We start from the raw sequence: 71,684 nt of genomic DNA, 5'->3' as shown, positions 1-71,684 counted from the left end.
CAGCCAAGACGCAATTAGTTTAGCTTAACACAAAGACTGGAAATAAGGGGAAACAGCTACCCTGCCTCTCTCCAAAGATAACAAAATCCACCTACCATCACCTATAAAGCTCACTATTCAAGTTGTTTTACATCATTTGTTTAATCCCTACAAAAAGTCTATTTTTAGGTTATATGGCAGACTATTCCTATGTTTGCCCTTGTTTCCAGTCTTTTTGCTATGCTAAGCTAACTGGATGTTGGCTTTGCAGCATTTACTGTACAGATGTGAGCTAATATTGACCTTCTCATCTAACTCTCAGCAAGAAAGCAAAATAAGAGTGTTTCCCAAAATGTGGAACAGTTCCCTTATGTATAGATAGTTTATGGTAGGTGGGCAAAACATGCAAAATCTTTATGATCCCTAACGTATACAGCAATGTCTACAGTATGAATTTTTTTATTTTTTTTTATTTTTTTTTTTCCCCCAAATAGGGTGTAATGGTTGATTTAAGATTCTTCCATTTTGGAGTTCTGTATTTTGGATTTGTACCACTGCAACACATGTAGTTTTGCTATATCTGATATATGCATACATATTCTGTAAATGCTGTACTTTCATAGAAAAATGGCATTTGTCCATGTGACACATCTCTGTATGTATTCTGAGAATATCATAACTGTGTACACTAGTCTTTATCTAGAGCCTCTGCATTTCTATCATAAACATTCCTTACAAAAGCACTCAAAAGGTACTTATTAACATAGTGTGAGTTGCAGCCAGCAATGATATTTATTTATTTGAAATTTTAAACATTTGACAACACAGTTATGACTAAAGTGAATCCCCTGACGTGATGTTTGGAGGGACACCCCTCTGAAGGAAAGTTATTGCACTCGCAGTCCTCTGGGGCAGCACAAATAACTGCACACTCGCATAAAGCATCCCAACCCTCCAGTTTCTCTCCACCTGTCAGAGCTAAAGCCTAATTAGAAGCTGCTGTGTGAGCTTATCCTGCAGCTCCAAGGGCCTGGTGGAACCCTGCTCAATGGCTCCCAGAGGCCCCCCAAAGCAGGAAGATGTCATAGAGGAACAGGAAGGAAAAGGCCTGAGTGCTCGACCCTTCCAAGGTCCTCCCTGTGGGGCCCGGGGCCCTGGGTCAATGCCAGCTTTGACTTCAATCGGGGCCCAGATGGCCCATCACGCTCAGCTGGTGCTTATTTTAATTCCTGGGTGGGAAAGCATGGCTGAACAAAACTCTGAGTCAGAGTCCCTTTATTGTGAATCAGATTTTACAATGAATTCACTGAATGAGCAGCTCATGGAGGACACAGTAAAGCAATTAAAAATATTTATGTAAATGTAAAGTAAAGGTAAAGTGTAAGTGAATACATGTACCATAGTAAGAAAATCTGAGATATATGATATAAATACACTGCTAGCAATTTGTCAGAAATTTGGAAAAATGTACATGCAGATTATATTGCACTGGCTTGTGATATAAGGACAATCACAGAGGAAGAAGAAACATTTTTACATGGACTCAAATGGCTGAATAAATAGGCATAAGTACATACACAAGTGATGATAGAATAAGAGGTGCACAGTCATATTATTGTCCAAAAAGCTTTTTAAGATTGCAAAGGTAGAGATAATACAGAGGGGGAAAAGAAAGGAGGTATGCAGCAACCACCTCTGGTTGGTTTCTTATTAAAGTTAGTGATATCCCTGTGGTCAGGACAGTATAAAGTTCCATCTGAACATAAATTAATCTGTCAAGTCTTCAGTGGCACTTCCCCAATCTTCAGCCCCATCTGGTAAGCATTAGTGGAGGATACCATGGGGCAAATAGGAAGGGCTAAGATTTTGATACAGTTCCCCTCCACCACACTTAGCCCTAAACAGACCCTTATGGTGCTGTAGCTCAACTGTATGACAGGACAGACGCCTTCCACCCCCTCGCTGCCTCTTCTTCAACCCTGTCAAAGGACATAATCGCTATCGGACATGCTCTGTGGACTTTTCATGGGACAGCAGCCTTGGATAGGCCGTTTCCAATTTTTATGATTGTTTTCCATTGATGGGTGGAGTGAGAGAGGAGGGAGCAGCCCAGTCCTCTGCAGCAGCCAAACAGGCACTAACAGTGCCAGAAACAGTAGTGTGTGTGTGTGTGTGTGTGTGTGTGTGTGTGTGTGTGTGTGTGTGTGTGTGTGTGTGTCTCTGTCTGTCTGTCTGTGTATTCGACTGATAAGAATATTTCTAAGCCAATACTATTACATAATTTATTAGGTTGTGGTATACTTGCTAAGGGGAAATACTTTCAGAGGGTTTATTTGTAAAAAGAATGTGCTGCACAACAATGCCCAGCTACAGGATATCTGTAGCCAAAGTGAATGTGCACTGTGAGCTATACCAAGTCATTTTCAGGTGTTTTTGCATTTGACAATATGGCACATGAAATTAAGGCAAAACAAAAGTGAACTGCAGTTTCAAGCCTCACAGCAAGGGACACTGTAGCATCAATAGTGCTGTCCCACTCAGGCTGGGTACACACTGGGTATACCCAACCTGGTCCGCCCGACTAATTTTTTGAATTACGACGAATTTCTGCCTGATGACCTGTCATTGGAGGTGCACTTTGCTTGCATGGATCATCTGTCTAATTACCCAAACGATCAAAAATGGGTCTCTTGGAAAATCACATTTATGTCAGATCAGAAACTTTGGTCAGCTGTCTTCAAATCAAATGTACAATAAATTTCAATGAGCTTGCTTTCATAGACTATTATTGGAGAAGTACTCTAGGTGTTGTGGCTACAACTGTTGTCTTGATACTGCTTTGCATATCCATACATAGAAAATATTCATACAGTAAAACAAATAGTATTATTTGTTTTAGAAACTACCCTCTGATGTGCAAGAATGTTGCAAGAATGTTCCAGCAATCTATGAAGTTCATGTCAGATTTTCAATCTGAAGACATACACAACAGAATGGCACCCCTCCAACAGCTGGAAACACACCTACTAGGCATTTGGCTACTATGGGTTAAATGATTGCACTGACTGCTTTTTTCACTCGGACAATCACTACTAATGAGTTCACCCACCGCGTTACTCATCACACACACAAACACAGACACACACAGAAGAGAGACAGTGAGGAAGAGAGAGAGCTACTTGGCAGAGCACAACAGGTGGATCTGAGTGAAAATACAGCAGTACACAGTATGACCTGGGTGGGCCAAGGCAAGATTACACATTGTCCTGAGTATCCTAAAGCAGCACTTGCCCACCCAGACCACAACAAGTGTGCATGATGAAAAGCGGTGAGGATTGATTAAACCAGTAGCATTACTGGGTCAGCTCAATTGCCCTTTGTGAGATTGAAATAATCACACACACACACACAGACACAGACACACACACACACACAGACACAGACACACACACACACAGAGACACACACACACAGACACACACACACACACACACACACACACACACACACACACACACACACACAAAGAGTTTCAAGCTCCCTTGTGGGACGTTTTGATCGTCCTTTGGGCCCTCTGGTGACCACAGGGGCCCTCAGCAGATGCCTGTTTTGTTTATGTGTTGGGCTGGTGGTCAATCGGCAGTGTGAGCGTAAAGGTTGCAGGTTCTTCTGGCTGTGCAGAAATGGCAGTTGAAACATGTAGTGTGAGTTAACAATGTAGGCCACATGATCAATAAAATCGCGACGCGTCTGCCAAACGTAACGTGTCCTTTACAGACAGTCACTGCAAGGGTGCAATTAGGTTTTGTCAATAAAAAATACTGACACTGTCTTTCAAGAAGGATTTTGTGGACATTAGAAGAACTACATCTTAAAGGTGCAGTGTGTAGGACTTAGGGGGATCTATTGGCAGAAATGGAATATAATATTCATAATGATGTTTTGATTAGTGTATAATCACGTGGCAATAGGAAATGTTAAGTTTCTGTTACCTTTTAATGAGCTGACATTCAAGAATGTCCAACTTTTGTGCTCCATATCATGTGCTATGAGAGTAGTGGATGAAATTTACTGGCTAACTGGGAGATGATGAAAATAAATTGCACTTAGTTTTATTATTGGCTACTTTATATGAACCTGTGTGCACCTTTGTAAGAATGCAGAACAAAAATTCTTCAAAAAGAATTCAGACTGAGTGGCAAAATGTGGGTCAGTTTTATTTCTAAAGCTTGGAAAATTAGGCAAAGTATTACACAGAATAATACACCCATACAGAATATACTATTTGTATTTTCCTCTGATTTTATATGTTTGGTCTCACACCTATGGAAATTCATAGTTTGCCTTGTAAGCCTGTTTATACTGGACATCTATTGAAGCAAGACTCTACATTGATATCAGATTCAGACCCTCCCAACTGAGTAGATTTTTGTTGTTGGACATGAAGGAGCAAAAAATCTAAGTGTATCTTTGTAAATTAATGATCACAAGGGGTATTTGCCAAGTGGCACTTCAGTGAACACGATGTAACCCCTAAACCTCCTTAGCCCTAAACCGTTTGGCCTGTGCAAAGAGGCTTAATTAATTAGTAATAATAATTTATAATAATTCATTTGTTTGAGATATTGTATACCATCATGTGTCTAAGAAGTCTTGGTCTTTGCATCAAAATCAGTGTTAGTCAAGGAATCTGCAATGCACCTATGGACTCATTTAATATCTACAATGCCATGAGGTGTTTTTTGGTGATTACAACCTCTTTCCAATGATAAATTGGCACAAATGTGTTGCTTTCAGCACATTCAGCTCAGTGTTCTTGGGTCTGTCCCATGAGGCACGGTTGGTGTGAAGTTCATTGCTGTCTCCCACAGTGTCTTTTTTGATACTGAGCAAAGTCAGAAATGATTTCTTCATTATTCTTCTCTGCAAATAGGTTTGACAGTGAATGATTTCATTGTCCAAATGTCTGCTTATGAACCAGTATGTATGACACTTTTGAAACTCTACTCTCATTGTGCTTGAGTGACATGCAGTTTGGCTGTGCAAGGCTACATTCATGACTTTTCAAATAAAGAACCAGAAACATAATTAAACTTGAGCATGGAAGTTCAGTCTTGACCTTGGTAACAGTATGGGTGGCAAAATGATTGCAACTCAAAGGTCAGCTGAATACATTCAGGTGATGTGAACCAGGGTAATGCAGTTGAAAGCTCAAAAAAGTGAGTAAGGAAACCTAAGTTTAGATGATTTTGTCACAAATTTTATAGTCAACCAAAAACAGACTTAACAATATGCAAAACAACTATCATTTACAAGTTGTGGTAAGAAAAGAACCTCCATTATTGTATATCAGAAGTGGACAAACCCTGCCTGTTGATGTGCTGTAAGGCCAATATCACACCGACATATCGGTCTAACAGAGCTGAGTGTATGTGTGGGCGTGTGTTCTGTATGGGCGATGGTGTTGACGGACACTCTCGGGACTATTGTTTCCCTCCCAACATGCAGTGGGAGGAAGTGGTGGAATGACCTGAGACATTAGTACAGACAATATCAGTCCACCAGGGCAGGGCTCTGATTGCTCTCTGCTTGGCTGCTGCTCATGCATTCTACCTCAGTCTTAGGGCGGCGGTCCTTAATGCAGAGGTGAAAGGTGACTAATCTGAGGCCTGATTTCTCCCCCTGTCAAAATAATATTACAATATGTCTTCACATACTGCTCTGAAGGAGGAAAAAGGCAGACTTCCGCAGCAGCCTGACATCTATCATGGCCCCAAAACCTTTCTTCAAGGCATTGTGTTTTCTTCAGTTTATCTTCGCCTAGTGAAATACTTCTAAAAGAGACCCGTTGACTGATTTGTACATTTTTCCATCCTAAATTGATTCAGTATGTGCTGAATGACCAATCTATAGCTTGAAGCTCTTTTTCAAGCAATAAGGCTGATTCTTTAGAAGGGCAAATATATTCCCATTCCAGTTTTCCCAACATATGATTAAGCAGCTCTGTGAACTTCCCCTCAACCCCAGAGTTTGCTGCAGAGTAATCACAGGTAACCCGTGTTTGGCCGAGATGTTTAGGAGATAACTGTCCCCTTGAGAACAGAAAAACACCCACACAAAGCGACATATATTAAGTTGTGACAATGCATGGGAAAAAACGCTCTGTTATAAGGAAGCCTGTGGATCTGCATTTTAACAAGACATGAAGAATGATCTTGCAGCCACTAAATGCAATTGTTCAGTGCTTGGAGCCTCCTGTAACTGGGAGATGGATGGGAGACATCGTCTGATATACGTCTGAAAACTTTGAACCAGTTTCAACACCCAGAGCAATTGTTTAGAGGATATCCTCAATCAAGGCCCCAACGAGCACAATGAATGGTCTCACTGACAGAAACCTGCTGCCCTCAACAACCTCCTCGACCTGCCTGCTGTGTGGTGGAGAAGAATGAATGTGCCTGCTCCCACTCCAAGCACAACACCACAGTGACACCTGAACTTTGTTTCTCATTGAGCAATGCCAAAGTGATACTCCTGCCAGTTCAAACATGCCACTCATCTGATAATGGCTTAGTGGCTGCCATAAGGGTAAAATAAATCTTGCTATGGTTCAGGCTATTGCTGTATTCATACAAATTGCCATATTTGGCCAGACAAGTGTATTAACCTATAGGTGGCTCAAAGAAAACATTTCTTGATGGCCCTCATTTACAACTGCCACCACTTTCCCATTGTGCTTTTTGGTTGTGTATCCTGTTCCATTCCAGTGCACTTGTTATATTAAAATTCTACCTGCCCTTAGATTTTCTTTGTGTCAATTAATGCAACTATTTTTGATTATAATCAACTTAAAAATTCAAAATAAATTTTGAATGATAAAATTCAAAACTGTATTTAAAAATACGTCTCAAAAACCAGAACACAAATATGGTGAAGTGAGATATCTAGGGAAGAAGCTGATTGGAACTGTACAAGGGAAGCAAAAGAAAACATCTTTATGTATCTGAAGAAATGGATTGAAAGATGACACCTTGGGTTCATAATGCAGGTTGGAATATTGTAATATTCTAAGTAGATTGTATGTTTTAGTTAGTCTTGTAAATGACTGGACACTTCCACTAGTCTTTGGGGCAGTTGCTGAAGATGAACAGAGATATAGTGTGCTATGTTTTTGAATGTTGGGGCACCCCCTTTTGGACATAGTCAGGACTGTTTTCATGATTGACTTGTGAAATACACTTGATTTAAAGCTTTGTTTCTTTTGAAAATATTGATTGATACATTCAAAAATGTATTGATGGTTCTCTCTTTCTTGATTTGTTAAACAATGTTAACCCCTCAGAAATGGCGACTCTAGAAACCATAACAATAACGATGTTCTCACCAATGAGTGATGCAGCCACTACTTTTGCCAGTCAGTAACAAGGTGTATCATTCCCAGCTCAAAAACAGGACCCTTATTTAATAGGCCTTTTGAAGATTCTGCACTGTAACTGAAGGCCCTCATTAGCCGAGCAAATTAATGTTAAAGCATAAATGTAATGAAACTTTAATGAAAGACATTGACAACCTTTGTGCCTAACCATATAGGCTACAGGTCTCCCTGACTGCTTATCTGGTTACCTGGCTTATCCAGGTACTGCTTTGACTAATAAACAGTTCAACTCTGCAAAAAATATAGACATAGTGTCAGTGATGATGTCATCGTTAACCTTCCAAAAGGATGATAATCAGTAAACCAATCCAAACCTGCCTTTTTTGTATGTTGCTGCAGCCCAAAATCCAAATATGTCAAATGAAAGGAAGTTTGGTCGGACCTGAGGTTGGCCAAGCAAACAGTAACCAACACAGCTAATGTCAACCTTGGGAAACGACCAAGGTACACTTCTATCAATTCAGCTTTTCGTTCATTTTTAGTTAGTTTAATGTTATGTTGACTCAGTGGGCACACATTTAGATGTGAAAAATGGTACTAATATACCAATATTCTTTGTAACATGTTGTATTTCCAGGGAGATGCTGCAGGTTTTCTTGTTCACTTCTACTTCCCTGCATTTCCCTCCTTCAGCACTCGAGCATTAAGTCGTGGTGCTAGCTGTTTGGCTTGTGATATACAGTGCATAATAAGTGTTAGGACAGTCACGTATTAATGTCGTGTTCGCTCTGTACTCCAGCATAATTCCACATTGAAGTGAAATCAAACAATGACAGTAAGGTTCAATTTCTTGCCGTCAGGTTTAATGTAAGTAGCTTGTCCCTCCGCGGCCGCCGTTGCAGTACTCAGGGACGTAGGTGGCGGTGGTCAGCCATATTGTCTCTGATACAGCAGAAATCACTCACTAGCACAGACACACCGGCGACGGAGGGAGGCGAGGATCGTTGGCTTGACGAAACTCAGCTTATTGGGAAGCATTTCGGTCGTCGAATTGGTTAAGGGGGTAAATATCCACTCCAGTGTTTCTCTGCTGTTGATAATGCAGACTCACTTTCTCTGTGGAGTATAGCATGTGCTAACGTTAGCCGGCTGAGGTTAGCATGCCAGCTACTTGGGCCCGCCTTGAGCTGATAAGTTAGCAGCACCCTCTGCTTACACGGAAAGCCATTCCACACGTATGATCTAGCTTTAGTTAGCTAACTAATACGATGTTGCCTTTTAGACATCAGGAAATATAACTAACCTTAGCTTAATCAGTGCCAGAAACCAAATTGAAAGCATCTTATAACATGAACGTTACATCTTTAGCTGCTATGCGAATGTCGGCATAACCCTAACACTTAGAATGTCGCATCATTTGGAGTAAATCACAGTGTAAACGGCAACGTTCAACTGAAATACATAAGTTTTGTACCCATAATTGGGCCCGTCGAGTAAAGTCGGAACTGATGTGAAAGCTAAAGTTTAATTGAATTTTGTGCTGATTGGTGCACTCAGCGTAAGCTAACGCGACCTATAACGTTAGGTGGAAGCCGAATGGGGGTGTTGATCCTCTCGATCAGGAGAACGTCTTCATTTATGTTGCATGATGGCGATGTCTTTGTGGATTAGAAGCTAGCAAACATCTGTTATCAACGTTAACGTACAATTCGCCCTTGCTTTTCTCACCGGAAGTAAACGACAACGAGGCTATGGCGAAAGCAGTCGGTATTATTGGGTTACGCTGGCTAACTAAGGTGATAACGTATCTAATGATGTCGGGGTTAAGGTGATCACAAACGCGCGATAACCAAAGATTTTACATGTCAAACAGGTAAGTTAGGATGTTCTGTTGCAAGCTGCTCTGTTAGTATCCACGGTAATATAATATAAATAACAAGTAAGTCATGAAATAAAATAGCAACGGTATGATTCGGATATCACGGGGTAATGCAACAACGCATGCGACTTAAAGAACGGCAGAAAATGCGCTGTGAAATTTAGCGTTGAGAAGCGACAAACTCCAGCGGGTAACTTTGCTGACGACCACTGATCCATGTCAGGCTGTACAAATTTCTCATTATTTTGACACGTCGGCCTCAGATAACCTGTTTTCGAGCGGCCGAGCACAAAGCCACATGGGGTTTAATATTTTGTTAGTAACCTGGTTCAAATTAAATTTTGTATAAAGTGCAGATTAATGTGTGAGCTAATGTAGCGGTTAGTGGAATAATTCAGTGTAGGTAAAGGACAATTAAAATGAAGCTGCATGTTCACATTCGACTTGAGATCTACAGTAAATTACTAGCAACTCTGTTTATTCGGTAACCTACACCTAGCTAAGACAGATGCAGTCTGATTCAGTAACCCTGCAAGAAATCCTTACATTATGAAGGTTATTATGGTCACTTTATTTTGAAACTGTCAAGAGCAGTGTTGATCATTGTAAAGAATGTAGTTTGGATGCTGGTGGACTTCATTTCATTACACAGAGGAATTTCTCTTAACCAGCCTACCGTCATTTATTTATTTAATATTACATTATATACATATATATTATCTATGGAATAGTAATAATAAATATTACAAACTCCTCTCAGTTTTAACAAAACCAAACTTTTCAATCTTCAGTGTAGGAGTTGTTGCAGTACTGTTGTAGTAGACTGCATTTGGTTTAGCTTGGTGTACCTAATAAACTGGCAACTGTATGTACACTGTCTAATCCAAAATGGAATTAGTACACCAGTCAGGACAATGAAGATAATTTCTTATCCCAGGTTTGTAAAAATGCTGTATGAATGTGGTATAGTTTGTGTGTGTCATAAGGTAGCATTTCAAAGCAGATACTGTCCCTGTTTTCTTTTTTATTTCACACATATATGGAAAACCTTTTCTGTTCAGTGTTCCTTACTTGACCTGGGCTGGAAAGAGATTGAAGTGTTGAGTTACTCTGGTGGTTCTATCAGTGGTGTGCCATTCAAAGAATGGATTTGGCTGTTTGAATTAGATCAATAATTGCACAGCTTATCTCTTCCTGCTGTAGTAATTCAACAGGTTGTCAATACTCTTGGGAGTTTGTGGTGATTAAAACGCTTTGTAAAATAAACACTGTAGCCTATTTTGGTCACAGCTGTATGGTCTCTACTTAAAGATCACGACTGTAGGCAAAGGTTACAGCAAATTTATGAGCTTTGGCTTGAAGCTCAGCTCCCTCCTCACCTCAACAGTCTAGTACAGTGACTGTGTATGCTAATCTGCCTGTTGATCTCAGGCCCCATCTTAACTCTGACCAGTGAACAATTTTTGAGTGTCTGCCAAATGACTAATTGTAATTGTAATGTATCTGAAGTAATCATTCCAACATGGTCTCCCATTCACTTTGTGAGAAGAACTTAAACAATAGTGGCAATTATAGAGTTTGTTAGCTTTAGCTAGTCTTTCACCTACCAGCTCACTGTTTTCATTGTCAACAAATGATTTTAGTGGTACAGGGTTAGAGGAAATCTGACAGCTCTGATACATGTATTAAGACAATTTTAAACATTGCCTTGTGTAAGTTTCTCAGTTTCTTATCATTGTCAGTTGATGCGATTTACACCTGTTATTAGCTGTATAAATCAGAAATTTAATTTGTCTAATCTTTAATTTCCTCTCTTTCCAAACTTTTTTGTAAGCTGTCCCACCGTGCCCCTGGTGGCCCCTCCCCCCCATCCTCAGGCGAAGCCCCCTCCCCAATCCCCTTGCCCTGTCAGGATCAGCCCCCCTCATCCCCTACCTTCCCTCCTTTTCCTCCCTCCCTCCCTTCCTCCCATCCGTCCTCCCTGTACTCCAACTGTCCTCCGTTGCAGTAAGGTCTCCCCACCATCTCTGCCAAGCTGTCGGACATGTCAGGACCCGTGCCTAGCCGGGCCCGAGTGTACACCGAGGTCAACACTCATCGGCCCAGGGAGTACTGGGACTATGAGTCTCATGTGGTTGAATGGGGGTAAATATCTTGTTGACCCCCACACAACATTTGCAGCATGCTGCTTGACGCTTCAACGCAGCTGATGTTTGGTTGTGATTTTTTTCTGTTACAGAAACCAGGATGACTTCCAGTTGGTACGGAAGCTGGGGCGTGGCAAGTACAGTGAAGTCTTCGAAGCAATCAACATCACCAATAATGAGAAGGTGGTGGTGAAGATTCTCAAGGTAAATCTACATAGAGAAAGAGACCTTGAACAAGTCAATGGCTCTGAGTTTGCCATAAGCGCCGGCTGTTGGCCAGATGGCTGGACATTAATACATTTCCTGCCAATTACTTTATTACTGTTTTTCCAGTCCCGCCACTATCACCTTTTAGATCGGCAGCTCCCCTCACAGTCACCCCTGACAACTTGTGTCTGCCGAAGATCATTGGAGATGCACAGAATTTCCCATAAATGTATTAATATGTGGTGGCCCTCCACAATATCAACATTGCCTGCACTGATATATTGATTAATTATGATTTTTGAAGCTATGCATCCCACTCTTGCTCTCTCTCTCTCTCTCTCTCTCTCTCTCTCTCTCTCTCTCTCTCTCTCTCTCTCTCTCTTAATTCTTTAATTCCATCTTACTAACTATCCCTCATCGTTTTCCCTTTAGCCTGTGAAGAAAAAGAAGATCAAGCGAGAGATCAAGATTTTGGAGAACCTGCGTGGAGGTCCTAACATAATCTCCATCATCGATATTGTGAAGGACCCTGTGGTAAGTACAGTGTATTGATTTGCAAGAGCACTTGATTCTTTGGTCATGAGTGCAGCAGAGGCCTTGTTTGTGTTTTCCTGATGACATGATTTGCATTTTATAAAAACAAACTATGTTGTTCTGAAATATCATTACTGTACCAATAGCGTGGTGGGCCCACCAGCTGTGCAAGCTTATCGATTTCACTTGGGCTTGGGAAGTATGTGTCTGTAAGTACATAGTCAGCTTTGGCTTTAAGTTAGATAGAGGGACCTAAGCAGTTACACAGCCTTGTATTCCTGTGTTGTGTCAGAGCTCTCTCCAAAGAATGGAAAAGATGTTGTGCTTTTATAATGGTACGCAACTGCCACCATACTAAAATCTATGTTGTTTTATGACTTACATGCTGAATTTCATTTACGCCATGTGCGTTTTTCCTTCATTGTTCATTATAGTAAGACTTGAACAATTCAGATTGGGCCAAAAACATACGAAGAGGCCAATGAAAGCACCGATCCCACCCACTGGTGCTCTTTCACACTCTAAAACCCAGAGTCATTCTGTTCTTTGTATTTACAGTTGACTGATTTTTGTATGGACTAGTGAAATAATTGAAAAGGAGATGTGTAGAAGTGGAAAAGGAGACAGAAAACTTTAGAACACCTGTCTCCACAGGAGATGATTTGTGGAGTGTTTGATGATTGTTGCTGCTGTGAAAGGCAAATAAATCTCTTGTTCGATTAAATAACCAGGTAATTCACAAGTTGTTTGTCAAGGAAAATTGCCAATATTTGTTGTAGCTTCACAAATATGTGGTTTTGCTACCGCTCTTTATTTAATATTGTTATCTAAATATCTTTAGGTATTAAACAGAAAAAAAAACATTTGAATATGCCTGCATGGACTTTTCATCAGCATTTTTTGCTATCGTCTGCCATTTGTATCGTCTGTCCTTTACAAACTAAATGATAAATTGTAACTATATTTGACAGATGTGCAAATAATGATAACTGTTTTAGTCCTAGAGTGGCCTACTTCCCCGTTTTTAATTGAAGCAACTGGGGAGAGCCCTGATTTAGGAAGTGCGCTTCACCAGGCATTTAAACTAGCTGCTTGACAGAAAATAAACAGCTGACCACGCTGATAATTGCTAAATCGAAAGGCATTCATAAAGTAAAAATTCCATAAGATTTTTTGCTTTTCTCTATTGGCATCTTTGTAAATTAAATACCTTGTTTAAATACGCTTTGATAGTTGCTCAGATGGACAAAGCAGTTTAAGACGTCACCTGAGTCTGGTGATTTTTAGAAGCCCATCAGTAGAATATAAAACGATGAATAGATAAAAAGGGGGAGTTGGTTGGTTAGTTGCAGCTCTAGTTCACACTGTAAGCAACAAACCACCATTTGTTGGGTGGGGCCAGAGACGCATGAATGGTCAACAAATATGAAGTTTTTCATCAAATAACAAAACAAAAGACTTTGGTATCTTACTGTGATGTTAAAAAAAAAACTGAAAATCAGAATTTAAAAACGGTCACTCAGAATGGCTGTACTCCACCTCATCAATGGTGAAAACGGTCAGCGTGTTCATGAGATCAAGCTGAGAGAAAGTGGAGTTTGTGTTGTTTGATTTGCCAGAGACCTGCCTGGCAGAGTTTCCTCGCTTACTCATGTACAGGAAATGGAATAGACATGTGTAGACTCGGCTGCAGTGTTGCTCACGGTGTGACTGCCTGGTTAGTTCATACAGTGTTAGCATTAGTGCCTTAAGCTTATAGCTTGTTGTTGCTGTGTCAGTCAAAGAGAGGTATTTACCTGGGCCCAGTGGTAGATATTGATGGTTGAGACTGCAGCTTATTAAATACACAACCTTGATTTTTTTTTTGTGTTTTTTTTTTCAGTCCCGGACGCCTGCCTTGGTCTTCGAACATGTTAACAACACAGACTTCAAGGTAGGAAATAAAGCTTTTTCTTTATTCTGTAAAACTTTTTTGTGTGAAATTATTAAAAACCTCCTTTCTTGGCGTACTCGTTGTTTTTCTGTACACGTGTGTGTATGTGATGGAGGAATATAAAAAGTCCAGTGCTATGTCTTCGGTGCCAGAAAGTCACCCATCTTCTGGTTCTATCCTCAATCACTGGCACATTTGCACAAGTCAATATATGTGATTCGTCACTGTTCCATGAATACATGCTGTTTCATAAGTGCAAGATGTTATCAGAAAAAGCCTAATGTCTTTGTTTTGGTCTCCAGCAACTGTACCAGACTCTGACAGATTATGACATCCGGTTCTACATGTACGAGATCCTCAAGGTGAGTCAACAATGGTTCATCTGCCTTTCAGATCATAATCCATAACCTCTAAATGTCCTGAGGGTGGTGAAGCTTTACTTCCTGAAACACTACAACAACATTGTGTGTGTTGTGTAGTAGGCAGCATCTTCATCATCATCTTAATCTGTAATCTGTTGCTGTAGGAAAAAAAACTTTGTGACCAATGGATAACAAGGTCCCTCTGCTCTTGTCTGTAGGCCCTGGACTACTGCCACAGCATGGGAATCATGCACAGAGATGTGAAGCCACATAACGTAATGATTGATCATGAACACCGCAAGGTGAGTGATTTAAAAAAAAAGTCACGGTCTCCCCAATCTCAGCCAAAACACAGGATTTCTAATAATAAGTAATAATAATCTAAGTTTGATCATTGTTGCATTTGTGTAGCTTTTTGTTTGACTGTTATTTCTCTACTCCTCTACCTTTTCCCCATTGTGTGCTTGGATTAATTAATTAATTCAGGAATAGTGACAAATAAGTAAATGTTCATGTACTTAACAATGTTGAACATCAGTACGCACATTGTAACACACATTCTTTTTCTGTAGTTGCGCCTTATTGACTGGGGTCTGGCCGAGTTTTACCACCCAGGACAGGAGTATAACGTCCGAGTCGCCTCCCGCTACTTTAAGGGACCCGAGCTCCTGGTGGATTATCAGGTACAGCTGTGGGATAGAATGTTTCGGTGGATTTAGCATTTTAAGTGTCTGATGGGTGTTAGTGACAATCTTTCTGTGATGCCCTTTGCTTTGCATTGTTTGAGGTTTCTGTTATTTGTTAACTCTGACCGCGAAAAACTGTAGAGGTCTGACATACTTATAGGACCAGTTTGTAGGATTCAGTGCCATCTTAGTGGTGTGGTGGCAGACTAGAACCAACTGAATATCCCTCACCTTACCCCTTCCTTACCAAACATGTAGGAGAACCTACAGTGCTGGCGAAACTCACAAAATATATAAAAGGTGCGCTCTAGAGCCAGTGCTTGATTTGTCCGTTCTGGGCTAATCTAGAAACAGGTGGTGCAACATGGTGGACTTGATGTAAGGGGACCCACTCCCTTTGTAGATAATATAGAGCTCATTCTGAGTTAAAGAAGTGATTATCCTACATGATATTCCATTTCTGTCATATTCTGGCAATATAGACCCCCTGAATCCTCCACACCGGTCCTTTCAGTCGTTATCTCTGGTGGAAAGAATTCCCTCTAAGCACAATTTGAATTGTATCAAGAGAGACTGAAGTTAGATTTCCATATATCCTTCTATTTAAAAAGTGAATCTTTTTAAACGAATGTGTCGGCTTGGACGAGCCCAGAGGTTCTTGAACTGAATACTGAAAGTGCCACATTGGATTTTTATTCACGATCAGAGGTAGGATCAGTTGATTGTAACAAAATGACATTTAATCTGTTAATTAGCATCACATCTCTTGTGATTGGGCCAGCATGAAATGGAGGGAGAAAGAGAGTTCGTCCATATTTACGTCTCAGACATATTCTTACAACTACATTCACACTAGTCGTAGAAACTGTATGCTAGAAAAAATGAGGCACATTCTGTGTCTGCGATTTAGGAGCTGATAGCTAATTCTTCGGTGTAACGTTAATGTGTGAATGCAGCAGCAACGACACACTCTCAAGTAGTTGTCATGACAACAACGTCAGCAATAGGGAAATGAGCCACACTAAAACCACATTCATCTGAGGACAGGATCGCTGTCAATCATCTCCAGTGACACTGTTTATTCAAAGTCACAGCTTATTGATCAATAGAAAGTTGTTGTTTTTTCTAAATAGAGAACGTTAAACTTCATTACGTATGAATGCGTCCTTATGTCAATGAAAACCTCTTTGAGATCCCAGGAAGCAAAGTACTGAGTTGGCCAATGAAATCATATCCAAGTGACTCCTTGAATAATTCGTTCCTGTAGAATGGCTGAAGTATGACTTTGACGTTTTGGCTCATTGCTAAAGGTTGGAGAGCTAATCTACGATCACTCTCAGGATTTACTGGACCTCTTCCACTGGTTAGTGACTAGATGCCCACATTTTCTGAATATGTTCATATTCCACAGGACAGATGTGGCCCACGGGCCATCATTTGACTTTCGCTGAGTCATGGCCTGGGTGTGCTGGCTCGCCGTTCGATCCAGATCCCGAACAAGGTCCAGCCTTTGACAAGCCCTGGGCTAGACTATTCAATGAACAAAACAACTGTTACATTACGTTTTGTTACGTTTCATTGCTGCTGCTTGCTGATAAAGCACATGCACATACGGCTGGTTGCCGTAACGTCAATGAGCAAGAGAGATTAGACATGGCCAAACAAGCAAATCAGGTCTAATGACAGTGACAACAATGAGTCGGAGATACAGTCTGAAGGCTCGTGGCTCCAGCCGAAAAAAGAAAAACAAAAAACAAAAATGTTGAGCGTTCAGGCCCGAATAGAAAGGCAAATTCCCCTGACTGAGGCACGTCATTCTAGATGCGGAGGAAACATGTTTTGCCCACACTGGTAGAAGGACTAGATTCACCAGAAGAGCAACGAACATGAGAACCTCACTGAGCACACTTGATGACATCATTCTTTGTATAGTCTATCAATTGTTTTTATGCTCAGGAAGCACAGATGATCTTTGACAACCATTTCGCCCATTTGTCTGGGGGATTGAAATCTTCCAGGAGACGTGGGCTGGCATCAATTCAGGGACAGTGCTGTACAGTTAATGTTACTTTATAGATGATAAATGTTCCAGTAAAAAATGTCCACCTGGTTCGCTACCTTCACGCCTTACGACAGATTTATTTGAGACTTCCTAAAGACATTATTAGAATTACTTAGAATTATATTTTATCCATGTTGACAACACAGACTGTAAGGTCGGGACTAAAGTCTTTCCTCTGTAAAACGTCTGTGTAAGATTATGGAAACCTCCTTTCTTGGCGCACTCGTTGTTTTTCCGTACACGTGTGTGTATGTGATGGAGGAATATAAAAAGTCCAGTGCTATGTCTTCGGTGCCAGAAAGTCACCCATCTTCTGGTTCTATCCTCAATCACTGGCACATTCACACAAGTCAATATGAATGATGAACAACAGAATCCCTTACAAATCAAATTCATGACATTATACATTCTTTCTGTATGAATGGCGTGGTTTCTGTATGGGTGGTGAATATACACAACATTAGAAACCTTTTTAACAGTGTTGGTCCTCTTTGTCATGGGGTGCACCGAGTGACTGAAGATTTCATGATGACATTCTTACACTTATTTATAATGACACGGCGGCGATGGATGTGACTGTGTGCCACAGTCAGCTCTATGTTGGGGAAACACTGGATTTATTGAATCTGGGTTATATGATGCCACTCACCCTGTGAATCTTTGGTATTTTCAGAACCTGCTGCTGTTGCAGGTTCAAACAAGGTCACATGCTTGTTTCTGATTGCCAGAGGAAAACTCCCTTTTTTCTTTCTAATCTTCATGATACGTTGATCTCATTTATGGAGCTGCTTCACAGGGAAGCTAGATTTTTCTGCCATCATCCTATCTGTGCTCCCCTTGAGACCGATGCTGTGTCTGTTTCAGATGTATGACTACAGCCTGGATATGTGGAGCTTGGGCTGTATGTTGGCGAGCATGATCTTCAGGAAGGAGCCCTTCTTCCACGGCCATGACAACTATGACCAGGTAAACACAGAGCAGGGTTGGTTGATAGGACAAACATCTCTACTGGCTGCTGTCAGCCCCCTGCCTTCTGCATGTGGACAGACTGTGGCTACTTTACACAGTTCTCTTCATTGGAAGATCAGCTACATTAATGCTCTCTTCTTAGGTATTTTTTTCCATGATTCATCAACCACAGGTTAATGTTGTTAAACAGCATTGACATGTATGCACTTCTTATATTAATCTTTATTAATCTTTACTAATCTTTACTGATGCTGCTGTATTCTGAAATTTCCCCTCGCGGGACAAATAAAGGAATATTGATTGATATGAAATGATGGTTCTGGCCACAGAAATGTTCCCCTTTATGACCTGTTGACCACCCAGTCTTTCCTGTAATCAACAAGTCTGGTGTGTTTGTAGGTTTGTGTCTGAAATGCTTCAGTTTGTCGTATAGAGCTGACAAAGTCTTTGCTCCTTGTTTGTGCTCCTGTAGTTGGTGAGAATAGCCAAAGTTCTGGGGACTGAAGACCTCTATGACTACATTGACAAGTACAATATTGAGCTGGAACCTCGCTTCAACGACATTCTGGGAAGGTGAGTGCTGTCACTGCAGTCACATGAAGATGATGATGATGATGATAATGGTGATGGTGATGGGTGTTATGATCGTGTTATGATGGCTATATATTTGTCCACCCCCTCATTCGATGAGTTTTTGTCTATTTGTCTTCCCCCTCAGGCACTCTCGGAAGCGGTGGGAGCGGTTTGTCCACAGTGAGAACCAGCACCTGGTGAGCCCTGAGGCTCTGGATTTCCTCGACAAGCTGCTGCGCTACGACCACCAGGCCCGGCTGACAGCCCGCGAGGCCATGGATCACCCTTACTTCTGTAAGCCCAGCCGGTGTTCGTTTTTCTGTAAGAATGGAATCATAGTCAGTAGTAGGAATTACAAAAAAGTGATTTCTTTATTTTCGTTGTTCCCACAGTCCCCATTGTGAAAGATCAGTCTCGTGTGGCTGGATCAGCCAACCTGCCCAGTGGGAACACAGCTGTTAGCACAGCCAGCATGATCACTGGTGAGGATGCGCATATGACTTGAAATTATTGTATATTATGTTGTATTATACTGTCCTGCAATCTACATAAAACGTTTCTGAACTCTTATTACATTTATTTAGCTAATGCTTATATCCAAAGCGACGTAAAATAAGTGCATTCAATGATGTGGATATGACCCAATAATATAATTGCAATAGAAAGTGCATCATCTTAGTCAGGTATGCTGAACTGCTACAACTGCTGCTTTTAGTGACAATAAGGACAATGTGTTTCTCAAATCAGATCTTTAAGACAGGCTGTCCACACTTTTTTTGTGCAAGTGATCAGATCGGATTTGTGTCCAGACATCACAAACCTATCTACATGGGTTACTGTGGTAACATCATTGGAGCCTGTAAAGATGTATGCCAGAAACACGGCTTTCCAACACGGAAGCATGAGAAATGATCCATCAGCTTTCCCTCTAAACCATTGCACTGTCAAGTCACGGTGCAGAAGACGGGTATTCTCTGTGGTGTCCTCCACACCGCTCAGCCAGTGGCTGCATGGATGAGGCTCAGCTGCTCTGATGCACCTCTGTCATTGTTGTGTTGCGCTGTGAGTGATGCCAGAGACACTTGAAATCCAATTTGAGTGGCCACAGCGTCTGGACCGAGACACATCCTCAGAAATCCAATTGGAATCACATTTCAACTTCTAACGTCCCTTTGCTGGACTGCTGGTTACCAAACCATGCACTGAGTGATCTGAGAGTTGCTGCATTACTCCTTAAACGATGCACGGCCTTTTCAACAATATTTACTTTTAGCTTTGTTTTTATCTATATGTTGCTGACTGAAGCCAGTGATTGTTTTCTACCTGCACCCCCATCTGCAGTTTCTCCAACATGTATGAGTTAAAGCCATTTTGTGGTCTCAGCAGGACTTTCTAGATGGGCACTTGTGGTCGATCACGTCTCTCTGACTTCTCCTCCCTCAGGTATCTCTGCCTTGCCAGCCTCCACTGCCCTGGGTCCTCTCACTGGCTCTCCGGTCCTGTCTGCTGCCACCAATGCCCTGAGCACCCCGGTGCCCGCTGCTGCCGGTGCCCCGCAGTGACACCCCACCCGAATCCACACTCAACCCCCCTCTCTTCAATCTCTCCCACCTCTACCACCGCCCAGCCCAGGATGGGGGGGGGGGGGGGGGGGGTGTCTAGACAGGTGCCACTCTGCCAGCCCTCACCACATCCAACCTAACTCAGTGTGACGGCGCCTCACCGGCCTCCTGGCTGGAGGATGCAGTCGACTAAGAAAAGAAAGATGTTTTTTCCGTTCCTTTTCCTCCTTGAATGAACGTGTTAACCTGACATCTGAAATGAATGTTCTGTGTAACTGAAATATACAGGTATTCCTTTCATTTTCCCACAAGCCGTAGTGAATACAAAGGGGTGTGTGTTTGTGTGTGGTGAGTCTGAGAGCGAGTGTCATCCACGGCTGATTCGGGGTCTCAGCAGCCCCCCCTGTGTGTTTTAGTGTGGATTGTGAAGGCAGTGGTCAATAAGTACATCAGCAGAAGGCAAAAGAAAGATGTTGGCCATCAGGACCAAAAGGAGCACATCCTGTATAGTTTACTAATGCAGCATTGTCAAAACAAGACCTGATGAGAACACTTAATTTACCTCCCCGGATGAGTCTAAACACCCTCCAGATCACAGCATTTTGGAAGTGTTTGGTGCTGTTCTGTGCTCCAGGTGTATGTGAACACAATGACACTTCAACACTTTCTCTGCCTGAATAGTTTTGTCTCGCCTTTCTTACCAAACCAGATCACCAGTCTTCTTTTGATATGCGACTCCCTGTCACGTCATCTGTTGTTAATTTGTTTTGTATTGAAATGTGCTGGACTGCTGAATATGGTTCATCACCATCAAGAGGTTTGATTGACTCTAATGTTGTACCATGATCTCTTAAGAAGCCAGGTAAGGTTCATTCAGGTTCTCAAAGAAATGGTTTCTCAAACGTGCTGCTTTCCAGTTCCTTGAATTACTTCAAGTGGCTTTTCTTGAATTACTTCAAGACATAACCAAAGTTTACTCGGTTGGAAGAAGAGACTGACCAAACCTAGTTTTGTTTTGTGGGAGTTACTCATGGAGATGCTGTAATGCAGGTTGACAGTGTGGGTGAATAAGATGGTAATGTGACACAATAATCATCTGCAGGTGACTAAAGTGCTGTTAGTGTTGGAGGAAAGTCGTGTAGTGACTTGGTAAGCTTTGTGACGAGTATTACAGTTGACTGGCTTTCACTAACGTGTTGAGGGAAGTATTGAAGTTCAAATGTTGAATAGCACTTGAAGGGTAGAGTTTTCCCCCCCAGTGTTTTAGTGCCAGAGTTTGAAAGTGTAAGTTTTAGACCCTGCTGTACATATGCATCTTTTTTTTTGTTTTGTTTTTTGTTTTGTTTTTCACTTCAAAACCTGAAAATGCAAATAAATCAGAACATGTATACATTGACCTGAAACGGAGCAGTTTGAGTCCCTACATCACTGTATATATTTTTATGTCCTTATGTAGAAGACTAGTATTTGAAAATATTTGTGTAAATAAACACGTGTTTTATTTATCAGGTACATCTGACTGATTTGTTTGTCATTTTCATATAGACCACTCAATCACATTTTTGAGACAATAATGCTGCATTTTTACTGACTTTGACTTCAGAGTCTCCACGAGTTTCTTAACGCATCTTTTCTGATGCCAAATGTACATGGAGTTATCGGCTGCTGCGCTTATTCCTCCTGCCCATGCTGGCAGCGAAGCTTCCAAGTGTGACACTAAAAATGACTAAATTTACAGTCATTCTCAACAACAACAAATAAAGCTATTCGGAGACTTTCGCAGTCAGAGTTAGACAAATGAAGTGGATGTTGTCCAGTGTTAGTCTTTTTGGTGCTAAATCATCTCTTTGTGTTTCACTTGACCGTGTTTAAAGGTTTACTTTGTGGTGAGTATTGACAGTAAGGATTATTACAATGACCCAAAACTTTAAAGGTACATATGGACATGTCACTAAAGTATTAAGATCAGCTTTGAGTATATGAGTATATCTGAACCTGTCCTTTAAAAAATTACTTTCATATTTAGCCCTTCAAGATTGCAACGTGACAAACGTGAAACACTATAAATATTAAACCAAGTTAGAATTTGGAGCTGCTATTAACCCCAACTACTGCTCAAAAAATGCACACATGCACTGTTTTATTTAGTTTTTGGCGTTAAAATCCATCCATCCAAAATGTCACCTTAGCAGCACTGCTGGGTAACCAGTTAACCCAGTAGGAAACTCCCCTGGGGCCACAGACATTGAGACGCCCAACAAGTCCCAGTTTCACTGTTTCAGTTGCTTTTAATTAGATGTAAATTTGGGTGGGAATTTGCATCACTAAAGTGCAAAGTCATCCTGTAGAGGGGCCCTGTGTCAAAATAATACATTTTATTCATAGAGTGCTGTTGAAGATACCCCCGAACTGTTTGAGATTGTGTAGTCTTAACACAATGGATTTGCTTAAATAAATGTCTTGAATCACAAACTAACTGCACCAGTGCAAGGGAGGATACCTGTGAGGGAGAGCTGGTTGTTTATGGGGCTCTTACATCAGGAGGCTTGGAAGAAACAGCAGCCCAACAGCTCCCTCTTGCCATGCTGATACAAAGCACCACTGTGTAACATCCAAGGCTCTGTGAGACCATTGCTGTTTTTGTAATTTTGTAAAGATATGTCACCAATTTTACTTTTACTATTTTACTTTTTCTAGATTACTTTAATCCCAGTGGTCAAAGGCTCAGACAGGTGGTAAACAAATCCACAGAGTGTAAAGTGGATTACTTCTAAGCAAAAATGTGAATGAGCACACCCAAAATGTCATTTACAAAAGCCTTCTGCTTTGAGAAACTACAGGAACTGACGAAGTTGTAATAGGAAGGTCTAAGTTCTAAAAATGTTCAAATGCCAAACAGAATGTTAGTTTGACAGCTGGCGTGAGTGAAACACACCACACACGATCACACTGAAAACACACTTTATTAACATGCTCCATAAAGAAACCACACATGTATTTCAATATTAAGAGAGACAGAAAAGAAAACTAACATGATTTTTATGTCCGTTGTCTATCAGCAAATTCTTGTGTGTGTGCAGTATGTTAAGTGGTGCCTGTCACAATGCTATCATCAGTGTTATCACCCTGAGGTGCTGACTTGACAGTGCACTCTCTGGTACTGTGGGGAAGTGTTTCTCCAGCTGATGATGCTGCAGCACTCCTTAGTCTGGTAGAACCTGAAAAGCAAGGGCAAAGAAATACACATCAGCGCCTCAGCATGCATCATCTGACACGATGACGTGCATTTTGTCAGATGAATAGAGATCCTGCCTGTTTAAACGAAGCTCCTTGTCTATCTCCTCCAGAGTCTTCCCTTTGGTCTCTGGTATCATGAAGAAGAAGAAAATCCCTGCTGCCACTGCAGTCACCCCGTACAGAAGAAACATCCCCGACAGACCAATCACATCTGTTGATTAAAAGCACAGGTCACTCTCTGAAGTGAGGAAAAACATGCCAGGAATTCTAGCCATTGCTTTGAGAGTTTTAAGAAATTCATCAATTAACCAAATTCTGCAAAGTTATCTGATAAAATTATTTTATGGCCAGAAGAATGCATTTTTAAAACCATTCAGATAGAAATAAGTACAACAACAGTACAATAACAGTCTAATAGTACAGTGAATAAGTGGAATTGCTAGTTATATTTTCTTACAAATAACCATGTAACTGAGTTATAACATGGACTTAATATTCAAATTCTGATAAATTTGTTTTTCCAATTGTCTTGTGTTCGTCCATCATATGCGATCGCACACACAGTCATCTGTATTCTGCTTCATCCTTTACATTTAGAATTTTGTAAGTAATTTAGAGACGGCTCTCATTAAAGCTGCACTTGTTGAATTTTTATATTAACAATGGATCACATGACTATTATGTATAAAGAGTCTCTCATGTAGTGACAAACCCACAGAGTTATCACCCAGCTCTGCACTGCCCCTCACCCTTCTGCAGTGTTTTAGCATCTTTCAGCTCGTTGCTTTGGTTTTGTGGCACGGTGCGCTGCTTTACTGTTTGGACTGAAAGGTGGTTTTGCTGAAAAAGCTGTACACTACGCAGCACCGAACAGCTGACACGCAAAGCTAGTGAGAAGCTGGTGAACATAGTGAAGTCATTAAGCAGCTGAAGTATTTTTCTCAGGAGTTGATAACGAAGCTAAAGGAGAGTGAATATTGGACTTATATAGCCTTAACATTGGACTAATAAATGCTGAGTAGCTCTGTGTCTGCTGGATGTGTAATTCTGTCTAATTCTTTTCATTTAACACATAAGGCTGGATATTGACGTTGGTAATCAGACACAGACAGGACAAACAGGACTTTAACATTTTGAGATGTCCATCAATGAAAAGCACAAGTGTAATAAATGACTTTGGCTGTGCCCATGCGGATGTTTCTGGTTTCAGGGATCTGGTGTTTTTATTGCTGACTCTGTAGATTACTGGAAATGTTAATGGAGCAGAGCCATCATGAATATTATTAGTTACACTTGCACCTTTCTTACTGTGATTACTCAAAAGGTCTGCTGTCAAAAGAATGGATGGAAACTCACCGATAAAATTTAAGAAAGTGAATGTGACCAATAGGTTGGCAGCCCAGTTGAAGCAGTTGGTGAATGCGAATGCCCTTCCTCTAACAGCAGCTGGAAATATTTCACTCAGTAGAAGCCAGGTCACTGGTCAAAGACAAAAAAGGTCAAAACACTTAATTTCCCAGCTCTACCAACCCACCAGACAAGCTGAGAAAAGGTCTATGTTGAATAACAGACAGTAAAGCCATGTGGGGCATCTTTGCATGCTAGCAGCTCCAAAATGTTTATCAACAACAATTCAGAATAAAATGTGCTATATCAATCTAATATTAAAAAAACACCCATTTTGAGTAAATATACAAACTTGGTCCAAATCCAGCAGAGTATGCACTGACAACAGCCATCATACACACGAGAATGATCCAGTTCACTACTGTGCCATGATGTGTCCGTCTGGTGTCTGGTGTCCCTCTAATTTCATCAAGTACGACCTCTTCACTTTGTGTGTTGTAATTATGGAATCTTTGGCTCTCATCAGAAGGCGTGTCAAAAACCGACCAATTACCAACAGCGAAATGAGGTACTGAGGTATGTGTTCTGTTAACGCTGAAGACCTCAGAATTACAAGGCCTCTGAGCGTTCATCACAGAGTGTCCACTGAGGAGTCCGATGGTTATCAGACTCAGTGCCATAACAGAGCATCCGCTGATGAGCAGAGGCCTCCTGCCCACCCTGTCTGAAAAGATGGTGGCGGTCAGGGTAGAGATCACTTTGACGAAGCCCAAGCCCACAGACGCCAGCACTGCCGAGGCATTGCTCTTAAACCCCACTGAGCGGAAGATGGTGGAGGCGTAGAAGAGCACGTTTGGCTGACCTGTGAACTGCTGAAAGAGCACCAGACCAAGACCAATGATAGTCCGGGTCCTCATGTTGTCTTTACTCTGGAAAAGGTACATGCTGTTGTACTGAACTTTCTTGTCTTCTGGGCTGAAGCTGCCTTTTGAGTCACATGCTTCTTGGTTTTCAATGGAGCTCATGAGTTCTCTTTCAGCTTGAAAGCAAACCCTTTGGCTTAAAGATTCGTTAGTGCTGTATGGAAGAAACCAGATGGAGACCAGTTGAATCAAAGTCGGTGCTATGGCCAATCCAAACATCCACTTCCAACCCCTTTTAGAATCAGACAGGATGTAGTTTGTGGCATAAGCTCCCAGGATGCCCACAGTGATCCCAGCTTCGTACAGTGTTACGAGGAAGCCCCGCCGGTCAGGGGTGACCATCTCAGACACAAAGATGCAGCAGGACATGGAGGATATACACATGGCAAAGCCCACTATGATCCTGCCCACCACCAGTGCAGAGTAGGAGCTGATGAGCAGGACCAGGCTGCCAGTCAGGATCAGGACATTGCTGAGGAGGATGGACTTCCTGCGGCCCTGATGGTCGATTATGCAGCCGCCCATGATGGATGCCAGCAGAGCTCCTATCAACAGAGAGCTGACCAGAGCCTCCTGCTGGACACATGAGAGCCTGAACTCTGCCCTGAGCTGCAGCAAAGCACCTGAGATGATGCCCAACTCATAACCAAAGACCAGACCACCCAGCATGGACACCACAGTGGCCAACAGGAGGATGGAGCTACCTAGGAGGAAGGAAACATGCAGATGTTTACCTTTTCAAAAGACTCACACATTTACACACCAACATAATCTCAATGAAAAGTGAAAATATGCATTTTTATGCTAATGTTAGAACTTCATGGTGTTTTCATCGGAACCTTGAGATTAATACTTTGCTGTGAGACTGTCAAATCCACCATCTGAGCGACAGCCAGGACAGAACTGCCACTAATACCACTAATGGTCGACTCCAAAAAATCTGCAGCTCCGTTAATATCCATTCAAAGAAAGAAATACAAAACCAATCTTTTTTTCTAAATAGGTCTAAATAGCATATTTTATGGGCTATCATAGCTTTGGATGATGTCATGGAGCCATGTTTTTCTACAGTCTATTGACTTAAAGTGTAACTGTGACTATCTAACATGACTGAATTTATATAGAACAGATTTAGCCAACATGAAAATCTACTTCACTTCTAAAGGAGGAACCATTCATTCATCCAGGATATACAACACAAGGGAAATCACTTCTTGACTGAGAAATAGATGTAAGTTAGCTATACACACATTTATGTTTCATATTATGCATGATCCTTTAAAAGTAAATAAAATAAAGTCTGTTTCTTACTGTAGTTCACACTATAATACTGTAGTTTCCAAATGAATTATACACATTAATCTCTGCAACTGCTCCGCAGCTGCTCCTCATAATAACCTGGGAGTCTTTCATGTGCTGTGTCTATTGACAGAAATGCAAATGGTCAGACTGAAATCCAAATGGAAGCTCCTGAATCTCAGCGCTGATGAAACGTTACCCCGTCTTCTATTCATATGCACAAAAATGAAGCTTAGAACAGTTCCTTTACTGACTGCAGCTACAATCCATCTGTACAACCTGACACAGAATGTCCTTTTCTTTGCACATTTGATTGATTGATTTGAATAGTTTTATGATTTTTAATGCCTCTTGATGACCTGAATAGACACAAAGTGTCAGCAATCAGCAGCTAAAATACTGATGTATGGGTATCTGCACAGGTCCCACTGTTACTTACCTTATTTTACATCAGAGTAAACGCAAAGACTTTGCAGGCTAACACTCCTTACATAACTGCTTTACAATGGACAATCAGTCTTTAAAAACAACTTACCCATTTCTTCTCTCTTGTTACGTGCACATTTCCATCAGGCAGGTCAGGTCTAGATTCATTTCCTTAGAAGACATCTTCTGTGAATTATAAACAAAACAACATAAGCTCCAGATGCCGTGGTGCTCTCCTGGTCTGACACCCACTGGGAGTCTTGTGTCCTGCTCACAGATAAGACAAGGGAGCCCACAAGAGCCTGTTGCAGCCCTGTCACCGTGACAACCATCTTGTTGATTGCCATGATTTCATTAGCGAGTCCACTTGAGATGGGCTCAACAAACACATGGCTGCGTAGTAATCAGTTAGCTTGTTTAGTCTTAATGCCAAATATCCCATCTCCTGATAATGAGAGAGCAGCAGGGAACTCAGTGTGTGCCTCTGAAACCACAACACGAGGAAGCTACAGCAGTGTGGTGACAAAGCTCAGATTTCAAAAGAACTCTCCTCCACAGAAATGAACTGGGAGAGGTGGAAGAGGTGAGGCAAAATCCAGAAGACGGTCCTCGATTCTATTTGTGGTTCAGTACTGACTGCACTTATTAGCACATACAAAAAACACTCAACGTATGGACGAGCACACAGAATCTCCCATTAGTAGTCACTGTGATGGTTCTTATTAGTTCATAGCTCATCATAGTTCAGAAATCAGACAATTTTAACTTGAACAGAGAAACTGATCCTTGTGTCTCTACAGCAGCTTTCAACTGACTTTAAAATGTATTTGATATCTCAGTTTTTCTAATGACACTACACTTCTGCAAAGTTGGTAACACTGATGACATTATTAGAGATAGACTGTTGAAAACTCCCTGCACAGCCACAAAAAACATTACACAACTGTTCATGGAGACTTACCTGAACTCCATGTTCTAAACTACCAACTACTAAAGCCGTAAATGACCATGATCATAACGTCACTGTCAGGGCTTCTAGAGTCTGGAACGAGCTTCTGTGCAGATCCGGGCAGAGAGGACAGTCTCTTTGACATGTGCTAAAAATGTACTTTAAAGCAGAGGCAGAGCCAGATGTTGTAAACATTCAGGCTTAGCCCAAAGCTTGGGGGGTCTGGGGACATGCTTCCCTGGGGAGATTTTTTTCCCCCATTTACAGTTGCAATATGCACTATTTTTCAAGCCACTTCAGATGACGGAATGCCTAAAATTCATCATCAATATCTATAATTATATTCCTGAAATCTAAATTTTGGCCACCTCTATTCATATTTAAGGTATCTGCACCTATATTTTGTGTGTCATATTAGCACTGACATCCCTGATTTGAGGTGACTGGAGCCGTGAATAAACAACTGAAGTGGCATATCGGCATGTTCAGAATTTCACTGGCTCTTCAAAGCGTCAGTCATCTGCAAACTCTATTGTGACTGGCTCGATCTTCACACGGAAGAGGAGAAGGAGGCCCTTCTGTTCAACTCAGGCTGGCTTCTCTGGTTGCTTGGCTTCATGTGGCAGATCGTGATCAATCAAGTCAGGTGTCATTTGAAACGCAAGATTCCACAGAGTAACTGGAGCCAAGATGATGCCTGTCTGTACGTTTGTGCCAATAGACTGATAACATCAGTCTGCAGTTCGCTGGATGCTGATAATCCTTAACTACTTTCTGTGGCTGGCGGCTGAGGTTGACTCCTCACGAATAATTTCCTTATGTTCGTAACTGTTAATCCATAAACTGGTCGGGTAGCTGATGAGCAACCTCGCTCACAGACTGTGAGACGACTGAATTAGACACAACACACATACCATAACAACCCCTCATGACAATGTTAGGACCTAGATATGGTGACATTTCCCCAGTAATAGAACTTTGCTCCATTGATTTGCCTGTTCAGTCAGAGAGTGAGGGGAAATTCCACAAAATTAAAGTTTTTTCAAAAACCTAAAAGATTTCAGGTTTTTGAGAAAAATTCAAGGCTGAGGCCCAAGAACAACCCCTCCAGCTCCACCGGTGCTTTTCAGTGAGCCTGACAGGTTATTCAGCTGTTCAGTGAACAGCTCTTTCATCCAAAGTTTAAGCCAACATGGTCGAGAAATGAAAGTACTCTGAATAATGGAACGACTGAACAAACTCCAGCTGATGTAGACTGTGTGATACGGCTGAAAGCTCCACAACGAGAAAGTCTGTGGACCTTCAGCTTTGTTAACTTAGATGATTTTACTCACTTAGCTTTCTATGTCTTCCTATGTATTTATTTTCTTTTTATTGTGATTTTGTTGTATTTTATTTTATTATTATTCAAGACCTCATTGTTTAAACAGTCTGGATCCAGATGTTCTCACCACTGATCACTGGACTGACTCCAGAGAGAGAGTACAGATGGAAAACAACTAAATATGAGTTATTGATGTGTGACGCTCATGCTGTTGGAGGATTATTTACATTGATATCAATGACAGTGAAGCATCCCTGATAAAAAAAAAAGAATCACATCCCGGGACATTCCTTTGGTCAGTTTGCTTTCAGGCTTTTTTGAGACAACTAATCATATAGTTGACACTGATATAAGTGAGCTCTTCTAAGTACTCTGGGCTGTGTTATGTCTGTATGAAAGGCTGCAGAATGGAGCCTGTCAGTGTTATAATATGGACTTTTTATTAATAGTACTGATGCATTAACATCTAAGCAGCATTTCAATGCTAACTGCTGTATTTCTAGATAATATAGCAAAGCATCATATTTATGAGCTGTTTTTAAGTCGAGTTTGATGCGTACTGTAAAAGAACTCTTAGCTGCTGTCAGACAAATGCAGAAAAAGCAGAATATTTCCCTCTGAACTGTTTTGCAGTATAAGTATGAAATGGCACAAAAATTGACCTACTGATAAATGTACCTGGTCAAAATCCACCTCTGCGTCTGCCTGAGCAGACAAAGACAAACAGACTGGGTCCCATCGCCTTTACAGGTCCGTGCAACTGCTCATGGTGTGAACAACAGCCCGTTATCCGTCGACCGTCCAGGAATGTCAGCTGCTGTTTGGGCGCACGCAGCAGTCTGTGATGAGCCTGCACGCGCTTTCTCCGCCTGGGAACTTGGTGGTTTTCGGCTGTGAAGCTCCGCGAGGAGAAATGGACTCACCGTGAGACGATCACGCAGAGATGCTCCTGGAAAACTTCGGGCCCTTCAGGAAGTGGTTTCTACGTGGCAGCGGTGTCAAATTCTGGAGGAGAAACTTCTTGACGAAGTTTTGACGCCAGAGGTCGACAACCATCAACCGTCCAAGGAGGGGGAGTCCCAGAGAGGACGCAGTCACAGCTGCAGCTGGGTGCACGACCAGTGTCTGGTTTTACTGGGAGCTCCTTTCATGTACAGATCATCACGAGTGAAAAACTGAGCAGTCACTGTGTTTCAGAACTGACCACAACTGTGCTGTTTGAATTTAACTGTGTACATTTACTCAAGTACTAAAGTGCAATTTTGAGGGAGGCCAACTTGTACTTCATTTGAGTATGTCAATTCCCTGCTACTGTTTACCTCCACTTCACTGTATGAAGAGTCAAATGTTACTGTGTACTTTTTACCCCACCACATGTCTAACAGCTGTGGTAGCTTTTTAGGTTAATATTTTAAAATAGCAATAACTGAATGTAGGACTCGCAGAGTATTTTTACATTTTATACGTCTACGTCCACTGAGGTAAGAGATCTGAATACCTCCTCCACCACTATATGACCTGTTTTGGCAAATACAATACTACATAGTCTTAATGGTGATAACAATAAAAACAGTAACCTCAGAGGTAGTTGAAGCAGCGTTACTGTCATTTTTTTTAAAAGTATGTATAAAAATAATCTTCATAATTTATTGGTTATTCTGAGGTGACAGTCTCTGTTCTTTTGTTTCTGTGTGAGAGGTCAGAGGTCAGGGTCTCAGCTACAGAAGAGCACCTGTGCAGCTGGAAGGCACTCAATGCATTGCTAAAGAACACTTCAGGGTACCAGCGTGAGCTTCAGCTGGAGTTTTCCATCATCCCCTCCTTCCTGTTCCGATAGCCAAATGCATCAAGATACTTTATGGGATGAACATCAGTACCTTAAACCACAAGGGTGTAATCAAAGAGTGATATTAAGTGATTAATTAGTTACTTATACATAAGCATCTTGCCTCCTAAAAGTAAGGATCTTTAGGGAGCGTTAATTTATATAAACGTGTGTGTGTGTGTGTGTGTGTGTGTGTGTGTGTGTGTGTGTTGATTTGGGGAAGGTTAAAGGAGGACTAACTAGTGAAGTATTTCTTTTGGTCACGTCAGTGTGACGTTTCCCTCTTTTTACGTGTGTTAGCCGCTAGGTGGCAGCCTGTAGAAAGCAGAGCAGCAGCAGAGCAGAGGAGAGGAAGAAGCAGCAGGAAGTAAACATGGCCCAGGAAAAGAGCATGGCGATTCCTGAGTTCCTCGGTGAAGCAGAGTTATTAAAACAAGGGGCAGAAGCTCGGGTCTACCGGGCACAGTTTCTTGGAAAGCCGACCATTGTGAAAGAAAGGTTCCCGAAACGCTACAGACACCCATCGCTGGACGAAAAACTGACACACCGCAGGACGGTGCAGGAGGTCCGCTCCATACTGCGCTGCCGGAGAGCAGGCAAGTCTAACTGAATGAAGAGGGTTCGAGTAAAGGAGCTTAACTCAGCCCCAGCTAGCCTGAACACAGAAGTGTTCATTACCGCCAACTGTGCTGGTGTTGCACCAAAACCTGTGACCCGTCAAGACTCTGAGACATTAGAGGGTGATGGGTTGACCAGGTAGAGAGGAGTGCTCAACTACGGAGCCCGGGTGGTGTCATGGGACGAAGATCTGTCAAGAGTACAAATTACTGTTGTTGTCTTTTGTCCTCTGGCATCTCCCGGGCACAGACCTCAATTTGAGTCATTTTTCAAAGTTAAACTACATATTTGTGATGAGTTTTTTTTAGGTTTCTGTCTTCATTAGGAGTCAGTGGTCTTTCGGTCAGTCACTCGATCAGTGTTTACAAACACATTGTTGGTTTTGATCTTTTCATGAGATTCGTTGGCAATAGGAAAATATAAGATAATGCCTCGCGGATCCTTTATTACTAGATTTCTACATTTAATTAGTTGCTTTTGTGTTTTTAGAGCCCAACACAGCATTCTTTGAATCAGACTCTTCTCTTCTCCTCAGGCATACTGGCCCCAGTAGTGTATTTTGTGGACTACAATTCTCACTGTATTTTCTTGGAGGAAATCATGGGTTCCTCGACTGTGCGTGACCATATCGCATCCATTCAGCGGGCTAATTCCTGTAAGGAACCAGAGCTGGAACGGCTGGCTGAGAGGGTGGGTCAGATCCTGGCCAAAATGCACGATGAGGACGTCATCCATGGAGACCTGACCACCTCCAACATGCTGCTGAGATGCGGCCCGGAGAACGGGGAGTCCGACCTGATCCTCATCGACTTTGGCCTGAGTTACATCTCTGCTCTGCCAGAAGATAAGGGGGTGGACTTGTATGTGCTGGAGAAGGCCTTCCTCAGTACCCACCCCAATACAGAGGCATTGTTTGAAAAGTTGCTCAAGAGCTACACAGCATCATCCAAGAAATCATCAGCGGTCATTAAAAAGCTTGACGAGGTTCGATTGAGAGGGAGGAAGAGGTCGATGGTGGGATGAGGATCCTTGCTGTGTACAAGAATGAGCCTCTCTTGAAATTGTGTTTCTAAGAACACGTTATAGTTACTAAGCTGTTCTTGTGCGAAAAAGACTAAAAGTAAAAACATCATTAAATGAAAACTTGTTTTGTAATAAAATCAAAATAGTTTTTTCCTTTTTTTGTAAGTCTGATATAATAAAAAAGATGATCTCTGTAATGACTTTTGCACATTTTGCATCAGTTCACAATTTTACATCCACAAAAATGTCACAGAGTCAGACTATGCAATTATTAGGGGAACACACATCAGCCTCCTCACTTTCATTATCACAGATATTGCAATGCATCAGTGCCTGTTGCCCCACTTTACTACATTGCATTACAATACATAAGACATAAGGGTAAGTCTGCATGACTTTGGTGCTTTTCTGGTCCAAAGATGTACAGGATAAAACCAGCGTGAATTAGCACGTCAGATTCCAGACCTATGGAACAAAGGATGTCTCTTGGACAGACCCTGGAGTGTCAGATTGAAAGCCTTTGGACCTTTGGAAAGCTCCCCCCAGAGCCACAGAATCCTTTTGACTAGCAAACCATGTGTGCCCCTTTAAGAGCTTGTTAAGGGATAGGTCAACATTTTTGTCTCACTGCAATCATTCCTGTTCCTACTGGCTATGAAGAGATCCTCTCCTAATGCTCCAGTGGAAATGATGGGGACAAAATCCAGTTTAGGTGAAGCTAATATGAGGCTTTATCAGAGGTACAACAAAATTCCCTTTGTGTGTGAGACTATCCCTGCACTGCAGCTCAGCATGGAAACGCGAGTCTCAATGCAGAGATTTTAGTTAGCGATAAACTGTGTAAATCATTTCAGGCACAATGTTTCACCTCAACCAAAAAATGATTCAAGACAGATAATTTGCATAATACTTATGCAATTTTTTTATTATGAAGGGATCTCTGAGGTCCACGTTTTTTCATGTCAAAAACAGTTGGGGGCTCCTGAGCAGGGAAACAAGTTTTTCCTTGCAGTACAGCTGTCCTGTTTGGACTGACCATAAAGAGATCCCTACCTAATGCTCTTTCCCTGTCAGTGACAAGACGCAGTCCTTATTATGTGAAAAAGTGCATTACAAAATTAATCTGGACTTAATATGAGGCTTCAGCAGGCTGAGACAAATCAAGTTACGATCTTTAAAAATTAGTCTTACGAGAACAAAATTCTCTTTGTATTTCTGCAGACATGCAAGCAACAAAAGACTATTGCAATGTACATAATGGACATGACTGTTTTAAGAGAAAAATGTGAACCTAACCTTTAATGGCCATTTTCCAAGTCATAATGTTTTGCTATTGCTCCAGGAAGCCACTAGTTTCTATGTGTTGCAATACTGTAGAAAAAGAAATATTTCTTGCTGCAGCTTTAAGCCCTCACACAGAACACATTCATTTTTGTCACAGTTGCTACCTCTGCATGATAATACAGTGCATCAAATCAGTCCATCTGTTTTGACTGCACTGATGCTCTAGGATGATACAAATTTAGCTAAATGAAAAGCATGTGTAATGTTTGTTGTGATGTTTTTTCTGCTTGCTGTATGTCACTGCTAGTTTGGACAAACACATGTAGTGTATTAAGCACAGGGCATGTCCCCGGTTTGAGTTGAACCTTGTTCCATCAGGACTCCACTTGGTGGCGTCCCTGACTGGGAGTCCCAGCAGACAGTTAGTGTGTCTTGCCTCTTTCAGCATTGAGGGAGGTATGCAGGAGGTTTCAGCCACAGGTCAAAGTCCAGGAGGAGGTGCAATATAAGTACTGAGCAGCCAGGTGAATGTTTATCAGCCGAGCCCCACTCCACGTGATCCTCAGTGTACAGAATCTGTCTGAACTTTGTTAGCATGTTCAACTAAAACTGCTGCGTTTGCTTTCACTTCATCATGCACTGACACTGATGGAGCGCCTGCAGAGTACGAAAATCATGATTAAAGTCATGGTTATTATTTTGCTCTGTAGAGGTAAATATCAAGCTTTGTTTTTCACTGTTTCGATATCAAGTTTAAAGGAAAGCTCACGTGCAGTTCATTGTCTTTTGTTTTTCTTCTGTGTTTCCAGGGGCTTCCGCTGACACAACAAGAAAGCAGAGTGTGTTGGTGGGCACAGACGTGACTCTCAGCTGCCTGTTTGATAAACTGACCGAACAGGTGGAGTGGAGCGCTCTCACCATTGAGTGGAACATGGTGAATAAACGTGGAGAGAAGAGCATCGTGTACACTTTTGAGGATGGTAGAGGCCACGTGATTAGAGATGGCTCTGTGGTGGATAAAATGCGATTGCTGGGGAGAGATGCATCTCTGCAGCTTCGTAATGTGACTGTGGGAGATGAAGGACTGTACACCTGCAGAATCATCACACCTGTGGTCCACACAGAGACCACTTCGCTGGAAGTCCTGGGTATTTCTCTCTCTGTTTCTCTAATCTGTGTCACATAATCTGGATTTAGGAACTATCTGAACATGTAGGCTTCTATTGTACTACACAGTCAGAGGTTTAGTAAGAACTTTCTTAAACCAATGTAGAGAAAAAACTGCCTTTCAGTGAATTGAATATTATTGAAATCCTATTTATTACTGAGGATGGTATACACAGTGTGTTATTCCCTCCTTCCACAGACTGACCTCTTTTGCCATACTGCTCTGTCTGACACAAAACTGACCACTTTTCCAGAGCAGTTGCACATCAGACATCCTTTACTGTTGATTTACAGTTAATTAGTCTGCAATTATAATGTGTCAGATGTATGATGTGCAGGTCTCTGGTTTGTCATTATGGTCTCTTTTTAACAAAATATTTTAACAATCTAACTAAATAAAATCCACTTACATATCCATGAATTAAAATTTCGGGAAGAATGTTATTTTGCCTTCTTGTGGACTTAGATGAAAAGACTGATACTCCCCTCATGTCTGTATGGCAAATACGAAGCTACAGCTATCAACTAACTGAGTTTAGCACTTAGGCTGGAAAAAGTAGGGAAGCAGTTAGCCTAACTCCGTCCAGAGGTGACAATTCCCAAAGACTGCATAAAACATGGATGTCGTCTGTGTGATGTCACCGATACGTTTCTGAAGAGCCATCGTGAAGCTCAGCTGGAGATACTGTCATCTCCAGCTGTCACCATCTTGGCAGTACCTGACTCCACCAAACTCCTGCTAATCTAAAAATGGGCAAAGAATTGGAGCGTGGGTGGAGCTGGTGGTGGGCTGAATGGAGCCTTTTTGCCGAAACGTAACAGCTAGCTGTCACTCAAAGCAGCCGTGCCCAGAATTATGAAGAACTTCAAGCCTTTATATATTTGAAACTAATGAGTCCCATAAAAATTGAGCTCTTACAGTTGTCATGAATGGGCAAATTAGAAGCATTTTTTGTACCAGGCTGTCAGCATGTTTATTTCTGTTGTCAAGTTGGCCATTTTTATATGGGGCTGACATGCTCTAAACTCAATATTGACATATTATCACTGTATAAAGTTGTTATGGTTAATTTAAGCAACCCCTTGCTTATTTACACATGGTATGAGAAACCATACAAATATATTGTTTTCCACTTGTCCCCCCAGCTCGGCCCTCAGTGATGCTCCCAGAAAAGGCAGCAGTGACAGAAGGAGAGGAGAAGACAATACAGTGTGACATCGCAGGCTTCTATCCAGAGAAACTGACTGTCACATGGCACATCCAGAATGGCTCCCACACTGTCCACGCAGGAGTAAGCCACCTTTCCCGTGTCTGCACCGAAATGGCCGTTCACAATACAGATGGCACCTACAGCATTCGCAGTGGCATCACGCTGCACTCCTCAGCGGTGAAGGATGGAGAGATACGCATCATCTGCCAGGTGGAGCACCAGGCCTACAGCTGGACGTACAACAGATCTGTTACACTAACTGTTCAAGGCAGGACTTTTTCTTCCTTTTAATCTTAAACTCTGATTCATACTATATCTTATATTTCCTATTTGCTTTATGGTTTTCATGTATCCTTTTCCCTGCAGCTCCACCACAGCCCCGTTACAGCGCTGTCAGGCTGATAGCTGCCACCAGTGTCATCATTCTGCTGTTGGTCGCCTCTGTTATCGGAGGCACTTTGCTTCTCTACAGGTATTTCTGTAAAGGTACGTCTCAATGTGAACATACGGTAAACATCTACTTAATCTTAATACTAGTGTTATTATCAGCTAGACTAACATACTGAGATTTTCCTGCTGCAACAGCTCATGTGATGATGTAATGGTACGATGGAGTCTGATGGATTACATATGAACTGTATAACTGATCAGCACACAGAGGTTGTCTATGAGAAGATCTTAACCAGAATTAATTGTAATACAATGATTTCATTTAATTTATTGAGACATCAGTATTTTTCACAGTTGTACTGAGCACAGTTAGCAGTGTTAGTCGCTGTACCAGCAGCAGTAGTAGTAGCGGTGGTGGAATGTTTACATTCAGTTTTCTCGCCAGAACTTATCGTGTGAATCTTTTGGGTCTAACAAATGTGCTGGATGCATTTCTTCCTTGATAAAACATTTGCAAAACAGATTTAAAAAATATTTTGAAATCTGCATTGTTATGTTCACATTGGCTAACTAGTAGTCTTCTCCCCTGTCTTTGCAGTTATGTTGCTGCATTTCAGTAAAAAACAGACAGCAAACATACCAACATTTCATTTAATTCAATTAACCCTTTTTGAACATCCGTTCTAGGTTGATTTACCTTCTGTCCATTTTGATCTGATGAAGACACAGTCGTATCACATGCTCTTAGGTGCTCCTGCATATGTAAATGATGTAAGAAAACCCATAAACACTGCTCCATAGTGGTCAAAAAGTGGTGCTTCACTATTGAATTTGTAAGAGTTTATTTCTTACGTCACTATATTTCTTAGAGGAATCTTGTACTTTTATCTGCATTACTTTCATCTTATGGTTACTTTGCAGAGTGAGGATTATGTGTGAAACATATTATGAACTTGTAGACTGTGATTCAATGTTAGAACTTAAACTAGTCAGTAGTACATGCAGCAGACACTGGCCTGTCAAATACAAGGCCGACACAACACAAAGTGTATTAGTAAGGTTTATGGTGGGCAATATGGCTCTAAACTAATATCACATGGTTATTTCTGTGATAATGATATTCTTGACCATATGACAATACATGGATTACAACTTGCCATAGAGTTGGCTATTCTATACTGAGCCACTGAAGTTTGTTGTCTTGGTTTAGAACTCACAATAGCTGCTGAGCTCTCCTCACAGGATTTATGGCTCTCCTCGTGCTCAACCAGGTGCTTCTGCTCCAAGTAGTGAAATAAGTTTGTTGTTGCCCTCTTTCATTGTTATGGTCTTCTTGCACTTCATATACAGTATATTACCATGGCTTGTTGTACATCTGATCTTTTGCAACCAAACCACCTCCACTCTACTGTAGTCTCTCCCCTTTTGGGACCATCTTCTTGATTGTGGAGTTATGTTACGTTCACTTTCAGGCATGCTTGTTGTTGCTGAGCATAACAATATGATGCCATTACCTTAAATCAGAATATTTCCATTATCAAGATGATAAAATCATATTAAAGATCATACTCATATTAACAAGAAAGTTATGATATGGCACACCCACAGTGAGGTGCCTTCCAAGATATTCCCTCATTCGTTTTGATGGTGGTACTTCATTTACTGAGCAAATTTGGATGAAGATCTCATGACTGTGAAGGCCTGTTGTTAATTGGGCAACAACATACATTTCTATCTTGCTCCACAGCTCCACCAAGAGTTTCCGAAATCAGTCAACCCAGCATTACGTATGCCCAGGTGCCGTCCATCCTCAAATGCACCATCCAAGGAGCAAGACAGCAGGAGCTTGAAGTGAAATGGTTCAGAGTAAGAGACAGTGCAGACTCAGTGGTCCAGTCAGAATCTGGTTCTCTGTTGGCCAACGAGGATCTGAGCGAACAGGCTTCTCTCCAGTCAGAGGGCAGCCACCACACATCTGTCCTGACTGTGTGTCTGAGTGTCACTGAAGACCTGACCAAATACCAGTGTGTGGTACGCTGCAGGGGCAAGAGCTTCACCAGAGAGACTGCAGTCCAGGTAAAAGGTGAGTAAATGTCTGGTTGTCTGACAGACTGTCAATCTGGTCCAGAGTGAGATATTTGACAGGTGCTGGCCAGATGACCAGAAAACATGTTACTGATATTCATCATCCCCAGAGGATGATTCCTAATGAGTTTGGTGACCTTGTGACCTTTTGTCTTGTGCCACCATCAGATCTGATTTGTTGAACACTTTGGTCTATGGTGAAATTATTCACCAGATTTCCTGTAATTTCTTGTGGATATTCATGATCCTCAGAGGAGGAATCCTTATCTTTGTTGGTGAATGTTTCACTTTGATCAAATTTCGCCATCAGCTCAAATTTTCCACAAAACCAGGAGCGTCCAAACATTTTTCAAAAGGGGGCCAGATTAGGGAGGAAAATACCTTAGGGCTGACTGCACCACCTGTCCACTTTTTGCCCTTAATAAAGTCACATACAAATGCACTGCATTATCACAATTGTGTTTGGAGTCCATCAACAGTTGTCTTTTGTTCAAATGTCAATGTAACCAAATCTGGGAATACTTTAAGCTGACATGATTTGCTTGTGATATCTTCAGCAGATTGGACATATGAAGTTCTGTATTGTTATTATTATCTCCAGTGAATGACTTTTACATGATTTAACATGACTGTTCTCTCCTCTCACCACACGCACCCAGTGGAGCCATCTTTCCTCCAGATCTCCAGCATTCCTCAGATCCCCAAGGTGGAGAGACTGCTGGTTCTCTGCTGTCGGGTGGAGAACTTCTACCCTAAGGACATGGAGCTGGAGTGGTCCAGAAACGACGGGGAGCAGGTCCGCACTGTAACACACTTCGGACCTTTCTCTGACCACAACCGCCTCTACAGCATGTGGAGTAAGATCCAGCTGGTCATGGCAAGAGAGGACGAGAGAGCCGTCTACACCTGCCGAGTTTACCACCGCAGCTTCTCTGCTCCCGGCTACAAAGATCTCTATTACCACATCAATTCTCAAGGTAGCAGCACGTGCCTGTAGATAATTTTTTGGAGAAAACTTGTAACTGCATAGCATTTTACACTGAGTACTGTGTTGTCTTCTAAATGTCAAGACACCAGTGGAAAAACACATTGTAACTTTGAGACAAACATTACTCAGTGGCAGGGTTCTTCACACCTTGCAAACTTTGGATCCAAGAATATTTCCCTATTATTTTCATTTTTATCATGTTTCAAGCTCCAAGGTTCATTTCATGTTATGTGGTTTTGGCAATTTGATTATTTGCAGATTTGTCAGAAAATTTTCACCATTTAAGTAAAGTATCAACTAAGGTGGGTCCTGCGTGATGACACAATCCTCAGACCCTGTCATTAGTTAAATGTAGATTCACAACCTGAATTGTGGTGTTGTGTAATCGAATTGGGTAATTCATTTTCCCAAAATGACATACAAAATGAAACAAAACAAAAACAAGCTCCATGTGCTACCTTTTCCTGGAGCCTTCAACTCCATCTGATGATTTACTTGGCAAATGAAGTCTGTTAAAGTTGTTATGGAGACAGCTCACTTGTCATCAGTTCGTGGTGACAATTAAGCCTATTTCCACAACTCAACTCCATCTTCAGAAGAAGATGCTGAGATGTAGTTGAAAGCTCAGGAAAACGCTAGTAATTGGACCTTGAGTTAAGATTTTCTAGAAAAACTTTCAAATTTTAAAACAGGAATTCTTTAAAGGTTCTCACACATTCTGAATTATTTCATGTTCAAATTTGGGCACTTCTGATCAAAATTTCTGTGAGTGTGAATAGTTTAGTTTTAATATATTCATTTTGTACAAATGTAGAAGGAAAACCGGAAAGGGCACCCTAAGAAATTTGAGTTTGAATTAGTTTGTTAGAGCTGCGGCTTAAAGACAATCGTATTCTCTGTATTCTGGTTCTTTCACCAACAGACTCTTATCTGTGTGTCTGAACCCCTTTCAAGGCCATGATAAAACTTTCTGAAGCTTTCTGACAGAACTGCTCTTAAGATTGCTAGAAACAAATCAAATCCCCCGTTTGACTGCAAAAGAAGTTTATGATGATAGCAGACTCTGCACTGGTCTACTGCGCAGCAATGGAAGGAGGAACATCTAAACAAGCCTATGCAGTCCTGTGGTTTGATGAAGTTCAGAAATTTAAAGAACTTTCTGACTGCAATGAGCAAAGGTATGTTTGGAGAAAAAAGGGTGAAGGATTTCATAAAAAAAAAAAAAGTAGTAATGTTCCCCACGGCAGTAGCATGGGGAACATTTCACCGGTAGAGGGAAGAATAGATTCATGTAGATACCAGCAAATCAATCAAACATCACACCGTGTGTAAATAAGCTAAACATGAAAAGAGGATGGAAACTACAACAGGATAATAATCCCAAACACGCCTCAAAATCCACAATGGACTACCTCAAGAGGCACAAGCTGAAGGTTTTGCAGTAGCCCTCACAGTCCCATGACCTAAATATCATCACAAATCTGTGGATGGACCTCAAAGAGGCAGTGTATTCCCAAGAATCTCAGAAAACTAGAAGCCCTTTGCAAGAAGCCTGAGTGAAAATCCCCCAAACTAGAATTGAAAAACTCATAGCTGGACACAAACAGCTGTGAGGGTTGCCAAAGAGGGTGTTACTAAGTACTTACCCCTACACACACACACACACACACACACACACACACACACACACACACACACACACACACATATACCTTCAAACAATTCAACTATTCAAGAATTTTTGTTACAAATCCTTCATTCATAGGATATACTCATATACTTTCACAAAAGCACTCTTGGAGGAGCAGGGATAGTGTGACCATGACAGTTTGGCCTGAATAGTACTTGTTAGATGACTTTTAAGAACACTGCAGGTTTGTTTGAAATCATAAACCTCTGCAAAATGTATGAATAGAGCAAGTCCATCATTCCCCCTCTCAAATGTAAAGACCTGATATGCAGTTTTATGGAAATATTTTCTTCTAATTAGATCAAAATGAAGCCTCATCCCTCTCTTCTCACTGAATGATTCTCTTATTCCTCTCACATTAATATGCCACAAATAATTTGACAAACACAGTAACAACTTTAAACAAGTTTTATGATGTATATCTCATGTCTGTCTGAACAGGAACTCCTCCTAATGTGATGTTCATCGACTGTGAACCTCTGAGTCCTCTGTTGAATGAAGAGTGTACGCTGCACCTGTGCATCAAAGACTTCTGTCCTGACGATGTGTCAGTGACTTGGACTAAAGATGGAGAGACAGTTCACTCCGGCGTCTTCAACACTCCCCCGAGCCTGAACATCAACGGCCTCTACTCCATGTTCAGTTTCCTCAAACTCACTCCCAACAAGGACGATCAGGGCTCCACGTTCAGGTGCCGGGTGGTCCACAGCGCCCAGAGGGAGCCTGAGGAGAGGCTCTTCACACTGCCCAACCTGCGCCTGACGGATGGCTGCTGACGTGCTCACTGTGCGAACTGCTGTATTTCAGTCCACAGTCGTCTGATTCGTGAAAGTTGAGATGCAGAACAGTAAAGATATGATGGATATGATGGAGCGTCACCAACTCAGTATCTCACCAAATGTGAAACATGGTCACAGTCTGCCCTTCTGTTCCTGAGGTATGGTGTTGAACAATGAACTGAAAAGTGTTTCTGCAGAGCATCTTGATGTCACAGTGAAGGTGACCTTTGACCTTTTGGATAGAAAATGTCTTCACTTCATCATTTCATCCTGTGAGACATTTGTGTGAGATTTTGTTATAATTAGTGTATGAATTCTTGAGTTATGACCAAAAATGTTTTCTGTGAGGTCACAGTGAACTTTGACCTGATCGAATCAGTTCATCCTTGAGTCCAAGTGAACATTGATGCCAAATTTGAAGAAATCAAAATGCCTCCAGCCACAGCTTTTAACACAAAAATAAACAAATGGCTTTGCTCATCCAATCAGATATTCACTGAACAATTTAGCAGCACTGTTTCCCTCTGACCAAACACATCACAAACAGTCATCTTCCAGTCTTCCCTGCTCTATGAGAGGCCTGTTGTCCCTCTGATGTCTACCTGTTCCATATCCAGTAACTGTGGTGCCTTTGTAAATCCATCTCACCTGTGTATCTATAGAAATATGTTTTGTTTTGTTTTTTTAATTTATTTTGAGAATTTGAGACGGATTTAAGATACTCATACTTGAATGTTTCTACTTGACTACAGTTCAGAGGCAAATATTGACTTTTGTTGGACAACTTTAGTCACCAGTTGTCTTCAAATCAACATTGTACACATAAATCATATGATGAACTCGGAAAATTTGATGCACTGTTACAGATTAAACAATCTAACACTATATAACATAGTTTAACAATGCACCAATATTACATTATATAACAGTGTGACAACCACTGGGGGCATTTTTCTCCACCATGAGTACTTTTACTTTTGGTATTTTAAGTATATTTAGCTTACTTTTACTTAATGTAAGTGTCTAAATACTTTCAGTTAAAGCACTATGCCACCCATTTAGCACTGCAGTCTTATAGCACTGACACACACATAATGGACAATTTAGATAAAATGTCAAAATCTTGTCACAACCTAGTGTCGACATTACCCACAACGCAACTTGACTGCTGGCAGTCCAATTGGAGATTCAGTTATGCTAGTACCAGTCAATTAGCCTGGAGCTGCTAACCTCAAACAGAGATTAGGAGCTAAAGAGGTCTGATAATCTCTCCTCTCTCCTCTCCTCTAGATTTGTTTCACTGTTAGACTTGAGGTCTTCAGCCCTAACCTGTGCTGACTCAAGTGGCATCACTTGAGGACATCTATCAGGCTTCACACAGCTCCCTCGAGATTAGCTCATCCATCACTGGCTCACTTTCAGATGTGTGTACTTATTATTTGAATTCTGTCTGAAAATAAGAAGAAATGTACACTGCTATGAGAAAATGTGCACATTGTTTTGAGAATCATTACCTAATTGTGCCATAGCAATTGAGAGAAACTGTAACACTGTGCTAATCAATATTTAAATTCACATGGGTAAAATGATGACCCCACAGAGAATAATCTCTGACTCCTCAGTCCTCCAAAAGCTCCACTGAGCTTTTCAGAGTCTTCCAGCTCATGGTTTTGATTCCTTAACTTCACTGTTCTGGTTCAGCCTCACTACTCTCATCGGTTTGTTCCTGTGGTGGAATTTCTTTTGAGGAACCTTTCTATAAAGAATGACGAGACAAACTTACCTTTGTATTATAATAAGAAACATTCATGTTGAATAGTTTTCAATTTTTCAGTTAATTGATCTGGATTAACCACTGAAAAACGACACTGTGTCACACTCTAGCCTCCAGAGTCAGGATGGAATCATGAGATTAAATCAAATCTGCCTTTATTCTTCATCTTCACAGTGTTTGCACAGTTGCTGTAATTCACAGCAGAGTTTCAGTGTACAGCCTTGCAAAAGCCAAACTGCCTGGCTAAATTCTAACATGTACAGGCAACTCACAAAACATTTAAAAGCAAATATGGTTTGATAGTTTTAGAATAAAGGCTTTTCATATGAGCAGTGCTCAAAAGCTTTTAACTGGAGAATGCTTTTCTTTTTTCATTTAAAGTTTAGGTTTTACTGTATATTGTAATTATATATGTAATGACAATATCTGTGACTGCTTTGCGTTAGTACTTGTGTTTTTATCACTGTACAATCTGAATGTGAGGAACCAGCCACAGCGTTCTCTGTTTTCATGTTATTACAGTTTTGCACAAGGACTCTCCATTATGAAAACTGAGTCAAAGCAAACATAAATGACCATCAATCTGTCTGAACAATTCAACAGAAACTGCAAAAGCACCATGGAGAACTCACAACCTGCTTATAACATACTAACTACAGCAAATCACTTTGGCTTACAAGGCATGGTTGGTCAGTGTTTGTATCATATCAGTTATATTCTTCAGCATACAGTATTTAACCATTCAGTTAACACTTGACATTTCTTACAAACCATAACAATTAAAAAAAGATGACATTCTTTACAAGTAATCATCAGCAATCATCATAAATATTAAAGCTATTTCATACTATTTGGAGTCATATAATGATGCACAGAAAAGAATGCAATCATCACCCACACCAGCTTAAACAAACATTTTGATTGTGTGTTAAGTGCAGTAAGGACTTATTTTACGACCTGAAACATCTCAAAGACACATTGAATACATTGAATATCTTGGTCCACAAAAATTTGGCAGAAATATACAGTAAGTTGACTTGGAGTCATGTTGAGGAATGTGTCATGTTTATCATGGACTTCATATTACTCTGAATACATTCAAATATCAGAAACATTTGACAGAGTGATTAAGGCATTGGGAGGCATGTTAGCAAACTATATGAGCTTATTACTGCACAACGTTCGCACACCAACCCTCATTATTAATACTGAAATTTCAAGAACATTCATATTTTTAAGTGGTGTAAAAAAAAAAAAGTATTTAACTTTGACTTTACATTGAAAAGTGCATCATTTTAAAATGCTGTGAGCGAAGTCTGATTAACAATTCACATGAATTTACATAAACAACACATGGAATGTTTTTCTTCATAACGTGTTTTTGTGCTTCCATACAAAATATGTGATTGTCCTTGGCTGTCCAATTAATGAGCAGCTCTCACTGACTGGTATGAAATCACTCCAGTACATACAGCACCTGACGCAGCTGTTATGGCACCTCTAAACCCGAGCCAAGTTTTTATTTAACTAAAACCAGAAATAATGAAACTAAACTCCAGCTAAAAGTACAATGTGTAAGTCGAAAGTAAGATGCAGGCATGAAGGTCGGTGTTTATGTAAAAACAGAAGAGGTTTGTGCAGCACAAAGCGGAGGCAGGGATGGAGTTGCTGATCAGCTGAAGTCTCGGTTGGTGAGGATCATGGGTGCCACCAGGGTCCAGATGTATAGGGCCAAACACACCCAGCTGGAGGTGATCTTCACCCACACTGCAGGCCACTTGCTGGTTATGGTGTAGTCTGCATCAGGGCTGTCAGGAACAGAACACAACAAATGGTCTTGCGGTCATCAACATTTAACAGTGGAAAAAAACATCTACAAGAAAATGAGGTGGCTGAAAATAAGCTGAATCTCATGAGAGGGCTTTAAATCCAGGTGGGGTCTTATTAAGATCTGGGCATGCAGTGACATTACGGTCACACAGGCTTCATCACTGCTTTAACAGCTTTAAAATTAAATTCCAGCATTTTTTCAAGAACATCTGTCGCCAATCTTACCAATGGGTCATTACATTCGAGTCAATGCCTGAAAAACCTAGAGGGTCATTCAGTAAAACCTCAAGTCCTCAAGGGCTCCTCTGGGTACAAGAAACAAACAAACAAACAAAAAAATCTGTCCACTGTCCAGTAAAAAGAGACATTTTTCCTTCATGTTGCATTTCCTCATCCAGCTGGAAATGACAGATCTTGCTCTTTTTGTACAGCACAAGAAAAATGTGAACATTACTAAATATTAGTATGAAAATACAAAATAATCAATATAAATGATAACATTTATGTATGTTGGTTTTATAAATTAAAGACATTTAAGGCATGTGTCATATCCAGCTAGCATCTGCTGACATCCAAATGGGTCTAAACCATGGACACTGTGAAAGAAGGATGGGTCAAAACATCACTGTGTGACCACTGCAGCCACTGCTATTTGTGTTGTTATTTAGCAAATGTTTCATGTATTTTCAAGATACATTTCATTTGATTTGTATATTTATTCTATCATTTATTTGCATCCAAGTTATGTTAACGTTATGCCGGATTTATAACGGACTGGAGCTTCTTCATTGTTAAAACATTTTTCTGAAACTTTCTGATAACCATGAAATGTATGTCAGTGTTGTTTTATAGCTAATGATAAGTTTATAGCATAATTCATAATCAGAGGAGGTTTGGAAATGTCTCACTTGGACACATGATCCCAAACATCAGCTATTTATTCTGACAATAATCACTACCACATCACATTAGGATTGATCCGCAGCTAAAAATAGTCCTGAACAATTCCAGTATTTCTTCCCGCTTCAGTAATGTTTGCTTAAAACTGAAGTGATGAAAATACGACCAGACTAAATATTTGTGATGTTTTTAACAATTTATGTCATTCATTCTGTAGGAACCAATGGGCTTGGGACCAAACACCACAGACCGGTTAGCCGGACAGTAGTAAGAGACAGACTAACACATTGATGGATGAATAAAGTAAGACTTCTTTATTAAGTTGTTGTGGACACAAAGTGCAAAATATCAGTCGGTTTGAAACGAGGAAATAATAAAGTTTGTTTTGGTTAAATATCAGTTTGTCAGTCAAACTGTGCAGGGGGGTGGGAGAACTGACCTGTACCAGTTGGTGAGGGTCATCATAATGTAGAGCGCAGCCAGGAAGAGCATGAAGTGGAAGAAGGAGTAGTTGTACTGGACCATGTCCCGCTCATTGTCCTCCACTCGCCTGGGTCCTGTAGACTCCTCTGAGAGGTCGGGGCTGCTGCCGCTCTCGGCCAGGATGACTGAGTCTCTGGAGGCCATGGTCAGCTTGTTCACCTGGCTGGTGCTGGACGAACGAATGCTGAGGGCAGAACACATCTAAATGTTTACTCTATGGCCTTTTGCAAATCCTACAAATATTTATACTACAAATCTTTTTTTTTTAGAATGGCCCTGAAGTAAAAAGCACAACAACATGAGAAAACAAACAAAAACAGAGAAGACAGCCACAATTCTCATACTGCTAGGTGGTTAGTTACCTAAAATCTCTCTAATAAACTGAACTTTACTTGTGTGGTTGGCAAAACAATGGAGCTTTTCAGCTGATTCCTGACCTTGGAAACAGCTGCTGGCAGATGAAGATCACATGGGATGATCAAAAGCTCCAGAAGAGAAGCTAAGGCTACACTCACTAATATGCTAATATGTTTTTGTTTTAAAACGCATAAGTTTTGCAAAGTTTATGGCCAGCATCCACACTACTCTTTTGTAAACGCTCCAAAACTGAGATGATGACGTAGACACCCATGTTCACTTTCTGATTTGGTCCTATCAGTCATGACGTGTCTTTCATATGTTGTCATGCCCTTATCAAGTGACCCTTATCCAAAAGAAATCAAATGTCAGCCTGTTCATACCTACAAGCCTTGACTACTTGTGGTTTATTCAACAGGGATAATGAATTACAGGCGTTGCTGATCTTGTTGTCTACGCTAGCAGCTGTGTGCAGTTAACTTCTGCATTTTATAATGCAACTACTGTCTACATGCACAAGAGGTAAACACATGAATGGTCATGTGATATGCAATTTCAGGTGTGTAATTCTGGATGGAGATTGTTTTTGTTTTAAAAAGCAGTTTTAAATTAAATAAAATTCAATTCCTTTACAAAGTGTCCACATTAGTAAACGATGAATAAGTGTCTGCTCCATAATTCTATTTGTTTATCACAGTGAAGAGGGCTTGCATGTGATGTGACAGTGCTGAACAAAGCTGTGAAGTGCAGGTTCTGTGACAAACACATTTTCCCATAGAGAGCGCATATCAATTCAGTTATCTCAGTTGAATGCCTGGATTCACTCTGCAAAAGAAAATTCTGCATGACACCTCAATCAGAGCCAACAGCCTCCAACATTATTTTCATGAGAATGTTTCTCGACCTCATAGTTACCAGGAAGTTCGTGAATGACTGCTCACGCAGACTGACCATGGGATGGTTTACAGCTAGTCATATTGTTTCATATCTTATCCAGGGGCTGTAAACCTACCTTGAGTAGAGGATGCAAAGGACAAAGATAGCGAGCCCCACGATTGTCTGGCCGTCCCACCACTGCAAATACGGGGATGTCAGGACAGGTTCCTCTGTGCCGATGATTATCACAGCTGTCTGGTTCTCCATCGCCAGAGGGGCCAGGGTGGGGGCTGTGATCTGCTGGAAGATACTCAGTAGGCTGGGGTTACATGCTTGGTCTGAGGGGAAGAGATAAATGAAAGCACAATGTTTGAGTGTGCAGAAGAGATTGACCCTAGAAAATACGAGACCTGGTTTGCAGACATGTGATTGGCTTTCCCATGCCTTCCATTCATGTTCTTGGGAAAAAAATGTGTGTAAACAGAGCACATGAAGTCCTTGAAAGTATCTTTGAAATTACACTTAAACCATTCCTAATCAATAGTAGTACTTTGTGCATGATACCTCTGCACATTCTAAGGAGGAATCAATTAAATACAGCATGTTTCCTTGCTGTAAGTACAATATACATTGTGCATTTTGAAGAGAACAACAAAAAGCATAACGAACAAAAGCAGTAACTCAGAGTCATATGACATGAAAAGGATGCTACCTCTTTAAAATGACTGCAGAGAAACAATTCCAACCTCTTGTTTGGGACTAATGGATGACTGTTTTTCTGCAATTCATAACTGCATCCTTGTCATTACAGCATTATTTGAAGCAACCAGCAAGCATTCTCACCAGGCTCATTGGTCATGGCAGACCAGGTGAGAAACATGGTGTACAGGGTGATGATTGAGGACTGTAAAAGACCTGAACGTGGCTGAGACTCCTGAGGGCACACAGATAAAGTAGTCAGAAATCTATAAATTCATAGCATGAAATACTCTGTGATAATTAAGCAAACTCCATTTACTGATGAAGACTGTAAGACGTGGCTGAAAGTAAGCAAGTGGACCTTGAGTTCAGATTATTTTGGATTATTCTGGAAATAAACTGTGATCTCTCTTTCCTCTCTGCACTCTTTGCCTGAGCTGAGGGCTTAAGATATGGTCAAATTAGAGTTCAGTTCAATAAAATCTCCACACTAAGCCTTAAAAAAAGCTGATGTCACTCTTCTGATGAATAAGTAAATATCAGACCAGAGCAATGACAAACTGTAAACAGTGTAAGAGAGCGACGCTACAGTTTGTAGTTAGTTTGTATGATAACATACTAAAAATGGGGGAAAAAACTACAGTAATAACTAAATTCCAAACAGAGAACATCAGACTGCCGACAGATCACATCAGCTCGGTCAAAGCTCAGCAAAGGTGACCTGTGACCTTCTCATGACATTGCTTCAACTTCCTGTATGTCAAAAGCAAGCAATCATTTTGCATTGTTGCATCGTATGACTACTTATTTGACACTAAAGTATGACTTTCTGCTCTGTACCTGTACTTTATGCAGCACAGAGACAACAGAGGCCACCATGCAGAATAACATGTTGAAGCTGATGAAAAACTTGTTGATGAAGCATCCATCAGGCTTGGTGTAGAAGAGGAAGAACAGCACGACAGCAGTTAAGGACAGCAAGTAGTTGAGGATTGTGACCCCCAACAAGGCTAAAAACAGAAGGTACAAAAAAGGTAAATATCTGACACAAAAGTAGCCTAAAACATTCATCAAAAGGACATCAATATGTTTTCTGTGTCCACAGATATGAAAGATTTTCTCAGCTGTGAGCAGAGCTTCTTTTTCCATTGTGTATTGCACTGTGGAAGTGTTGTGTCCATCGACACCACAGTCAAAAATCAACCAATGCTGTAATTTTTACATATATTTCATTTTACAGTTTTAAAGTGTGAACACAGAAGATAATCAAAATACAGAAGCTGTATGCAGCATGTAACTGTGCCACAGCTTGAGCCACTGACCTGCGTACCAGCCCTTGGGGTTGCCAGTCTCCATCTTTTCCACCCAGGCTTCGTTCCAGGAGTGGGCGAAGTCCACCAGCAGCACCAGCTGGATCACAATGAAAACGAAAGCTCCACAGGAGCCCACGACAAACCATGCTGCAGCAACAGAGACACACAGGTCATTCAATTACTCTCATTAATCAATGGATTGATCATCTATTATCACAACTCTGTATACTGGATGTCATGAACTGAGTTATCAAAAGTTTCAAATAGGTCTTACTGTAGGTAAAAGGCCCATCTGGAATGTAAAAGGCACCGACTGTCACTGCCACCAAGGCAGCAAACTTAAAGAACCAAAATCTGAAAACAAATGATAGAAGGGTAGAACATATGTACATTTTAGAGCTGTATCAATACATCCCTCAAAGTCAAACAACTTTCAAAGTATTTCTTCTAAGTTCAACGCTCTGAGGGTCATTTGATTGTCATATGGAAAAACAGCAGAATCCCACACTATACGGTTTAATGTGTGACAACCAATTTGAGCTGCTCAGGGATCAGCAGAGGAAGGCTGTGGTTACTGTGCACTGAACTGTTTATTAAACACTGTGTAAACCATACAGGGACTCCAAGTAAAGGCTCAAGTAACTTTTCCAACATCCAAAGGCCATTTTCAGTCAAACTGAACACTGGAAATGCCTATTGATCATATATTTTTCTTTATTTTTTCTTTTTGTTTTTGGGATGTCTTTTGGATATGTATACTGTGGGTCATGGCTGTATGCTTGTTTTTTTAATAGGGGAAGCAGCTATTAAAAAAAGATGCAAGCTGAATTTTAGTAAAATAAAGGTCAGCATGATAGCAGTGAGAGCAGCAACGATTGTTTACTTTCCCAATATATGTCATATTCATTCAGTTTCATTTCAATCAGTATTTTTCTCCTGGTCATCCTCTATGGCCCCTCAGGGGGGCTGTCTCCAGTTTGAGAACAACTACTGTGGATTAACAATGTGCTGTAGATCAGTAAGGAAAAGAAATGTTGCAGAGTAGTAAAGACTCCGAAGACTTCTAAGGCGCGTGCAGCACAGAGGCCATGTACTGAATGACATGTTGTGTAATTCACATAACACTTGTGACCTAGTGTGGGAGAGGACAGGAAAGCCAAAGTTCTTCTTGTTTCACCAGGCTAAAGCTCCACAGATAAAAGTGGGTTGGAGAGACACATTAACAAGTGTGGACAAAACCCTGCCTCCACTGCAGTGTATTGGTAATAAAGTGCATGTGCTGCTAGTGTTCCTGCAGTGCTTACCCATTGTGAATGGCAGCCCGGGGGTCTCTGCTGGTCTTGATGTTGATCATAAGAATGGAAAACATCAGGAACCACATACTCATGCCAAAGCAGACACGGTACACTGCCTTGTAGCCCACAAACACTTCACAATTGACATCAGCCTGCAGGCTGGGGATGGAGGCTCTGGCCCCGTCTTCACAGAAGCCTGGGATCTATGACAAATCACAGGAAGTCAGATTTTAACTTTACAAAACATCTATACAGGGGGTCACATGAACATGAGCTGAACTGATCACTAGATGTAGTACATTGATCCTGAGTGGAGACCTGAATATTCACACTGCTTGACTTTGCTTGTGAATTTACTGGACAGCTCTGAAGTTACTCAGCATGTAAATGAAGCTACTCATCAGCATGGTAACATTCTGGACTTGGCCATAACATTCAGCGTTAAACACTGACAATGTTTCAGTTTTAGAATGACCTATTTCTGACCATCACTGTTCTCTGATAGCAGCATGATCTTAACTAAGACTTAAGTGGAATTTTTGGTCCAAAAGAGTTTCCTAAATGGCGAGACTGAAGCAAAAGTCCTGTAATATTATGAGATCATTTGAGTAAATGACATTTTAAATGACATGTTTGAACATTTCAACAGTACAGTGTCATCTGCTTTCCATACAGTTAAAATGAGGGAGACTCTCCATGGTTAAACAATTACAGCATTAAAGAAGTTAAGAGAATCTGCTGAGCAGCTGAAAGAAAATGGAAACAAACTGGCTCACAGTTCACTGTAATATATACAAAGAAGCCATGACTGTGTATAAAAATGCAATACGTCTGGCAAGAAAGGATTACTTTTCCAAGATTATTACAGAGAATGCTGGGAACTCTAGAATATTATTCTCCACTATTGACCAGCTGCTCCACACTGCCCCCACCCGCCGACAGTTTTCTGCATCAAACTATGAAGAACTTCATCGTTCTGCACTAACAAAATAACCTCAATTAGAGGTGCTGAGATGACCTTAACAAATGCTTTTGGTTTATTGGAGGTTCCAAGCAACAGCTGAAAGAAAATCTGGGATGCAGCCTTTGTCAATTATGCCCCAAAGCTCTGGAACACACTGCCTACAGAGATCAGGGACTGAATATTTTTAAGAAACTAAAAACTTATCTCTTCACATTAGTCTTTAACTGGCTATGACTTCCTGATACAAAGCTGAATCTCTTGCGCTTTGCCTCACACTGCTGTGCTTCCTTCAAAATGCTGTATTTTCCTTGAATTTTACGCATTCCATGTACTCTGTTTTTCACTTCATTTTATTACTACTATTCTGTGGGGTTATGCTTTCTCTCTTATAAAGGACTGTGGTGTGCAATTTTTAACACCACAGCACCTCAACAGAGTGTTTTTGTCTGGGGCAGATTTAGGCTGTGCCCAACACAGATAACACCCACAGTGAGATTAAACCTGTGGGAAGATGTTCTGGGGTAGACTGAAACAGGCTTATTTTGGTTGATCAAGACTGTGGTGAACCTGTGTCTGTTAGGAAACTGGGAGGCTCTGGTATGCTTTGGAAGCACTTAGTAATTATGTGCCGATTGGTGCAGTGTGCACACAGGTGAAATACTTTGACTTCTCACCTATTAAGTGTCAAATTGCTGACTGCTCCTTTAGTAAAAGAACAAGATGCTCCTATTTCCTTATTTTCTTGTGGGTTATATTCTCCATAATTAACTTTCCATCTCTGTTTTTATGTCTATTCAATGTCTTTTTTATGAGAAACTTTGAGCTATATTTCCTATGTGAACTGTGCTATGCAAATAAAGTTTATTAATATTATTATTATCATTATTATGAACTGAGCAATTAACAAATAACCTCTATCTGGTTTAAGTCTGTAATGTATCTGAAATTATAACATTGAAACAAATCCAACCAAGAGTTGAATGATGTGGTGGCAGGAAACTATTATATTTACTCAATAACTGTACAATGTACAATGTGCAATGTTGTACTTTACCTGAGTGTTTCCACTTTCTGTTCTTTACACTTCTACTCCACTACATTTCAGAGGCAAATGTTGTATTTCTTACTCTACAACACTTATTGATAACTTAAGTTGTGGTGGAAATTCTTGTGAGCTGAAGGAAGGAGTTCACCAGGAGACTTCACATGTCTTAGGCAGAAGTATTTATTGCAGGCTTGATGCATCAAGGAGCTGATGAGCAACACAACGTCCACAAGTGAACCAAGGTAGTGCCACACCAAATTCTGAAGATGTCCCTTCTAATGGGGTGTATTAATACCCCCAATGTCACATGTTTTCCTTTCTGCTCCTTGAACTATTCCCTATTATGGATATTCTACACCCACCTTCTACATTTGTGGTACCCTATTGGATAGTCAAAACCAAACAATAGCTCCTACCGTACCTACGTATGCCCTGACATCCAACCCTCTAACTGAGGACACTTTTGACCTAATTCCTTTAAAATGAGACCTTGAGCATTCCTCCTCGAATTGGTCCAGTATATGTCTGTACAGTTTATCTATAAGACCTTGGCTACATCTGTAGTAAGAACGGGGGGAGACAATTCCTATCTGCTGTCTGTGAGAATGGCCTCTAAATATTATGTTAATGTGTCTCTCTCTGAGGTCTCTGTGTTATCCAACCTTGAGACCTTTGGGCACCTAACTGCACAGAGGACCTATGATAGAAAATTCCCTCATATTAGTAACTAGTTACTTTGCAAATTCAGGTTAATAATACAAAATATAATCAACTATAGATTAAAATAAGATAAGTACTGATCCCCCCCAAAAGATAATCATTGAATGCAGAACTTTTACTTGTAACAGACTGTTTCTACTCCCTCCACCACCAAAAGTAACACAACCAAGCAACAGTGAGCATGCGCTTGTGACTTCAAGAGGAAACATGACCATCACCTCGAATACAACCACATCAGCATGACATGTGCACAGCCCAAAAGAAAGAACAGAAAATTGCACACTTGACAAGCACGTTTTAGATGCAGCAGTTTTCTAATGCCAGCAAACCCTAAATCATCCTGCAGATGGAATGAGCCAACAGCAGAAAGTCAGCAGTCATTTTGACAATATTTTTTAACATTTCAACTAGTTTTAAAATGGCAAAAACCCCACAAATGCCATCTTCTCAAATCTGAATATTTTTAATGAATAATTTTCTAAGTCTTCTTTGACAGAAAAATGAATGTCACAACAAGGCATCTAAAGACGTCACCATGGTCTATTTTCTGACAACTCATTGATTTCCTTTATTGCAGGGTACACTCTGGACAGGACGCCAACCAATCACATGGCTAACATAAACACAGACGACCATTCATGCGGAAATTCACACATACGAGTAACCAATTAATCTAACCTGCACGGGCGTCTGAGATCGGCTTTGGCCCCCCAAGACCCTCTAACGGCTAAGTGGTTATAGCTAATGGATGGATGGATGGAAAATAATCATTAGTTGGAGCCCTACTTTTCTATTTTAGCAATCAAATGCCTCAATGTGTTCTTAACTACTGAATATGTTACATAAATAATACCTTCAGTCATAATCCTGGATGTTCTGTTCTGAGTGTGACGACAGGGAATCTTGTGCACAGGTCTATTCAAAAAGATGTCATTGAACTTGTTCAAGGGAAATGTGAGGACTTATAATATAGTTTTCAGGTCATATTGCCCAGAACTAATCGTGCATGTACAATATTGCATTTATTAACAACATTATACTCTTTACAGATTGACCCAATTTTCCCTTTAAAGAGCTCAATCACTGATGGGATTAAACCCACGTGCTGACTAATTGGCAGTTACTCATGAGATGGTTTATGAGATTTTTAAATTTGACAACACTCTTGGTTAAAATCATTTCAAATATTTTACAGTTTAAGTCAGAAAGATAAATGACAAGATAAGCACCCTCATACCACGCTCACAGTGAACCTCATTTAAATATACTGCACATCGGCTGTTATCTTACAGATAACATATATAGTATATGTGTATCTTCCTATATGTTGATCAATAAGTAACAAATATACTAGTTACATAATTGCCAAAAATTGATGGTTGAGGTTATTTAGAATCAGTGTCATTGCTACACGGTTTGTCCACCAGAGAGGACTGACAAGTTGATTACTCATTATGATGGATAACACTTGTCATGCCATCTCTCTGGGTCACTTGTTCTCATTGTCTGTTATGCGAGAACAATAAGCAAGCAGCTACAGCAGAATTAAACCGATGTATATAGGATTTTCTGACATTAGCCACTTTAACATTACACATTAACTGTATTTCCTTGGTCCACTCATACCCTTTTTAGTTGCTGATCTACTCCCGGCGACAGCATGATGCAGGCGACGATGGTCCCCAGTAGCAAGATGGAGGCGTAAATGATCCTGGTCACCGTGGAGTTCCTGGCCCTTGGACAGCAGCTGCACATCAGACAGGTTGCACTGCTGCACAGGCATGGCACCTAGGGACAAAGAAAATCACACATTTCTGCATCAAACGATAAAAGGAGGTACATCTAAAAACAAGAGACAAAGCTCTGAAAAAAATTAGTGTGAAAACAAACGCAGATGCATTCAATATGCTTGAACTGGTTCTGATTTCTTTCAGGACTTCCACTTCAACTGACGCTTCCAGCTCAATTTAACACTTCAAATGGCATTTTGTCAAGTCCTTTCCATGTTTGAGCTTCCACTGAAGCTCCAACTCCTTTCAGCACTTTCATTTCAATTCATACTTTCACTCAGTGCTTACAGTATAATACAATAAACCAATGCTATCATCCTGTGAATGATGATATGAAGAGTTAGAGAGATATCTGAACTAATCTACCAACAACATACGGTTAGTTTGCAGACCTTGACCATGGAAAACAACAGACAGTTATTTCAGTGACAAGGGGAGGAAGATTCTCAAGACTGGCCTTGCATGTCAACGGTAGGAGTCACAGTTACAGAATAAATTGATCAGACTGAAGATGGGCAGGAAGTCATGTACTTACTGTATTAACAGACAAGATATTCTGCCAGTGTTCTGTTCTGCAGGCATTAAATATCTAAACTCTTAAAGAGTGCTTGTACAATCTTTATTGGGGTGTAAATTGAAAGAATATGCTGTGAAAAGACAAATTTTTATAAGACTTTAGAAAAACTCCACCTAACATAAGAGAGACTGAGGCTTTCTTAGAGAAATTCTTTTGTTGCAGCAGCAGGTTAAACATACATATAAACATAAAATATATGCAATAAAGAAGGATAAGGATGAGAATAAAATGAAGAGGAAAGAATGTTCTTAAAAAGTATAACTAAGTATATAAACATAGAACAATTGCAATTGTTAAAAATCTAACTAAATATATAAACAAGAATAACAGTTCAGTTGAGAAATACAACATGCTAAAATCAGTCCAGCTGGCCTAATCCCATACATACATGTGACTTCGACTTAAACTTTCAACAAATTAATTCCAAACTAATCAGTTCTGTCATTCTGTTATATTACAAACACTGATCTACAGTAAATCTACATACACTGTGTTTGAACAGAGGTTGTTTTTTAAGATAGAGGTGTATCCATCTATCCACCCATGGGCCTGAGATGAGCAAACGAGCTACACAAGAGCTTACCCACCCTTACCACTAATGTCCTGAAGAAGATATGTTAGGCTTTGGATTAACAGACAATGCTTGTTAGTAGGATCAATTAATTGTTGGCATTCACCTTTTCGTGGAATTTGTTTACAATAAGGAAATGCAGAATATTACAAGTCTAATCCTTCAAAAGCTGTCTGAGCTGTGTATTCCGTTTATTTATTTGTCCTTGTTTGGACTCTGTTGTAAAACTGCTTGCACCAGAGTGATTGTGTGAGTATGTGTGTGTGTGTGTGTGTGTGTGTGTGTGTGTGTGTGTGTGTGATCTCTACAATGGTGGCAGTACAAAATACAACTTTTGCCAATCTATGTGTAGACTGGACAAGTGAAAACAAAACAAAACAAAACAGAATATTCCTTTAAATTGCAAAAACTACTGATTTGATTCAGACACAGGTGTGTAAACTACAGAAAAATCTGTATTGTAACACTGAGCTGTATCCATGTCAGACGGTGAGTCCCTGTACAGACGACTATCAGTGGCCTACTTTCTGTTTCACTTCAGAGAAAAACACTACAATGAACTACTCAAACAGCCTGTGTATCTACACTGCTTTAGTCTCTTTTATACCGACAACTGATTGGAGTCAAGACATAAGGAGGCCCGGAAGACTGTAAACAAGTTAATACCCCTGCCAGCCAGACAAGGTCGACTTAGTACAAACACAGACTAGGCCATGGTAATGTGTGCCAGATACCACATACAGCATGTGCTGCATCAGGACTGAGCAGGCCACGCTCTGCCCTGATCTTAACCAAAATAAACTGGGGAAATTTGTTCAGTAGTGTAAAATCAACAGAAGCGTGACCTTCATATTGTTTGAGCACTGCAGCAGCTTTAGCAATCCTCCACTTCGCAGAAAAGACAGAAGAAAAAAGCGGCTGAGATGATTCATTTATTTGTCAAATTGCTGACAATGTTCAGAATCTATAATCGCTTGAGTTACAAAAATCTCAAATATCTGCTGGTCAGAGCTTTAGAAATGTGAAGATTAGCTTATTTTTTTTCAAAAATCATCATGAATACTTGCAATATTTAATTATTGGACAACTTGTGATGTATGTTTGTGTGTCTTTGTGACATTTTGCATAAATTCTTAAGCTGGTAAATGAATAAATAAAACAATCAGGTGGAGCATGTGTGCTGTCTGGCATGGTAAGCCTCTCATCCTTATACAAGATGTCCTTAGTATTTGTCCTAATCCTAACGTCTCTCTGACATGGATCCTCTTCCTACTTCTAGCTACAGTCCATGTTGCTCTGTCCTTCTCTTTCCTTGCATAAATCCATGCTGTTGTCTTCACCTGCATCCATATGTTGTCAATATTCTGAGTATGGCGGTTGTTGTGACTCTACAACAAGGCAACAAAGCAACGTTAATCCAATTAATCACGTGTAAGCAGATGACCAAGTGTGTTATGATTAACCCTTTGCTTTGCTGTGGGCTTCAAGATGGAAGTGTGTTACAAATATTTTATTCTGCACGTTAACATAATAAGATGGTACAGGTCACTGTAACACCTCACTGACCAAAAACAACTTTTCGGTTCTCTTTCTGGGTCTTTAAACATATAAACATCTCAAGTATGTGCGTGTTGGCACAGACATTTTTGAAAAGATATGAGTCATAACTGTTAATAGAGACGTCTGTGAGCATATTCTACAATAAAACATCAACGTTACGACATGTTCGGCTGGTCATTTATTCTTCCACTCACGACGGCACGGTGGTGGTCGGAAATAAAGCCGCGAGCTGTCATTCTTAAAGCTGTCGGACGGATGAGAACAGAATCAGACGACTCAATATGTGTCAGAAATAAATACTGCTTCTTGTAAAAAAGCGACCAATAAACCCGAACCACGAGCTCAAGTAGGGAGTTACGTTGTTTTCTTTGGAGTTAAAACACCAGATATTTGAATGGAGTTTGGTGTTGCGTACTCTTCAGACAGGAGTGCGTTCTGTACAGTATTGGGGAGCGATATCACCTGTTGCTTCTAACTCTTCGTCACGTCCGTGTCTCTTACATTTCTCATCGGCTGAAAACAGTGTGGTTGTAAATAACACAGTTTATATTCGTCATATCACAACTTACCCAGCTTGCGACGGAAAAGGCCCCCAGTACTGCCCCCATGGCGGTCCAGTTTCTGTCAGGATGGAGGAGCAGACAGTCCGTAAATCCGTGTTTTTCTTCCCCTTACTCCTCCTCTGTCCCTCCAGGATGGATTTCAAACAAACCAGCTAAGTAAACTGTGACACAGCTCGACAGGACAGAACCTGTACGGTGAAAGTGGCTCTTGTGGGAATCCTGGACGCTACAGCCCACTGAGGTTGGCTCGTGAGGTACAGTTATGATTTTTTTTTTCCGCTCACTGCGTCTGACAGCGTCAAGCTGGGTGACGTCATCACGGCGTTGTCCTATTGGGAAATGTACAAGACTGGAGCAGAGCGCTAATTAGAACCTAATCAATAGACTTCTTCATATTCTCCTATTTATTTGGAATATTTAACATAAGAATGAGCAGCTCTATGACTTAGTCTAGTTACACACACTGAGTTTATGTACATATACAGTAATACGCCTGGTTTACTGCCACAATTTACAATTCTGAATTATCATGTTCATCAATCAATTATTTTTTTTGACAATTCATTCAGTCACACAATCAAAGAGATCAAGACTTTACTTGATAGGCTACTTGACTACTTGATGAATGGCTTGAAAATCAATTGCTGATTAATTTCCAGTCAGTCGCTTATTCAATTTTATCAGCTGGTTAATCATAGAACTGATGTACAACTCGGTTTCCAAAAAAGTCGGGGTGTTTTGTATAACGTAAATAACCCGAGTCCATGAAGTGAATAACCTTAATACAATCATGTGTTCGCAAAGTGGTGATCCTCCCTCCCTCCATCCTTGTGAACGACTGAGCCTTTCCAGGATGCTCCTTTCATACCCAATCATGATACTATCACCTGTTACCAATGAACCTGTTTACCTGTGGAATGTTCCACACAGGTGTTTTTGGAGCATTCCACAACTTTGCCAGTCTTTAGTTGCTCCTGTCCCAACTTGTTTGAAACGTGTTCAAATTCAGAATAAGAGATTTGCAAATGATCACATTCTGTTTTTGACCTCTTTTTCTTTCTTTCTTTTTTCTTTTTTTCTTTTTTTTAACTGATTCATATTGTGATGGGTTATTGTCATAATGGTTGCTTGGACATGTAAAGCTTGCTTGTAATGTTTCATATAAATACAAATGTAAAACCAAGCAATGGAAATAAACAAAAATATGTCTTGTATGTAAGCTATTTTATACAACTTTAGGTCTAACTTTAATGTAAAACCATTACAGTTGTCATTTCTCATCTCCTTCACTGACACAGAGACAGATACCTTAAGTTAATTTTGTTTCTTCATTATACTTTTTTTGTGTTTACCCTACATATATCTTAATTTCATTACTTGAATATTATTTTAAAGCATCATAGTTTATCTTTTATTTGGATCTACATTAGAGGTCCCTACTACTCTTCCTGGGGTCTCATTAAAGCAACACAGAAATTAATGATTTACACTTTACACAGCAATTAATACAGTTACAGCAACAATCTCTAATGGTACCTCCAATATCACTGTAACACCAAAAACGAAATTACATCAGAACCAAGTATATGATAAACAAATTATCACCAGTGCTAAGGTTGCTAAATTTCCCTCGCAAATTCCAGAAGCTGTGGAAATTATTTTTATGCTCTGCAAATCTCATCAGGGTTTGCTGAGTTTTAATATTCATTTTGTTGTTTTAAGTGGTGCGATAAACTCTGTAAGTGTGAGTGTCTTCATTTGTTTAAATGCCACATGGCCTTTTGGTAGTGTGATTTACAGATAGAGTACGTTTTATTGGTTTTTGTTGTTTTAAGTAGTGATATAGTCTGTGAAAGTAAGAATGTGGTGAATCATTTTTATTTAAATCCAGAACTTTGGAGAAGCAAGATTTTAAAAAGCAAGTGTTACATACTTCACTTTAAGTTCCTCTGTTTAGCATTTAATTTAAGCAGTACACAAACTCTTAAAACGTGGATTGTATACTGCTTATATGTGCTCAATGACACTGTGATACAGGTGTGTGCAGATTTAAGGACATTCTAACTTTATTATATTTATGGGTGCTCCCCCTAAAGTTATTGACAACTACATGAATAAACATTTGTATCTGCCTACAACTATATTAAAGTGTGTTCTAAACCATTTATTAAACGTTTATATACTGCTTATTAACATAGTAGTATTAAAGTGTTATCCATCTAATGTATGAATGACATCAACTAAGATCTACATGTGTTTGCACTGAGGAGGTTTCCTGCTTTAGTACCACACTTACTGAACTAAATCATTGTTTTCACAAAAAGACGATCCCCAACCAGTATATAAGCAAGCACAGCAACACAAAATCAATAAGCTTGAGAAATGACTTCTCTTCCTGTGCTGCCATTCTTGCTTTCTGTCAGCAGATGGAGGAGTTTCGTAAGGAGTCAGCAATAGGGCATGGACTTACAGACAGTAAAGTCTTCAGGGGTGGATTTCTGCAGGTACATGCAAAGAAAATGAGTGGTTGACTGAACCAAAGTGCAGATTTTGAACAGAATGTAAACTGCATGCAGGCATCACACATATCATACAGTCAGATGACAAAACCCACTAACAGGACTGCTTACAGTTAATACAGTACTTAAACTGTATTGGATGTAGTGTACATAAAAGAGACATTACATGATATTATTCTGAATAGTTTCGTTAAGGGTGGAATATATTTCTCAAAATTATTACTGAAGGTTATGAAATGTAATCTTTATTTTGACAATGTCAGATTTTAAATTGTTCTTACCAGTCTGATTAAGAGGAGTGGGTTGTTGATATCAAGTGACGACCAATTGTGGAATTTCTGCCATAACTGCATGGTTGGACGTGAACAATGCTGAATCCAGTATGTCTTAAACATCAGCTTCTTCAAGTCTGTTGATTGATGTTTGTCTGAAGATCAGACAGTGGATGCATCACCACCAGCAACAGGACTGGTGCTATGCAGATGGCTATGGTGAATTGTGGAATACATTACACTCTGCATGCTGTTTCGGAGTTTTAGTTTTAGTTTTAGTGCCAGTTAAGTGTGCTGTGACTTGGAATATTTCAGACTTGGGACACACTTGTCCACACTTGTGTGATACCATTGGCAGGACTGTATACTGTGTGAATGAGACTAACAGCCACTCATAGAAAAATGGCTCCATAGCACTCCTAAAGGTGAAAAACGGCACAGGGAACCTTCAAACACTCAGGACTGCAAATACGGGTATTGGAACAGCCCTCCACTCACTGACTTCATTCCCACATTATACTTCCTCTATGCCATGCAATAGCATCTTTATCCCAACTAGAAATAAGATACGGAAGAACTGAAAGAATGTGATTAGTTATATTTAGGCGTATGCCCTTCAATTCAAGACAAGTCAGCAAATATTGTAACACTGTAATTTTTAAAAGGAAAATACAGAAAACAGGATACAGGAAAATAGAGGGATGTTAATATAGAATATAGTATGTATAGTAGGTGAAAGATGTTTTGGTTGGTTGTAAAATATTAAAATAAAGATGTGGTTTTAATGCTGAGATATTAATATACTGAAAGAAATAAAAAGACACTGGAGAAATATAGTTTCATTGTAATAAACCTGAAATTGCAAATGAAGAAATGTATTTAAAAAAGAACTTGAAATTAAAAAGGTACTGAAAGATACCAATCTCTCTGCATCTGTAAATGTGTGCTGGTGGAGTTTACAGCCTCACATGTCCTTATCCCACAACCTTCTTCTTCATTTTCATTTCAGAGCATTAGAAAGACAGAATGTATTGACTGCCATACGGGGCAGCACAAAAATGTGTGAAAGCATTGCGAGGGGTATGAAATAATGTTACAAGTCAGTATGATGAAAAACGATATCTAGTCAGCTTTAAAAGATTTTAAAATTCATAACAACATGCTGTGGCAAGCTGAGAGCCTGCTTAAATGTTCATGTTACTGCAAGTTTCAAATCAATATATCGTGACTCAGTCCAGCACAATAAAATATGGTGCCTGCTTCTGCAGCTTTGCTGAGTGTGTGAAAAACCAAGCATGAGGAATATCTCATCTGAAGTGACCTGTGGTGTGAAAGAGGCAGCTCATGGACACCGTCTCGCACAGTGAACTGTTGTTATTGTATCAGCAGATGCTTGAGTGTATTTTAGGCTGAATGAGTAATTTGTGTTTACATACTTTTTGCTAAATCACTGCAACAACTAGGTTCAGAGCGCAGTGGAAACGCTGGTGGTCTGTCTGTGGTGGACAGATGTGGAGAACTGAGTGAAGTCAACTTCGAGGGGACATAGAAATTCCCTTCATGTTAAAGTGATACATGTCAGAACCATCTCTATGGTAGGCTGACAGTCAGTGCTTCCTCTACACATTACTCAAAACCAAAACAGTTAGCAAACAGTGTCAAATTAAATATTATCTGTCACGCCAATGTAGGAATACAGAAGCATACTTTGATCTGAATGGAATCATCCGGTCATGTATAAACCTGCCAGGCTTAAGCTGTCATCCCTTTCAACACTATTCTCCAAAGCTTAGAGCTCTAGACAGAAAGAGGACATTCAAAGCTTTATCTACATGTGTGAAAAGACTCAGCATTAAACACAAAATGGCTGTCTTTGAAGACTGATCCAGGTTCCAGTTGGCAGGACAAAAAATACAACACTTAACTTGAGAGCTCCAGCTGTTACAGGGCTGAACTGTAGCAGGATAATATAGCAACTTTGGTCTTTTCTTGTACTTCTGACCATCATCTGGGAATACAGTAATATTTGTAAAAAGAAGTCAGATTGGGCAACAACCAAGAGCACTCAGGCAGTCAGATAAGTTGCAAATAACCGCCAAGTTAGCCTAATGTATTTCTAGATGCTTCAAGCTTTCAGTCCTATAGTGTGTGCCCACTTTTGGCTGTAGGCCTTTATAAAGCAACTTAACACTTGGAAATGGGTTTTTTTTTTTTTTTTTTTTTTTACCTCCAGTAGTTTCACATCTCACCTTGCAATAAAAAACTAAATCAAACTTAGAGTGAATACAAACAATAATAATAATAATAATATAGATAAAACATGTTTGAAATAAAATTGTGTGATAACATTTATACAAGTATTTTTCTTAAAAAATATATTTTTTAAGAAGCGACTTTAAAGATATTACTGATTCTACAGCCTTGGATCCTCAGGCAAGGAGTTCTACAGCTGAGGGATCCTCACTGCAGAAGTCTGGCCACCTTTAGTCCTGAGCAGAGCCCTACCTGATGATCTGATATCCTCCTGACAACCAGGATGTAAAAGAATTTTTTTTAGGACACTTTTTAAACACTTAAATACTATGCTAAAATACACTTCAAATAATTCAGACAATGTTTTAATGTGTCATTAAGAGACTTAGGAAAGGTACCAAAGCCCCACCCCTTCACATTTGGTATCATTGAAAAGCCCTAAATGTTCTCTGTAGATAGCAAATGGAGTTAATTCAGTAGTATGCAGTGGGTGGGAAATATTCAGGTTTACAAATGTCCTCCACAGAGGACAAATATGAACAACTGGTAGTCAGAAGGATATGTTCCAGTGGCAGCATGTTGACTCAGAAAACAGGGGCCAATAATAGAGCTTTGGGGAACACCGCGGGTCAAAGGGGCCATGGAAGATAAAGCATCTCCCACCACTACCAAAAGAGTTCTGTTTTATATAAAAGAGAAACCAGAAACAGCCATCACACTTAACTCCAGAACCTTTAACCTACACATAATCAGCTCAACAACCCTGGCCATCTGCAGCCTCAGACCTGAAGTTTTGTAGAGTCCTGAAGACAAATGCCCCCTGCCCCATTGCCATTCTACATTCTAATTGCATATGATTGATACTAGAACTGAAGTTAGTATACAAAAGAGTGATGGACATCAGTCTAACTACAACTTCTGAATTATAAGGCCAGTGTTGTACATGTCTGAGACCACTGAAATCATTTTATAAAAAAAGAAACTGAACTAAAAAAAACAAACAAACTTTAGACTACAGATTTGTGCTCTGTCACACAGTAGATGTGTTACTCAAACACATCTCAACCCCTTTGCTTGCTAGTTGGAGACAAATCACCATCAATGTTTCTGCCAACCCTTTGTAGCTGTGGGATGATGTGAACAAACAGTTTACTGGGATCATAGGTTAACAGTGACATTTACTGTTTTATGATTCAATAGAGTAGCTGCAGAGCACCTGTGCCCAAGACAGCAGTGGCAGACATGCCAATTGCAGAAGGAAACTAACTTTGTTCGACACCAGCTGTGCAGACTGCAGAGCATTTTTTCTTTTATCAGCTAACTTGAAGTTGAAGTGTAAAGACAACTCACATTGGTTCAACAGTTTCCATAGTAGCTATGTGCAATTTCCAGGGGGAGGAAAAAAGAACATACCTGATATAGCTTGACAAGCTAACAACAGCACAGGGCTACAGTGAATAAGCAGGTAGCCTTTACCCTTGTCATGGCAATTTTACAGACACCTTTCTGACACCACAAAATGCTCCAGAGCTACTGTGTGGCTCAGTTTGTTAGTCAGGAATTAGGCCTACAGGTTGACCCAGCATTCCCTCCAGCAAAACACTCATAAATCGCACATGTAAACTATAACAACTTTGAACATCATTTGAAAAGTGAAACAAACAACTCCTACATCTGCAACATGACCTCAGCGCAAAAATCACATGCAAACACATGGCTCTGGGTTTCTTTGATCTGATGTACTGGAGCCCATAAATAATTTCAGATCCACAGACCAAAGCACTGTTGGGTCCCACTGGGCTCAGGTAATTTACAGAATTCTAACTGGACACTGGCTAATAGGCCTGTAATTTCCTCCGTTAGGAGGCATCTGTTATATATGTCCATTAGTTGATGTGTTCTGCTTTCTTTTCTGGTGAAACACTCATAACAATCCTGTGTTTTGGTACAAGGTTGTTGTAGGCTTTAGCAAAATGGTATTTTGCTACGTGCGGTTTACCAATGGGGTCCCTGAAAAAAGGCTCAGCAAGTTTAAGAATTCTCTCTCACCATTTCTATCAGAACTCACCTTTTGGCTTCTCATGATAGTGTTATTATCAGATGAATAGGCTACTTTTTGGAGTGACTGTGATAAAGACCTTAGAGTGGTGGTTATCTTAGTCCCACAATAAAGTGTGGCTGTAGTAAAAACACAGTTAAGCTGTGGGCATTCTGCTAAACCAGTTAATGAGCTACAACTCATCAGAAACTACACATTTAATTTCTAAAATTTAAGACGTGGTCTTAGACCTTCACTGTGACAACACAATGATATTTATGTCCAAGGGATTGAAAGGCACAAGCTGTATTGTAGTTATACAGCATAAGAGTTTCAGTATTTCAAGTGATTCTCATATAATTCAAAATTTAAGGCTGCTGCATTCTAGTCTAGTCAGGATCAGGGAACCCTGGTAATTTATTCATCTTATTTTTGACGATGTACTGTATTTGAGGTATCATTTTACACAATATATAGTGATTGATATAGTGAGGTTATACCATTAAATCTGGAAATATGGATTACTAATCCATTCTCTGTAAAACTTTGTGACAGAACCTGAAGGTGAGGCAGGCTGCTGCTGTCATTCTGTAACCATAGAAGATAAACTATAACCATGCAAATTAACAATTTCACTATAAACAGGAAGTCTGAGTCAAACTAAGGAAAGCAGGTAGGATTCATTATGGTTGTATATGTTAAATACTAATATAGTAATAGTTTCTAGCTGAGTATTGTGTTGATTAATGTTTGGTAGATAATTTTACAGGTGCTATCTAGCATCAGCTAGTTAGCTGTATTAGGACAACCCTAAGTGGTTTACTTTAGGAACTGATGTAGGTTAACAATAAGCTTTGACATTGTGGACCGGTTATATATAGAGTATTGTGTTTTAGACTAATTGAGTATTTTATAATCTAATTTCCACTGATGTCATTTCCACTGCCGTGATGAATTGCTTGTTAGATTAAAGTAACTGAGCGTGCCAGACCAACAAAGTTCAAAATGAGGGACTTTACTCACCTCACACTTTTGGCCTTACTACATGCAAAACACAGAAACTTACATAAGAGCTTGTACAATCATTAGCCATCATCCAATAAAGTCCAATAAACTAACCGCAATAAAAGTGGTTATCCTTGTAGTCCCACCATCCCCCAGGGTTTTGGATAGGCCTTGTTACTATTAAGCACACTGACAACCGAGAAATATCAAATTTCATGTTGTTAATAATGGGGAAAAAAAGATTTTTAGTAAATATTGAGAAAACAGAAGCCATTATCATCATCATCAAATCATTGTTTGTATTTTCAGGTCATACTGAATCTTTTTCACAGAATATTGAATTTTTATTTTTTGTTGGATAGTAATTACATTTTTGATTTTTAATGTGATATATTTCATCATTTAAGAGAATGTTGTGGAAGGACAGTTCAATCAGTATGTAGTGCTGTAGCTGACAGATGTGAGTGGGTGTGTTGACAGATCCCTGTGATTGGCATGGATTTGGACTTTGGAGTGGTATTGGTAAATAGCTTGACTACAGACATGATGATAATCTGTGATGATTTTACTATCTGGAATTTTTATTTGCCCCAGCAGGTCAACATTCAAGATACAACAATGTATTTACAATGGTTGTGTTTTCTCACTGTACATGCTTGGTGACATCATTAGAGAGCACAATGTATGTTTCCATGGTTATGTTGCAGGTATAGACTCCATTACTAACTGTCTTTCTTGAAGCTAAATGAGGACAAAACTACATCCTACTGGGTTTAAATCTTGGAGGTTACAAGTCTTGGTGTGATCTTAGGCTCAGATCAAAGCTTCAAGTCCCACATCAACAAGGTGACGAAAAACTTCATTTTTCCACCTAAGAAACATAGTTAAACAGACCATTTATTAATCAAAAAGATGCTTAAAAACTGATTCATTCCTTTATTTCAAATCAAATCAAATCAAATCAAACTTTATTTATATAGCACTTTTCATACATAGTGCAACACAAAGTGCTTTAAAAGAGTTAAAAACAATATGAATAAAAACAGAACAACATGAAAAACCCAACCCTCCCACCCCCCATATGTACTAACACACACCCTCAACCACATGCATACACATACACACACACACACAGAAACACACACACACACAGACACACACACACACACACACACACACACACACACACACACATACATACATACATACACATACTGTATATACATATATAGAAATATAAATAAAAAGGTTGAACATTTTTTGCTAAGGCACTCTGCATCAATGTAGTGGTCTAATTGATATAGATGAGGGGGTCAGCTTTTATTCATGCAGTGCCATTTTTTTGTTCTGAACACAGCCAGAAGCCTCTGCACACCTGTAGTCATAACATACATACATGTGTTTCCACTTCAGCCAATGGCACACATGTCAGACATCCTCCAACAAACACAGATAAACACAAATGTTTGTTTGGTGTACCATGGCTGTCTGTCCTTCTTTGGAATTGTTTGGAAAATGTTGGATGTCAGATTAGTTTGCAATGTTTTTAAATGGACAATTACCCCAATGGTATGCTTACTTTACTGTTGTTTCTGAGCTTCTGGAAGGTCTCTCCTGCTCATGAGGGAATTGCTGGGTCTCTGTAGATTAAGAGTTTGGTCTGTACCTGCTCTATATTGAAAGTGTCCTGAGACAACTTCTGTTTTGATTTGCCGCTATACGAATAAAATTGAATTGAATTGAATTGAATAGTACAAGAAGTGTCTCTAAATTACAATAGATTGCCTCTTCACTCTCCTTTTTGAGGTAATTTCTGACTGTTTGACCTTAAAACACATTCTCAGTAAACAGTCAACGTTAGAATATTCCCTGTTGTTGGGGAATGTTTGTTGTGCCAAGAGCTTTATGTTACCTGATGAGCACTTATCTCAAGATCATGTGGACATGTACAGACTGTGCTGACTCGCCTGTTAGCTTTGTGCACCTATTATGAAGACATTTTACACTGTAATCATTGATATTAGTTCACAGGGTTTGACAACATCCCATAGTATCCCAGCATAACCCCAAGCAACCTGACTAGAGATCTAATTAGCCAGTTATTGAAAACATCAGTGTGGGTTTGGGGGTTTTGTACTATCAGAAGGATGTGATACAGTAGGAGAGGCTGAGCACATTATAAAGCACCTGTAGATTCTTGAATTCATGTGATTTCTTTCCAAGGTGTTGCAGGAACAGCTGCAGCTCATGCAGAGGAACTTGTACTACTTGGAAATCCAGTGTGATCATTTGCTACCAACTGAAGACCAGCAGCATCACACTTTATATTTGTCTGACTGCATGTTGTGATCTCTCATTGACCAGCACAGCCTACAGCATGCCATGACCCTGGCCAAAACCCAGGTGAAGATCCTTCTCACGCTTCTGGGTACCAAAAGATCAAAAGCAGCTGTCAGGAGCTAGAGGCCTTCATCGTTAAGCATGACCAGGGTTTGGTGGACAGTGACATGGCAAACCCAGCAGTACATCAAGGACTTTGAGAGCAGAATGACTTCGACATTCGGCCAACTGGATCTGCAGAACCAGCTTATTTCGTAACCTAACACAGCCATCATCCCCATACTACAGCTCAGTGCAACACTGGACATCAAGGTGCCGGTGATGTTTGACAGGTTCAGTCGTGCGTGACATCTACTGTGCATCTGTATCGGGCGGTTGTAGGCCAGCAGTCTATGGAGCCAAACCAACAGCTTGAGATCCATGTAAAGAGCCTTCACCCTGCTATTGAACATGAACAGTTGACTACATATACATGCCAGTCATACAACACACAGGTCAACAACTTTATACCTGACAGGTGGTATCAGTTCTCTGTCAAGAGTGTAGACAACTTGGTCTATGGTCTGTGGATCGACACCATCATCCTGAAGACCTTGGATACAAGTAAAGACAAAATGATTGTTGGTGGACAATTATGTTGAAAGGGGAAGAATACACAGTGGGACCTTAAAGGCAAAAGGAAATCTGAATCACAGATCTAATCGACAGTAGTTAGATCGGGGCTCCTAAGAATACAACCTGGGTAATCCCAAAGCATTTTTGGCTAGACACTTTGGATGCTTTGATGGTTTTGTTCTTGATTATCAACTTCTGTCTCATTTTTTGCTTATTGTGAATTAGAGACTTTACTTCCTTCCTGATAAGATTTACTGTCTAATTTGTTGTAAATATTGCCTGTAACACCCTAATTTCCCCTACAGGAGATTGAGAAAGTGTTATCTTATCAAAGGATAAAGGTAGAGTGAGGTAACTAAATGTCTTTTCGGTTATTGTTCTGCTCATTATTGCATTTTTGCAGTGAAATATTGTATATTTTTAATTAATAGTAATGAATAACATAATACATATCTCATAATGACAATGTGAAAACAATGTGACTTTAGAAAA

General features: G+C 40.3%; 4 protein-coding genes, 2 non-coding genes and 1 pseudogene across 9 annotated transcripts; 5 read left to right on the top strand and 2 right to left on the bottom strand.

Moving 5' to 3' along the window:
• The first annotated feature begins 8,283 nt into the window (after positions 1-8,283).
• csnk2a4 (casein kinase 2, alpha 4 polypeptide) lies at positions 8,284-21,780 on the top strand. Of its 3 annotated transcripts, none has more exons than XM_076750237.1 (13): positions 8,284-8,417; positions 11,111-11,378; positions 11,473-11,584; positions 12,020-12,121; positions 14,004-14,054; positions 14,357-14,416; positions 14,635-14,718; positions 14,989-15,099; positions 18,029-18,130; positions 18,606-18,706; positions 18,852-19,000; positions 19,099-19,188; positions 20,150-21,780. In XM_076750237.1, the coding sequence occupies exons 2-13, from the start codon at positions 11,278-11,280 to the stop codon at positions 20,266-20,268; spliced, it is 1,182 nt and encodes a 393-aa protein (XP_076606352.1). In that variant the 5' UTR covers positions 8,284-8,417; positions 11,111-11,277; the 3' UTR covers positions 20,269-21,780. The 3 variants fall into 3 exon arrangements, with proteins under 3 accessions (XP_076606352.1, XP_076606344.1, XP_076606335.1); XM_076750229.1 differs by having other exon boundaries at positions 8,285-8,417; positions 11,068-11,378; XM_076750220.1 differs by lacking the exon at positions 8,284-8,417 and adding an exon at positions 12,268-12,330 and having other exon boundaries at positions 11,138-11,378.
• On the top strand, positions 14,114-14,251 carry LOC143339732 (small nucleolar RNA SNORA57). The gene has a single exon (XR_013079370.1). It is a non-coding gene; the product is annotated as a small nucleolar RNA SNORA57 (small nucleolar RNA).
• LOC143339726 (small nucleolar RNA SNORA57) lies at positions 17,370-17,507 on the top strand. The gene has a single exon (XR_013079369.1). It is a non-coding gene; the product is annotated as a small nucleolar RNA SNORA57 (small nucleolar RNA).
• A 1,433-nt stretch (positions 21,781-23,213) lies between the features above and the next one.
• Positions 23,214-30,791, bottom strand: slc2a10 (solute carrier family 2 member 10). 2 transcript variants are annotated; one of them, XM_076747955.1, is made up of 6 exons: positions 30,452-30,791; positions 27,610-27,686; positions 25,205-26,479; positions 24,862-24,984; positions 23,581-23,716; positions 23,214-23,486 (listed from the first exon to the last, which is right to left on the bottom strand). In XM_076747955.1, exons 2-6 carry the CDS (start codon positions 27,611-27,613, stop codon positions 23,390-23,392), a joined length of 1,635 nt encoding a protein of 544 aa, XP_076604070.1. In that variant the 5' UTR covers positions 27,614-27,686; positions 30,452-30,791; the 3' UTR covers positions 23,214-23,389. The 2 variants fall into 2 exon arrangements, with proteins under 2 accessions (XP_076604070.1, XP_076604077.1); XM_076747962.1 differs by lacking the exon at positions 30,452-30,791 and having other exon boundaries at positions 25,205-26,475; positions 27,610-27,661.
• A 1,163-nt stretch (positions 30,792-31,954) lies between these two features.
• On the top strand, positions 31,955-33,436 carry tp53rk (TP53 regulating kinase). The gene is made up of 2 exons (XM_076748788.1): positions 31,955-32,194; positions 32,752-33,436. The coding sequence occupies exons 1-2, from the start codon at positions 31,972-31,974 to the stop codon at positions 33,237-33,239; spliced, it is 711 nt and encodes a 236-aa protein (XP_076604903.1). The 5' UTR covers positions 31,955-31,971; the 3' UTR covers positions 33,240-33,436.
• An 11,309-nt stretch (positions 33,437-44,745) lies between these two features.
• Positions 44,746-60,435, bottom strand: serinc3 (serine incorporator 3). Its single transcript, XM_076750193.1, has 10 exons — positions 60,157-60,435; positions 56,716-56,877; positions 52,370-52,563; positions 51,340-51,419; positions 51,075-51,212; positions 50,593-50,762; positions 49,897-49,987; positions 49,190-49,391; positions 47,777-48,004; positions 44,746-46,415 (listed from the first exon to the last, which is right to left on the bottom strand). Exons 1-10 carry the CDS (start codon positions 60,193-60,195, stop codon positions 46,280-46,282), a joined length of 1,440 nt encoding a protein of 479 aa, XP_076606308.1. The 5' UTR covers positions 60,196-60,435; the 3' UTR covers positions 44,746-46,279.
• Positions 60,436-68,732: 8,297 nt separating this feature from the next.
• Positions 68,733-71,218, top strand: LOC143326075 (uncharacterized; annotated as a pseudogene).
• Positions 71,219-71,684: the final 466 nt, after the last annotated feature.

This window comes from Chaetodon auriga, chromosome 2 (assembly GCF_051107435.1).
Source record: "Chaetodon auriga isolate fChaAug3 chromosome 2, fChaAug3.hap1, whole genome shotgun sequence".
Lineage (NCBI taxonomy): Eukaryota > Metazoa > Chordata > Actinopteri > Chaetodontiformes > Chaetodontidae > Chaetodon > Chaetodon auriga.
Note: the sequence above shows the minus strand (reverse complement) of the source record. Positions and strands in the feature narration are given on the sequence as shown.

Coding starts and splice junctions, on each gene's coding strand:
- slc2a10 (XM_076747955.1), bottom strand. Junction 24,985..25,204: donor CTCTGCTGGATTTGGACCAA/GTTTGTATATTT, acceptor GTCTTTGACCAG/TGACCTGGCTTCTACTGAGT. Junction 23,487..23,580: donor AAGGAGCTTCGTTTAAACAG/GCAGGATCTCTA, acceptor CTTGCTTTTCAG/GTTCTACCAGACTAAGGAGT.
- csnk2a4 (XM_076750220.1), top strand. CDS start 11,278: ATGTCAGGACCCGTGCCTAGCCGGGCCCGAGTGTACACCGAGGTCAAC. Junction 18,707..18,851: donor TTCAACGACATTCTGGGAAG/GTGAGTGCTGTC, acceptor CTTCCCCCTCAG/GCACTCTCGGAAGCGGTGGG. Junction 19,189..20,149: donor CACAGCCAGCATGATCACTG/GTGAGGATGCGC, acceptor CTCCTCCCTCAG/GTATCTCTGCCTTGCCAGCC.
- tp53rk (XM_076748788.1), top strand. CDS start 31,972: ATGGCCCAGGAAAAGAGCATGGCGATTCCTGAGTTCCTCGGTGAAGCA. Junction 32,195..32,751: donor ACTGCGCTGCCGGAGAGCAG/GCAAGTCTAACT, acceptor TCTTCTCCTCAG/GCATACTGGCCCCAGTAGTG.
- serinc3 (XM_076750193.1), bottom strand. CDS start 60,195: ATGGGGGCAGTACTGGGGGCCTTTTCCGTCGCAAGCTGG. Junction 56,878..60,156: donor CCTTTTCCGTCGCAAGCTGG/GTAAGTTGTGAT, acceptor CTTTGTCCCTAG/GTGCCATGCCTGTGCAGCAG. Junction 51,213..51,339: donor AGATGGGCCTTTTACCTACA/GTAAGACCTATT, acceptor CTGTTGCTGCAG/CATGGTTTGTCGTGGGCTCC.